Source organism: Vulpes lagopus, chromosome 4, assembly GCF_018345385.1.
Source record: "Vulpes lagopus strain Blue_001 chromosome 4, ASM1834538v1, whole genome shotgun sequence".
Lineage (NCBI taxonomy): Eukaryota > Metazoa > Chordata > Mammalia > Carnivora > Canidae > Vulpes > Vulpes lagopus.
In genome coordinates this window covers 42,405,743-42,477,831 of record NC_054827.1, presented here as the reverse complement: position 1 = coordinate 42,477,831, position 72,089 = coordinate 42,405,743, and positions in this window count along the sequence as shown.

Here is a 72,089-nt window from a genome sequence, read left to right as displayed (position 1 = left end):
GGTTGTGAAGACAATAAAGCCCGTGGGGGGTGCCAATCCTGCCCCTTCAACACAACAGGAACCCCCCCATAGAACACATGGAAGCCTCAGCTAAATTGTGCCTCGAAGGAGTTCAGAGAACTGCCCATTCTGTGCTGACAGGAGTCAGGAGACCACCATGAAAAAGGACAGATTTCAGCAGAAACATGGAGGGACAGGCAAATGGAGAAATAGGCCCTGCTGGAGGCTGGAGACAGGAAGCAGGCTAGGGGAGGAGGGAGGGAAATGTGGAAACAGGAGCCAGGATCCCGAGGAGAGGAGGAGGGGTCCTGGTCTCTCTCTCCTGCATCCTGCTTTAACTCTGGAGATTTATGTTCATGAGGGAAGAAGTCTGCAGTCCTGAGAACAGAGACCATTCCATCTGTTAGATTCTACTTCTCATGGCTGCCAAGTGGAAGGAGAAGCTTTCAGAAATTAGAATTAAACCAAAACCTGATTTTCCTGTTAGCTACCTCCTCCCACCAGGATTTGTGAGAAAGGACAGGTAACCTGGGGCTTGCTGCCCTGCAGACATGCCCTCCCCATCCCTCACAGCACCCCTATGTGGAAAATGAGACTGGCTGTCACCTCTCTAAGACACTTTGCTTTTTTCTGAACACTTTTCAAATGTTGATTGTCCTTGACTTCCTTACTAACAACAATAACATAATAGTAGGTGCTGGGTCATGGGCATTTTACAGATGTGTGGAGTAAATTGGCCCCACCATTTAGATACGAAAGCTGAATCACAGAAAGCTTCCACCACAGAGCATTTTGGTGGAAATGTACAATATTTTAGGTCATTGGCCTCATAGCATTAGAAGCAGAACGTGCTTTATCTTCCTTTGCATTGGCAGCGATCAGAATTAGATGTTCTCTTCATCCTTCCTTTATCTCCCAAACCCTAAGTATTAAATGAGATTAATATATATTAATGCCATATAGGGTAGATACTTAATGTGTATTTAATGTGGGTCATGAATAAAAAATATTTGGTCCACCCCCAAGAGATCTGCATTTTAATTGTATTCCTCTAGTGGAAAGCCGGTCATTTCCTCCCCTGAGGGGAGGGGGTGGGGGTGGGGGGCTTCCAAGGCCCCTGTGGGCAGGTAGGGGCCAGGCCTATTTTTGATGCCTACAGGGCTGGGAAGCTCCCTCCGGTGCTGCCTGTAGGGTCTCCAGGGGTCACACCCGAAGTGGAAGAATATCATCAGATGTACCCTGGACTAGCGTCCACAGCGGACCCTCGTCCTAAGCAGGAAGAGCAAAGCTTGCCCAGAGTGAGTCAGCACAGACCTGGGGGATTCGGAGGCCTCACAGCTGTGAGGGTTACTGTGTCTTTAGCAAAGGGAGTGCATTTATTTCCCCTCACAGACAAAGACCAAAGATGCAGAGAAGGCTGAAATTCTTTTTTTTTTTTTTTAATTTTATTTATTCAGTCTTGAGAGACACAGGCAGAGGGAGAAGCAGGCTCCCTGCGGGGAGTCCGATGTAAGATTTGATCCTGGGACTCTGGGATCACAACCTGAGGCGAAGGTAGATGCTCAACCACTGAGCCACCCAGGTGCCCCTGAGAAGGCTGAAATTCTTAAAGGATTGGCCAAATGAGCCTTTCGGCCTAGCCAGTGGGGGATAACCTTCAAGGTTGAGCAGCTCTGCCCACAGCTGCTAACCGGGCTTTAGATTTCTCTCCGGGACTGAAGCCTAAAGAAGGCTGAGGCTCTCCACCAGCTCTGCTTCAAGTTCTTAGGGCTGTGGTAGACAGTGAGGGTGGTGCTGTGGGGCAGGGCTATCAAAGACAAACACCCCTTCCTGGGTGTGCATCTCTCTGCTGCCAGGCAACCACCACTTTGGGGAGTTGGGCTGGACATGCCCAGAGCTAAGGACTGAGCCCTCCTACTCTTCCTGGTCTGAATTGCTCATGAAAATCCTTTATTTTCCTTGTTCTCTGATCTTCCCAGATCAACCGACACACACAGGCATGGTGTGATGAACCTGTGGCCTCTGTGCCTGCACACAAGGTCATCGCCCCCAGGGATGGGCCCAGGCCTGTGCCTCTGGGAGTCCCATTACGTCCCAGATTTGTATCAGATACACATCGGCAATGAACAGAGCCAGGCATCCCAGACTCCAGGGAGCAGAGCACAGGTTCCAAAGGGGCAAGGCTACTCTGCCCATTCTGGGGAGCTTCTGAAGAACCAAATTCTGGCAAGCTCCAGTTAGTGTGTGCTCCCCAACCAAACCTACCTGTGTAGGACAACTCGCTGCTGAGTTAGAGAAAAAAATAGTTTTAATATATTTTCAAGATTAAAATAAATGGCCTAAGTGAATCACCCTCTTATCTGTTTTACAGAAGCAGAAACTGAACATCAGCAACAAGGTTATTTATTCTGGATTTTGGACTAGGATTCAAAGAAGAGTCTTTTGATTTTCTGTCCATGATCTTCTCCATCCTATTTTGGCTGTTACTGAGAGTAACCTCACTCCTGATAAGATTGATTCATTAATTATGGCAACCAGGATGGCCCCACGGGTCCCTCAGACTGAGGAAGCATTAAACAACTTCTTCCTGGCTCTGGCCCCTGACCTCTCTTTTCTTAGAGCACTTTCCTTAGAATATATAAGTGGAAATTCTTTCTCTGCCACTTTGTGATGTAAATCCAGTTTTACAACCCAGAACTCTCTCAAGGATGTGGGCGCCATCCCTTTGAAATGTAACCATTTGGGGAGATGGTGCCCAGTTTCTGTCTGACTTTGGTGGACACCTTGCTCCCAGTCATAAAGCTACCTCCTGTTGGGAAGAGACAGAAAGCTTGCTTTTCCTTTGGGGAAGGCCAATTAGCAAATATAAGTGTTCCATGCTCACTTCCCCCATCCTGGTTCCTAAAAATGCCCTCAGCCTTTGTTTCAGCAGAGTTGAGTTCAGACTGTGTTCTGTTCTCTCCCAGCTATTGCAATAACCTGGAGTAAAGTCTTCTTTTTCTGTTTGGTTTGGGGCAATTTTTGCTTTGATAATGGTGAGGAGAAAAAAAACCCTAGAGGGCAGCAATGTCAAGACAAAAAAGGAAAGGGTGTTAGGAAGCAGATGTGAGACAAGAAAAGAAGTTGGATGACAATGACAATAGCTCTCCCTGAGGTCCCATGGACCCGAATGTCTTTAAGGTTTTTCCAGATCTTGGTACTCCATATTTTCCCAGACAACCAAGGAGGCCCTAGGATTTTGTGGCCTTTGAACACAATGCCCTGTATTTTTTTCAGGGTGGCTTCTTATAAACTGCAATGTTTTGGCTGTTTCCGAGTTATTCTAAATGTTTAAACAAAAGCTACATTTCATTGTATCTGCGCCTTGCAGCTGCCTAAGTCAAAGTTACAAGTTTTAAGGCTAAGAAACTGCGTTAGAGATAAAATTGTAGGTAAGAATGAAAATGAGATAACTAAGCATTGATTGGGATCCTGCCAGGTATGGAGAGAGGAGAGTGTGAGACAACTGCTAACCATGGCCTTGTTCATGCTGTGCTTGAAGGCTGAATAGAATGTATGTCACCAGTGGCCCATCAGAGAGCATATAGGTTCCTTGAGGCCCATCCACTGTGGCATGGGTTTCTCTAAGCCTCATATAGAGTCCAGAAGGCTTCTGCACATTGAATATTGAAAGGCTGATGGCCTTTACACTCATTCCACTGGCTTGGCTGGGCCAAAGATCCTAGACTATAGCTTCCAGCTCAACCTGTCCTTGGGCCGTTGCTTATTCTGTATATCCCAGCTTGCCTTCCTAACTGATTCGTAGTCACTCTTATTGTCTTTCATTCTGGCAACTCAACAAGCTCAAAACCTGGGAGTTATTCTCTACCTCTGTTGAGTTAAAAAGTCCTGCAGTTTTCAGCTACTTAATTCTTGAATCTAGCCCATTCTCTCCACCACTACCACATGGTACTTCAGGTCCTCATCATCTACTGCCCAGACCAGTGTAATAGCCTCCCACTAGGCCAACCATCTGTACTGTTTATCAATTTTCCCCACTGCCCAGCTGGGAGAACAATATTTTTCAAATACTAGAGAGATCATGTGATTTCTCGACTAAAACCCTTTAGTGGCTCTCCAGTGAGTGCAAGTAATGTCCAAGCTCCTTAACCAGGCACATGTGACCCTGTATGACTTGGTCTCTCTCTCTCTCTCTCTCATCCCTCTAGCTCTACCTCAGGCCATTTCTAACAATATTGACCTGCTTACTTCCTGGAGCAGGACTTCTCTCACTTTTCATCAGTGAGAGTGCATATATATTTTTTTAAGATTTTACTTATTTATTCATGAGAGACACACACAGAGAGAGGCAGAGACACAGGCAGAGGGAGAAGCAGGCTCCATGCAAAGAGCCCGATGTGGGACTTGGTCCTGGGACTCCAGGATCATGTTCTGAGCCAAAGGCAGATGCTTAACTGCTGAGCCATCCAGGCATCCCTGCCTTGCATATTATTGCCCACACTCTGAATTGCTCATGTTCCCAATAATTTTATGTCCCTTTTGAGGATGCTGACCCTTGGGTTGGGTACAAATAAATGATCCACAAAAACAGGATGAGTCACTCCCTCTTCACCATCCACAGGACAGGGTTCCTAGGGCTTATGTATCCTTTAGCACCACCATAAAGGACAAAATCCTGGTGGACACTACTCTACTTCCCTCAGCTCCTCCCTCCATCTAGTTTCTGATTAAGACCACATAATCTTGCTTACTGTTTTACCCTGCCCTATTGTGCTTTGCTGGACTTCCCTTTTCCTGAGAGGACTCTCTCAGTACATCACACAGAGAGGGGTGCCTGGGTGGCTTAGTTGGATAAGCATCCAGCTCTTGGTTTTGGCTCAGGTTGTGCTCTCAGAGTCATGAGATGGAGCTCCACATAGGAATCCATACTCGGCACAGAGTCTGCTTGAGATTCTGTCTCTACTCATCCTCTCATGCTCTCCCTCTGCCTCTCCTGCTCATGCTCTCTTTCTGAATACTAATGAATAGGTCACTAATGGGATAAAACAAGAAGGCTATGACTGCATGCACTGTGGGACGCAGCATTTGAGGTGAACAGGGACGGGTTCCATAGGTGGGAATTTCAATAAAAGTATTATTAGCTCCTGTCATTCCCTCTTCTTAGAATGCTCACTTGCCTTTTAAGCTTGCTTCCACATTAGAATCTAGGATATAAAGACATAGGACTCAATAAGAAAATACTTTAAAAATGTATGAACCCTCACAATAATCAAATGGTAAATCTTTGATTATTCATAAATTAAATGGAAATAGCACCTAAAATATTTTTGATCTAGTGCAGTGTATTTTCTGTGATCTGCTCTTCCTTTGAACAAGGCATCTGGCAAAAACTGATTAAAATTGAAGAGGTTGGCCAGGGAGGTCTACATTTCAAATTATAGTGATGCTTGCCTTAGACTCATTTGCTATTTTCCCCATTATTTCTTTAGGATGCATTAGGCATTGCTTCGGTTTAGGTTATGGTTTAATAGATTTCTATTTTCCTTCTTTAATGTTGTTAACCTAACCTGAATTTTCTGGTTCTATCAAAGTACTACCTCACCCTTGATGCTAAAACTCTAATGGGATTTGAATAATGGACTGCAATATAACCTCTGAAAACTGATTGGATCTCGAATTCATGGATGTGTATTTATCCTTTAGCCTTGTCTGAAATGTCTGGTTATATGTCATAGGAAAAATACCATTCCTATTAAGAGAAAGAAGAAAAGTACTTCATTTTAAGACTTTTATTAGGGAATCTTCTACAAAATACAGAATTTAAAAATTAAAATGAAAATATCCAAGTATTAAAATGATCTAATTTATCTGGCTTAATCCTCACTCATTCTGAGTTAAGCAAGAAAGTAATCAACATAATACAAAGAAATGAAGCAGTATATATTTGATTATTCTAAAAGCAATACACACTTATTATGAAAAATTATATGAACAAAATATGCAGAGAAAATACAAAGTAAATATCACCTACAATGCTTTCTCCTAGAAATAACCATTCAACATGTGGTTTCCTTTCTTATAATCTATGCTTTCCTTATGTACCATTTCAAAGCATAATTGTAATTAAGAATATAGAGAGCTTTGTGTGAATGTTTCATATAGTTTTTTTAAAAGTGTTTTTTCTTTCATCCAATATTGCCGGCTTTAAGAATTTTTTTCCAAATAAAATGTCATATATTGGGTGACATCACAGAAAATGGTGAAGTAGGGTACTCAAAAAATTGGTACCTCTACTGAAATACCCATAAGCTAACAAACACTGGCACAATCCCCCAATTCATATTAATCACAAGAAGTCCAGAATAGCCCAAATAATCTTGAAAAAGAAGAATAAGTTTGCAGAACACAAACTTCCTGATTTCAAACTTACTATAAAGCTACAGCAATCAAAACAGAGTGGTACTGGCATAAGAACAGATGTATAGACTGATGGAATATAACAGAAATTCCAGATATAAACTCATTCATCTATGGTCAAATGATGTGCGACAAAGGTGCCAAGGTCACGAAATGGAGAAATAATGATCTCTTTAACAAATGTTCCTGGGATAACTGGACAGCCACAAGAAACTGGACAGCCCTACCAAAAGCATAAGCAACAAAAACAATGGATAACTTAGGCTTTATCAAAGCTGAAGGCCTTTGTGCATCAATGATATTATCAAGAAAATGAAAAGACAGCCTAATGATATATCTGATAGAATTTTGTATCCAGAGTATAAAAAGAACTCTTACAACTCAATAACAAAAAGACAATCCAATTTAAAAGTAAGCAAAGGACTTCGCGAGACAGTTCTCCAAAGAAGAAATACAAATGACCAATGAACACATGTAAAAATGCTCAACAGCATTAGACGTTAGGGAAATGCAAATATAACCCTGGTGAATTACTTCTTCACACTCACTTGAATTATTATAATAAAAATATGAAATAACAAATGTTGGCAAGGATGTGGAGAAACTGGAACCCTTGCTTATTGATGTTGGGAATTTAAAAGAATTCAGCCACCACGGAAAACAGGTTGGCTATTCCTTATAAAGTGAAACATAGAATTACCGACTATATAACCCAACAATTCCACTCTAGGTATAGACCTGAAGGAATTGAAAACAAGTGCTCAAATAAATGCATGTACATGCATGCTCCCAGCAGCAAATACCCAAAAAGTAGAAGTGGCTAAAGTGTCCATCAATGGAAAATGGATAAACAAATTGTGGTATATACATGCAATGGAATAATATTAATCCATAAAAAGAAATGAAGCTCTGATACATGCTACCATGTGGATGAATCTCAAAACATTATTCTAAACTAAAGAAGCCAAATACAAGAGATCACATATTATATGATTCCATTTATATGAAATATCTAGAATAGGTAAATCCATAGAGACAGAAACTAGTCTACTCACTGCCAAGAGCTGGGGAGACAGGGAAGGGGAAAAGTCTTTTGGGATACACAGAAGTGGTGGGTGCACAACACTGTGAATGTACTAAATGCTCTTAATTCTTTGCTTTAAAATGGTTTTCATTTTTATGTTATATGAATTTTACTTCAGTAAGAAAAGGAAAGCCATATTGCATGTATCAATAGTTTGTTCTTTTGTATTACTGAGAGGTATTCCATTGTATGGATGGAATCATAGTGACAGATAATGAATCAGGGGATCATGCTGGGAGAAAGGAGTGCCTGTAGAGAGGCAGGATGAGGGAGTTGTGTTGATGGTTCTTACAAATGCCATAAAATGTCATAGAACTAAAAATCAAGGAAAAACAAATGAATGTACACAATAACTGGTCATTTAGTTAATAGTATCATAACAGTCCCCAAATCCTGGCCTTGATACTTCTGACTATGTGGTCACTCAATGCCCCTTGTCCCAGAGCTCCATGCCCACCCAGGCATGGCGGAGCTCCATGGCCTGCTTTGTAAAAGGCTTTATCTTTTCTATAGATGCCCAGGTTTTGCTCCTGAGCTCTAGGAATTGAGGTCATGACTCTCCTCCTGGGGTTTGCATAAACTCTACCCAGAATCTTTTCTCACCATAGATACTTTTAATGACATGGAGTCTCTTGGGTTCTATGACATGAGTGTCAAGCAGGCTTGTACCATATTCTGGACCTCCTGACAGCCTTAGAATCATATGGTGTATGAACCTGAGTAGTATTCCCAAGTGTGGAACATGCTGCTTTCAGGACCCACATCACGGTGCTGCCATCTTTTTTTTTTTTTTTTTTTTTAAGATTTTATTTATTTATTCATTCAGAGAGAGAGAGAGAGAGAGAGAGGCAGAGACACAGGCAGAGGGAGAAGCAGGCCCCATGCAGGGATCCCGACGTGGGACTCGATCCCGAGACTCCAGGGCCACCCATGAGCCGAAGGCAGGCACCAAACCGCTGAACCACCCAGGGATCCCCTAGGTGCTGCCATCTTAATGGTGAGAAGATACGTATTAATTTATTCTTAATTGGGAGAGCAAGTCTCATTATGTCCAAGATCCTTGAGCATTTCAGTGATATGGTCAGCCTCTTACTCTTTACCTCTAAACTCTGGACTGTACATGTGTTATCAAGGCCTTGCTACTTCTGTCCCAGGTGACATTATGTCTTTAATACATGGGTGCATGTGATGTTCTGTAGAATATCTAGATCGTGTGGTTCTCTCTGAGTAGGAAGGTTCATGAGACTGTGAAGACAGGTCATTAACGTATATTGCTGTCTGTTCCAAGTGACTGAGAAATATTTCTGATTTTCCTTTTTCAAGAGAAATGAAACAGAATGCATTTCATACATCAGAGGTCACATACTCTGTACCTGAGGTCATGTTAATCTGTTCTAGTAAAGATGCCACAACTGGCATAGAAGCTGCAAGTAGAGTTTTTACTCAGGTGAGTTGGGCATGCGGTCCAGGCTGGTAAATTAAATGGGCAATGGTGGGGAGTACCACCACTGAATTCCTTTTGTTTTTGAGGGCAGAACTAATCTCTACATTCCCTCTGAGATGTGATATAATTTTTAATTTACTCACCAGGCAGGGAGGTGGACACAATTTCAAAGGCTTCCACTTAGCCATCTCCATTACAATACTTCTCATTTCACAGACAAGAACTAACAAATGGCTTCTGCCAACTACAATGTGTATTTTTTTTTTTCAGTTATACATTCAGGGATCAGGAAATACCCACTAGTATGTCACTGGACCGGATGATGGCTTTGTATACCATTCTGGCCTCAGAATTCCATTTATTGTCCGTCCTCCTACACACACCACTAGGTATAGGTGGGCAGGGTTATGATGACACTATATACCTTTGGGACCCTCTGTCCAACAGTTCTCAAAATATGTAGTATTCTCTTTCCCTCAGGGTGTGTTATCTACAAAAATAACCATAATCTCTTCTGGGGAAAGCCTGGGTAAATCATTATTGTATACAGTTGTTATGGTGTTCAAGATCCTTTTACCTGGACAGCAGTCCTCCCCATCAGTCAATCGACTTCGGTCTGAAAAGTGAGCAAAATTAACTTGGCCACAGCAACTTCTTGCAAGATACATCTATGAAGGCAAGGGAAACAAAAGCAAAAATGAACTATTGGGACTTCATCAAGATAAAAAGTTTCTGCACAGCAAAAGCAACAGTCAACAAAACAAAAAGACAACCTACAGAATGGGAGAAGATATTTGCAAATGACTTATCAGATAAAGGGCTAGTATCCAAGATCCATAAAGAACTTATTAAACTCAACAGCAAAGACACAAATAATCCAATCATGAAATGGGCAAAAGACATGAACAGAAATCTCACAGAGGAAGACATAGACATGGCCAACAAGCACATGAGAAAATGTTCCGCATCACTGGCCATCAGGGAAATACAAATCAAAACCACAATGAGATACCACCAGTGAGAATGGCGAAAATTAACAAGACAGGAAACAACAAATGTTGGAGAGGTTGTGGAGAAAGGGGAACCCTCCTGCACTGTTGGTGGGAATGTGAACTGGTGCAGCCACTCTGGAAAACCATGTGGAGGTTCCTCAAAGAGTTAAAAATAGACCTGCCCTACGACCCAGCAATTACACTGCTGGGGATTTACCCCAAAGATACAGATGCAGTGAAACAGCAGGACACCTGCACCCCGATGTTTCTAACAGCAATGTCCACAATAGCCAAACTGTGGAAGGAGCCTCGGTGTCCATTGAAAGATGATGGATAAAGAAGATGTGGTCTCTGTATACAATGGAATATTTCTCAGCCATTAGAAACGACAAATACCCACCATTTGCTTCAACGTGGATGGAACTGGAGAGTATTATGCTGAGTAAAGTAAGTCAATCAGAGAAGGACAAACATTATATGGTCTCATTCATTAGGGGAATGTAAAAAATAGTGAAAGGGAATAAAGGGGAAAGGAGAGAAAATGAGTGGGAAATATCAGAGAGGGTGACCACACATGAGAGACTCCTAACTCTGGGAAACAAACAAGGGGTAGTGGAAGGGGAGGTGGGCCGGGGGTGGGGGTGACTGGGTGATGGGCACTGAGGGAGGCACTTGATGGGATGAGCAACGGGTGTTATACTATATGTTGGCAAACCGAACTCCAATTAAAAATATAAAGAAAAATAGAAACTGGGCCATGGATCACATTTTTAAAAAGATTTTGTTTATTTATTCATTAGAGACACAGAGAGACAGAGACATAGGCAGAGGGAGAAGCAGGCTCCCTGTGGGGAATCTGATGTGGAACTCAATTCAGGGACCCCAGGATCATGCTCTGAGCCTAAGGCAGAGCTCAATCACTGAACTACCCAGGCATTCCCCATCCATCACATTTTTTTGTTAGGGTGGCTTCTTTCAGCCTTTTGGTCATTAATCCTTGATTTCTGGCTTGATAAACCCTTGTTGGCTGCTGATCAATCTTGATCTGACGTATACTGGGTTCTAGTAACTACATCAATAGCTCTTTTGGTATCAGAAACTCTGACTGCCTCTCCGATCTTGCTACTACTTAAATAATGGTCCCATCCTGCCCCTGGTGGTTATGCATTGTCACCTGGTTTCTATTATTTAGGGATCTTATCATCCCCGTGAAAAATATTGAGTTTAGTTCTACCATCAGCTCTGTCTGACAGAAGATGATCACCACTGAGCTTCTTCATAATCCTAATGTCCTTATCACTGCACAGTTTATTGTTTGGACCTTTATGGTCATATATCCATGTTAAAATACCAACTTCTCTGAGTCTTTGATCCCTTCTGCTACTATCTGTCATGGGAGTTCTGGCATTAATGTCTAACTTGGTGTTAGAACTGTCTTACCAGCACATCAGCATGCACTCTTCGGTGTGCTGCTTGGATGCTAAATTCTGTGTCATGGTAGCATTCTCCCATAAAGAAACTTTCAGTGTCTAGCCCTATATTCTGGGTCTTGACTCAGCATCCTCAGGATTCTGACCTATACACATTCTGCTGGCACTTGCCAGCACCTGCTGACTAATTCCTATAGCTTACTCAGGATATAGTCCCTTTCTCTCTTGGCAGAACCAGAACTTTTCCAGCCATTGATCTATACCTTACTATGGGTCTAGTGACCAGGAGGGAAAGTGTGTGTCAATCTGCAGATGGGAAGGAATGGAGGGGTCAGGGAGAGAATGTGTCACTTAACAAGGCAAAATCTTCTACATCATTTTTAACCAAATGCAGAACACTAGACTTAGCTGGAAAGATTTGGCTCTTTCTATAGATCCAGGGAGTCTAGAATGCAAGGTTTTTTCCATTTCATGCTCCCAGATTTCCCTATCCCAAGCCTCAGGGTCCCACCCTTCTCAATCATGGCCTTGACCTTGGCAGAACATTCTTCCTACAGTTGAAAATTAACCTTCTCTGGAGCTCTATTTATCTTATGAGTAAGTTCTGGTCCTGATACACAGATTTGTTTTCTGCCCTTCAGCTCGTCAGATGAAAGCCTTTTTTTATATACTTCTAAAGAAGTCCTCTTGTTTTCACACTGAGTCTCTAATTGATGATTAATGACTCTCAGCCTCTTTAGTTTTTCTCCCACTCATCTGTCATCTCATTCCATGATCTCTGCAATTGCTCTTTCCTTGATACTTCTCTAATAACCGAGAAGCTGCGTGTTGTGCCAGCCAGTACATTTCCTTCCTCTGGTATCCCATCCTGTTTTCACACAGATGATGGTTTTAGCAATTGCATTGCTATTGCAAACCAGGAGTTTCCTATGCTCTACCCTACCATAAATATAGTGCTTATTGCCAGCCCACTGGCAGATGATCCAGATGATCCCAAATTCCATTTTAGAGTCTGTTTCTTCAGACCACTCCAGGTATTAGATGTCATAGATCAGGCAATCTATGAAACAGATCATGAGCTAGAGATTTTTATGAAAGGAATCTATTGGGTTATGCCCTTGAGATCAATACCCACAGAGGAGTGATGGATGCAAGAATGATACCATCAGAAGCTGAACAGTGACCCACATACAAAAGGGCCTCAGCACTCTGTGGGGAGATAGGATAGGAGATAGGATTGCTCCTCAGGGTTGCCCTAAAGGAAGGCTAGAAAGTCAAGTGTCATTGGATGTAGGCTGTTCCCAGAAAGAGCCATGTCCTTACGTTAGAAGATGATGTTCATTTGAGAACAATTTCCAGAGACAGAGAGATTCAGGTAACAGCTGTCTATAGCCAACATTTCCAGAATCTGGATAAATTAATTATTCAGTACTAGGGGTGATAGATAGGACCTGAGAATTGCACCACAGAATCCAGGGTGGAATTTTAGGGAGGGGTTATCCAAGCAGCTCAATGGGTTCTAAAATTACTTTAAAAGTGGAAGAAGTAAAGGGGCAGAGATTTTAAGTGGAGGTTAATTCCAAATTTGGGGAGCATTCTAGGTTCTAGCTTAAATGTTGTAAATATGACATTGGAGAAGTATGAGATTAGTCAATGCTTCAGCTCCCTGCAGACTAAAAAAATGTTAAAGGAAATCCTTCAGATGGAAGAAAACTGATGCCAGGTGAGAAGGTGAATCTACATGAAGAGATGAAGAACATCAGATATTATAGAAATATTAGCAAATACAAATTTAAAAGCCTTTTTCTTTCAAAAAAATTCTTTAAAAATAAGTGTTTAAAGAAAAAAATGATAATATTTTGGGCAGTTTATGCAGAAATAAAATGTGTAAAAATGATAGCACAAAAGACAAGGAGGAGCAAATTAAAATATACCATTATGAGGTATTTACATTAAATCTGAAATGGCATATTATTTTTTGAAGGTAGACTCTGAGAAGCAAAAGACACATCTTTAAACTGTAGAACAATACTAAAAAAAAGTATAGTGTATAAGTCTATATTGGCAAAAAATTGACATAAAATATACTAAACTCAAGATTATAAAAGAAAAAGGAAAATATGGACAATGAACAAATAGACAGCAGCTTTAAATCCAACATTGTTTGCATTGCATGTGGGTGGTCTAAATATTCCATTTATAGGGCCGCCTGGGTGGCTCAGCAGCTGAGCATCTGTGTTTGGCTCAGGGTGTGATCTTGGGGTCCTGGGATTGAGTTCTGCATTGGGATCCCTGCAGTGAGCCTGCTTCTCCCTCTGCCTGTGTCTCTACCTCTCTCTCTCTCTCTGTGTCTCTCATGAATACATAAATGCTCCATTTACAAAGCAGAAGGCTGAGAGGTTAGATTAACAAGGAAGCATGGCAAATTATACGTCCTCTACAAGATACACTTCATGAAGAAACAGATATAAGTAAACAAAAGATGGAAACAAGACTGTCCCAATATGAATTATGAGACAACCAGAGAGCACTAATAATTGTATCACACAAAGTAGACTTGAAAGCAAGGGACACTGCCACAGGTCAGGAAAGACACTGAATAATAACACATATGTGCACATCCATTAAGAAGACTTAACACTCCTAAATGTCTATGCATGTAACACAGCTTCAAAATCCACCGAGCAGAAACTAAGAAAACTGAAAACAGAAATAAATAAATCTCCTACGGTAGCTGGAAATTCCAACTTTTCTGTCAGTGACTGATAGAGTAAATATACAGAAGAACAATAAAAATATGGAACACATGAACTGCACTGTCAACCAACTGATCTAATTGATATTCATACTACATGACACCTACTAGTGGCAAAATACACATAACTTCAATCGCATGTTAAATATTCACTAAGATAGGCTGTCTTCCAGGACACCAAACACCTCTCAATAATCTTTAAATGAATCAAATCGCACAAAAATACAAACTCTGAATCACAGGCAATTGCAGTAGAATAACAAGGATATATTTGGCAAACTCCTCCAATGTTTGGAAATTAAACAAGATACATTTAAATAACCCATAGGTTTGAAAAGAAAAAGAAAACACAAGAAAATAGTTTGAATTAAGTGAAGATGAAAAAGCAAAATAAGAAATTTTTGGGGTGGGCATGCAGGGAAAACAGTGTTTGTAAAAGATTTATAACTTGTAAACAAAAGATTTAAAAATAAGTAATTGAATATTTCAACTTGAAAAAGTAAGAAGAGAGAGAGAGGAGGAAAAAATCAAGCAGAAGTACATATAATGAAGAACATGATAAATGAGTACCAGCTAGTAGAAGACAACGGCAACAGCCTTCATCCCTATCTGCCCAGTTTTCGTCCAGAAGGGATGGAAAACAGGAAGTAAGAAAGAATAAAAGCGCACAAAAAGCACACCCTCAGGATAACAGAAAATGCTCATGCTTCAAAATCCCTATATTTAAAAGCAGGGAGGGTGCTAAATTCTGGGGTGCAGCCTCTTGTGCTCCTTCTCCATGCACACCTTGCCCCAAGGCCGACAAATCCTAAGGGTACGGAGAGAAAAGAAAGGGGCTAGCCCCAGACCCAGACTGACCCCAAACCACAGTCATAAAGACTGAGTCAGCCCTCAATCTGAAACTACTAGAAAGCATCTGTAGTATCAGAAGGGACTTGAAAATATGCATACACTGAAGGGACAGTCTTCAAAATGAATGACTTCCCAGGTAGGAAAGAACAGGCAAAGAAGGGAGACACGACCTTGGCAATTGGGTGGTGAAGGGGAAAGGGCGAAAGGGGCATTCCAAGGTCTTCTGCAAAAAAAAGAAGAAACACAGCTCCTCTCCCTCACCGCACACCGCTAAAAACAAATCCTCTGAAGTCCCCAAACTTTGCTTCACTAAAAAAGAGGGCATTGTGAAACTTGGAATTTGGAAAACAACTTTAGTCCCACAAAGACAAACAATGGAAGTTTAACATGTCCCTACGGGTTGCTGCAAAAAACAAAACAAAACAAAACAAAAAAACCCAAAGTTAAATTCAACACTCACCCACTAAGGTAGATTACCACCTGACAAATCATCACGGAGCAGAAGAAACTCCAAGTGGAGTTGCATGGACCCACATGAGCATTTGAGGACATGAATAAGAACCCTGAAAACTATGAACAGAAATGAACAAAACAAACAAAAAACACCCAAAGAAAAATAAAACAAAAGGGGTTCATTCAACTTAGGAAATAAATGAAAGAAAAGACAAAGTTATCTCAGATTTTAGTAACGAGTTACAAGAGGTAGACTCAAATGAGAATTTAATGAGAACCATTGAAAAAAGGCACAAAAATGATAAAAATAATTTTTAAATGAGGTTTAAAAAATAAAAGCATCAAAAATGTAGTAGAATGGAAGAACAGGCAAAGTAGGAAAATCATTTCTATTTGGGGGGCTAGGGAAGAAAATAGACAAGAGGATGGATTTTTAAAACTATAACCCATGAAAACCTTCCAGAAAAAAAAAGTAAAGATTACTTCAATCTGTACCTTGAAAGAATTTATCAGGTACCTAGGAGCATTAATTCAGAATGATCAACTCTGAGACACATCCCAGGGAGATGTTTAGATTTCAAAGATAAAAAGTTTCTCGGCAAAAAGATCAAATAATTTACAAAGATAAAAGAATTAGACTGCCATCTGATTCTTCAAAAAGGAACATAAAGGAAGAAAAAAAAAGCAGCATTTTTTTAAAAAGTACCAAGACTACTGGAAACCTGCTTTCAACATACAGAGAGGTAAGGGAACTCTGTGTCTGTCAGTGCTTCTTGAAGACTTTATATAGAGCACGAGCCTCATATATCTTCACAGCAACCGAATCCGGAACAATTTGTGAGAAAGTAAATGGTAATAGTCAAGAATAATAAGCTATAGAATAAATAGCTATGAATCTGCAGTAATATAAATGAACAGAGAAGGGTCAGCTTTCTCTTGTACTGGAATTCTAATTAATACAATTTATTTCGTGGAATGATACAAAAGAAAATCAGCATTGAGCAAATACAGCAGCAAAAATTGTTACAGCCAAGAGTGATGAAGATGCTAAAATTAGTGGAGAAACCAGATATCTGCACTGATTTAAGGCACTTCCCCACAAAATAGTCACCCGCGACAACAGGAAAGATAGTAACTTTACTGTGGAGAAATCCAGCATCAGCCACATGACCAAAGTGAACATCACCAGTGAGAAGGCACCTTGATGCCTCTTCATATGAAGCACAGAAATTAGGAGAAGACATTGATATTAATATCAAAAAATGAAATGCTCAGGAATACATTTAACAAAATGCATATACTATGTATACACTGAAAACTACCAAAGGTTTTTTTTTTTTTTTTAGATAAAATTAAGAATAAACAAATAAATGGAGAAATATACCATGTCCCTGAGTTGGAAGACTCAATATTGTTTAGATAGAAATTGTCTCCAAAATTGATATATGGATTCAACGCATTCCTAATCAAAATTCCATCTGGCTATTTTATACATTTGATAGGCTGATTCCAAATTTATATGAATATGCAAAGAATCTTAAATTGCCAAAACGATCTTGCAGGGGGAGGACAAAGTTGGAGGAGTTACCATAACTGATTTCAAGACTTACTGTAAAGCCACAGTAATCAAGATAGGGTAGTGTTGTTATAGAAACAGACATTCAGATCCATGGAACAGAGTAGGGACCAGAAAAAAGCAAACCTAAATAGTACATGAATTTTCAATGAAGCTGTCAAGGTAATGAAATGGAGGGAAAAAGGAGACTTTCAATATGTGATGTTGAGACAAACTGGATATCCTAATAAAAAAGAATAACCTCTAAGGAGGAAGCTAAAGCTATAAAATCTCTAGAAGAAAATACAGAAGTTCTTAGTGGCAGCAAAGATTTCTTACGTAGGACACAAAAGGACTGTTTTGAAAGCCCTGGCCCCGGATTTTCTTTTTGTAAAGCAGGTGCCTGGGCTAAGCTTCAATCGTGGGGGGTCTGCTCTTGGAAGGGGGCTCTTTCCAGTAGGCCTGCTGCCTGCCCTTGGCTAGATGGAGAGCCAGGCCACCCCTGCCCCCATCCCAGGCTCCTTAGTAATCTTGGTTGTTTTTGATAACTGACCTTTGGGTCTTTTGTTTTGTTTTGTTTTTTTCTTCCCATGCTTTAAATTCCTGCTCTTATGTTTTAAATTCACCAAGACAGAGTAAGCCCATGATATTTTAAGCCGCTACCCCCCTGGACCCCAATAAAGAGCAGAATCTTGGGGCTTTGCTCGCTCCTTTTCTGAAACCTTGATTATGGCCCCAGATGTGCTGTGTAATTTCCAGATATTATAAGTAAAAAACCTTTTCCTTCAAAGTTTCCTGAAGATTATTGTTGAGGGAGTCTTGCAATTATAATAAGAACCACAAGGGTATACACTTTATAGAAAAGAAAATTGGTAACTTGGATTTCATCAAAATTAAATACTTATTGTAGCTCATATATATAAGTATACATATATACACATATATTTCATATATGTGTGTGTATATATATTATATATATATATATACACATAGGCTGATACCCACAATATATAAAAAACTCTTACAACTCAATAATAAAAAGCAAAGAAATACAATTAAAAATAGTCAGTAGATCTCTAGGATTTATTCATCTTGCATAACTAAAGCTTTGTATGCTTCGGCCAATACGCCCCATTTTGTCCGCCCTCCTCAACGAACATTTCACCGTTTCTATGAGTTTGACTCGTTTAGATTCCTCATATAAGTGGAATTACACAGAATTTGTTCTGGGACTGATTTCACTTAGCATAATTTGTGTTCATTTGTGCTGCAGCAAATGGCAGAATTTCCTTCTTTCTAATGGCTGAATAATATTCCATTGTACGTAAATACATATTTTCTTTATCCATGTATATGTCGATGGACATGCAGGTTGTTTCCATGTGTTAGTTATTGTGGATGATGTTGGAAGGAACATGGCAGAGTGAGAATCTCTTTAAGATCCCTATTTCAATTCCTTTGGATATATACCCAGAAGTGAGATTACTGGATCATATGCTAGCTCTATTTTTAATTTTAATTAGCACCACTTATTTGCTTATGTTAATATGAATTTGCTTCTGTTAAGTGTTCTTATCACATAAAGAGAAAAATAAAGAGTGCAGGAGGAATTTTTTGGAGATGATGGATCTGTTTATAGCATTGATTGTGATGATGGTTTCACGGGTGTATGCTTATCTCCAAACTCATCAAATTGTATGTATTCAATAAATATGCACAGCTTTTTGTATGTTAATCATACCACAATAAAGTGATTTTTGGAGGCACCTGGGTGGCTCAGTGGTTGGGCGTCTGCCTTTGGGCCAGGTTGTGATCCCAGGTGCTGGGATCGAGTCCCACATTGGGCTCCCTGCAGGGAGCCTGCTTCTCCCTCTGCCTATGTCTCTGCCTCTCTCGCTCTCTCTCATGAATAAATAAATAAAATCTTTAAAAAAATAAAGTGATTTTTTAAAGTTAAAAGATTCATACACTTTGCAAAAGAAGATGTCTATACAATATTATATATTATGTATTCTACATATGTGGTCCATGTGTATTTTAGGAGGAGATGTTCAACATTATTAGACACCAGGAGAATGAAAATTAAAACCATGAGACTAACCAGAATTTAAAAGACTGACAGAACTAAGTGTTGACAAAGATGGAAAGCAAATGAAAACAAAGATGTGTAGCAACCAGTAGATATGCAAAATGGTGCATCTATGTCGGGAAACATTTTGACAGGTTTTTTGACAGTTTCTCATAAATTTAAGTGTGTATTTTACCATATCACCCAGGAATTCCACCCCTGGGTATTTATCCAAGAGAAAAACATATGTCCACACAAAGATGGTGCCTTTGCTTTATTTGTGCTCACTGAGAACTAGCGAGAACTATCAACAGGTGAAGGATGAGCAGACTGTGTGACATCCCCGTGATGGGATACGGAATTCCTGCTCTGATCAGCAGTAAGAAATACACTACTGATGCACAGGAAATAATGATTCTCAGAGGTTATATGCTGAATGGAAGGGGGCTGACACAAAGAATTACGTACTGTGCGATTCTGTTTCTTAGACATCCTAAGAAAGGTCCAACTAACCCAGAATGGCAAGAGATACTTTGGCTTTTGCCAATTCCTGAAAGGAAAGGACGGGAGTTTGGGGAAGTGGTGATGGTTACATGGGTGTACACATTTGTCAAAGCTTGTTGAAGTGCACACTTAAAATTAATGTATTTTATTGTTATGTAAATAGATCTCAACAGAATTGATTTTAAAAATCACACTTTTTTAAAATTTTTATTTATTTATGATAGTCACAGAGAGAGAGAGAGAGAGGCTGAGACACAGGCAGAGGGAGAAGCAGACTCCATGCACCGGGAGCCCTATGTGGGATTCGATCCCGGGTCTCCAGGATCACGCCCTGGGCCAAAGGCAGGTGCCAAACCGCTGCGCCACCCAGGGACCCCTAAAAATCACACTTTTGAGGCAAGTTCAAAGCATGGCATTGAGTCTCACCCATGTGATTTGGTTGCATGAGAATAATAAAATCTTGAAAAATTCTGCAAGTCCAACTGATTTTTTTTGTTGTTGTTACATTAAAAGGGCAATGAAACAACTTTGAAAAACTTCAGCCTCACCTGTGCTGAGAGCTGCTGTTAGAGATCTGACATAGCAAATGGAGATCAGCAGAGAAAGCCATTGGCTCATGGCAGAGCCACACCTTGGACCCAGGACTCAGGGCCAGGGTGACCATGCTGAGCGAGTGGAGGATGACAGTCCCCCCCGAGCCCACAGATGCAGGAAGTCTGACTTGGGAACAGAAGGTGCCCCTCCTTGATCATACAGGGGCTGGTGTTAGAAGTGGGGTGTATGTCTGAGCTAGCCTCACTGCAGAGATGGCCTGGCACTGAGCTGGCTTTCCCCTAGTGCCTGAGCCCTCGGCCAGTGCGGTGTTAAAATTCCTCTACCAAGAAGACTTCTGGATGCAGGAGCCAGACATTCATGGAGAGGCCAGATTTGCCTGCAGGGAACTGGGCAGGGCTGATGGCATAGAGTGGCCGCCCTGCAGGTGCCTGATAACCATCTATCCCCCTCCTGACACTCTTCCCTGCCCACAGCAGGGTCAATTCTTCATCGCTACTTGAGGAAGGACCACGTACCTGCCAGCTACATGCTGTAGCAGAGCCATAGCTGGGCCTAGGCTGTCTGGTTCCCACTGCACCATGACTTGTGGCCACCATGCTAGGCACCGGTCATGGCATTACATAGACAGTAGTCAGGAGGTCACAGTCTTATATCAAATGCGTGGAGGTTCCTTGCTCACCTTCTGCCTTTATCAGATGCAGGTAAGGCTGGGGGCAGCAAAGCCTGGGAGACAAACGTGAGCAGATAGCTACATGGGGTGAGTGGCTAGCAGGTTTGTTGACCTGCAGTGCACCTGGGCCACACTGCTCTCCTAATTGACAGTTGGTAGCCAAACTCCTTAAAATAGAGTTTCAATTATTTCAGAAAGGACATCTGTTCTACTAACTCCAAAATTCATTGGGATGTGATAAGCCTGGATTTCACCTAATCATGTACATTATGCAGACGAAGAACTAACCCGAATGGTTTACTTTTCTTCTTCACTCAACTCCTGACACAGTGGCCAGTTCCACCCTGACGTTGTGGCAGTGGGCAGAGAACTGGTGAAGGTCAATTCCTGGCCTTGGATGAGGGCAATCTAAAATCCATAGTGTGGCCAAGATGAGGAGGAGATGTTCTCTGAGCTATTACTTGTGTTTGTTGAGTACATAAGCACTCTGCTAGGATTTAGGGACTCGATGCTAGCAAACATACTCAGCCCTCAACAATAAGCACTTGCAAAATTGGAATGCCAGCATTTTCTCTTTGAGACAATCCCCTCTAAACCAGGAGACAAATTGGGCCTATCAACTAAATTACCGGGAGGAATATTTCCACCACCCTTGTGACCAACCCATCTACTAAACTCAGTGTGGTAGAAGCCCACAGGCTAACTTTGGGCAAAACTCCATCCCTAATGCCCATAACATAGCAGCTGCAGAGTCCCAGACTGTGCTCTTGAGTTTCACCTTTTGCACCACCCATAACCCAACAGCAAGTCAGTATTTATTTGAATGACCTACAGATCTGCAGAAGGCCCAGAGATGTTTCCAGAATATTAGAGAATTTACATTTGTGACAATGACTAAATTTAGTATAGCATCTAAGGAATTTTTAAATATGTGTTTGGTACCACAGTTGGTGTTGAGATGCATTAGCTCATAGAGACCAAGTAATATATTCAAGGTTACTAAGCTGTTAAGTTGCACAAGTGAATTTGGCTCCAGCTGCACCTTTAATCATGGTGGTTTGAGAGAAAGGATGTTCAGTGGCATGGGCTGGGACAGAGACCACCAATGGCCTGCCTCTCACCCCTGCAAATTCACTCTGCTCACCTCATTTAGGGGATGGATGCTTATGATCAGACCATCAGGTAATGCTATGGATTTTCTTGGCAGATGACAAGTAGAATGCTGAACTTCACCCTCCACCACACCTGGCTCTGTCTCAAGATCTGCCCCATTATTCTGTGTCCCAGGGGAATGCTCAGTTACTCTCAGAAATGTCACTCAAAGAGAAAATGCTGGCATTCCAATTTTGCAAGTGCTTATTGGTGAGGGCTGAGTATGTTTGCTAGCGCCGAGTCCCTAAATCCTAGCAGAGTGCTTATGTACTCAACAAACACAAGTAATAGCTCAGAGAACATCTCCTCCCCATCTTGGCCACATGATGGATTTTAGATTGCCCTCATAAAAATGTGCAATAAACCAATATAATACAAATAAAAAATAATAATGCAGAACTGAAGGCCCGTTGTAGGGCAGAAACTATGTTGACTGGGCCATGGATTTGGCTGTAGGCTTGAAAAATCCTCAAGTTCCTGTTTGTGCCTTTCTTTAATATTTTCTCTCTCATCTCTGTTTGTATTTTGTAGGCGAGCTTATGATTGCATTGATTCTTACTACATAAGGTGCTATTCCTCAATGTGGACACATCTGGGTCATTCTCTTTCTACACAGCTTATATGAGTGGCTGTTTTTGTGCAGAGTATAGTTCCAGGCTTTCTCCAATTCCTCACCTGCTATCTGCCATTTTCATCATTATTATCATTGGCACCAACTTAACTCCCTAACATGATTTACTAAATACATATGTGTAGATAGCCAGAGAAAATCAGTAGTTATTCATGACGCATTGGCATATACAGATGATCATTAACTAATCACATTTATGCTCTGCTAGAGTCTTGATTGATTGAAACAAATAGTTTCTTGCTGAAGAATAAATACTATGAATGAGACTGTGCTGTTTAATAATGTAGGATCCCATGGTAGCACAAGATATGCATACATGGTTGATTAATATTTGCAGTTGCTAGTTTCAACCAGGGATCACATTTAAACTTCAGTGAACAATAAATGATTTACTCTGGGAAACTCTCATGGAGCAGGAAATTGGTTCCATATTTTGCAGATTTTTTTCTTCTCTTAGAGGTCTGCAGGAACATTCTGTATGCTCAATATTTTAGAATAGAATGTCTTTTGATTACTTTATACCCTTTATACTTAATAGTTCAGCAGTTCTCATCCACAGCCAACATTGTTAAGATATCATTTTGCTTCCAACGGCTATGGTGTTGCACTGATGGATTACTTAGGCGATGTATGAGCAGATGTAAATTAACTATCAAGAGCAAAATGAAAGATTAACTTCATTGCTTCCCAGAGACAGTATATTATGAGCATTTTCTTGATTTAATGTATTTGTCTGGGTCTTCTGTCTACAAAATTTTAAAAAATGAATATACAGTAACATATCATCTGTCTGGCATCACGAAATGAGTTATGTCATTAGCAGTAGCAGATTATTTCTTTCCTAATTACAAGGACAACCTTTAATCATTTTTTAAAAATGGAGAATGCAACAAAGAACAATATGAACATAAAAATCATCTATAATACCATAATTCTAGTAACTAAGGCAACAGTCTTTATCCTAATATAAATTACTTTGATCTTTTTTTTCCCTAGGCGGGCTACATATATGCACACCTGTGCATATAATTTACACAAAGACCTATTGTACACTCTAACATACTTTGTGATTTAATACATTATAACTATTTTTCAATGTCATTTGATATTTTTTCTCTCTTGAACATTTAAAGGAATACACAGAATTCTATCTTTGGAACTATCCTAACTTATTTAGTTAATAGCATATTGTTAAATATTCAGGTTGTTTTCAATGTTAGGTTGTTTGTATTTATATAATTATAAGCAACTACTCACTGAGCAGCACTCTGGTATATTTCTACACAAAAATTTTGATTATTTCTTTAGATGAATTGTTATAAGCAGAATTGTTATATTAAAGAGAAAATACATTTTAAGTCTTTATTTAATGCATATTACAAACTTTCTTTCTGAAAGATTCCTCTGATTTACATTCAAACTAGCAGTGCCATTCCTCAAACCTTCTCTAACGCTAGTTATATGATTTACTATGCCTGTCCTGGCAAACTGTAAAATATTTTTGCATCTTAACATTAGTTTAATTTCTATTTTTTATTACCAATGATGTTAATTTTACTTCTAATGTGTATTTCCTTTGCTTTTAGATTTTTTTTTTTTGAGGGAGCTTTCCTAAGAAGTATTATTTACCTATTTCTGTGTAACATATTATCATATGCTTAGTGGCTTAAAACAACACACAGTCATTGTCTTGTAGTTCCCATGGGTCAGGAATCTGGCATGACTAAGTTAGGTGCTCTGTGAAGGTGAGCCAGGGCTGAGGTCTCATTTGATGAGACTCAGTTGAGGAAGGATCAACTTCCTACTCACTTGTGTGGTTTTTGACAGGATTTAGTTCCTTTCAGGCTATTGGACTAAGGGCCTCTGTTTCTAGTTGGCTGTTAGCCAGAGGCCTCCCTCAATGCTTCATCACATGGGCCATCTCAACATGGCAATCTGCTTCATCAAAGGGAGACAGTTCACTAGCAAGATGGAAGTTAGACATTTTATAATCTAACCATGAAAGCAACATCCCCTCATCATTGGGGAAGAGATTGACTAAGGCCAAGGATACCAGAGGCAGAGATCATCAGGGACCATAAGAAGATACCCAGCATAATGCACTACTCTGTTTTCTTGGAGGTATATATAAAAACATAACTGGCTTTTAACTGTACCTCAAACCTCTATATCTCACATTCTTAATCTGCAAAATTGAGATAAAAATATTAATCAACCCATGGAGCTATTATAAAGATTAAATGAAATAATTCAAAAATCCTTAGAATAAACTCTGGCACTTAGCAAGTGCCATATCATACTTGTAGTTATTTTCATCATCATAATCATCATATCATCATCACCACCATTACCTTCATCATCACCGTCACTATCATCATCACATCCTCATCACCACCATCAACAACCTCATTCTCATCACATCCCCACTGTGTTATCACGTCCTCAAGGACAAAAGGTTATTGTAAGGTTATTAACTTCTTCAGAAATACTTAAAAAATACTTGCTAAATGTATTAAATAATGAGTGAATAAATGGGTGAAAACAAAAATCACTGTCATCTGGGGCTTTACAGGTGAATTCTACCATTTAAAGAAGAGTTAACATCTATTGTTCTCAAACTATTCCAAAACATAGAAAGGGAAGAAAACCTCCCAGATTCATTCTATGAAGCCAGCATTACTCTGCTACTAAAACCAGATAGAATCCTCTAAAAAGGAGAACTACATCATCCTGATGAACATGGATGCAAAAATTCTCAATAAAATATTAGCAAACCCAATCGAACAATACATTAAAAAAATTATTCACCATGATCAAGTGAGATTTATTCCAAGAATGCAAGGAGGCTTAATATTCACAAATCAATCAACATGATATATCACATTAATAAAAGAAAGGATAAGAACCATATGATCTTTTCAATAGAGGCAGAAAAAGCATTTGACATAGTACAGCATCTATTCATGATAAAAACCCTCAGCAACGTAGGTTTAGAGGAAAGATTCCTCAACATAATAAAGGCCATATAAAATAACCCACAGCTAATATCATCCTCAAGGGAGAAAAAATAGAGCTCTTCTTCTATGGCCAGGAACAAGAAAGGGACATCCACTCTCACCACTGTTATTCAGTGTAGTAATGTAAGTCCTAGCCATGGCAGATAATAAAAAGAAGTAAAAGGCAACCAAATTGGGAAGGAAGGAGTAAAGTTTTCACTATTTACAGATGACGATACCATATACAGAAAACCCAAAAGACTGCACCAAGAAACTGGTAGAACTGACATACAAATCAGTAAAGTCACAGGATATGAAATCAACGTACAGAAATCTGTTGCATTTCTATACACCAATAATGAAGCAGCAGAAAGAGAAATCAAGGAATTGATTTCATTTACATCTGCACCAGAAACAGTAAGATACTTGGGAATAAATGTAACCAAAGAGGTAAAAGACCTGTACTTTGGAACTATGAAACACTGATGAAAGAAATTGAAGATGACATAAAGAAATGGAAAGACATTCCATGTTCATGGATTGGAAGAACAAATATTGTTTAGCTGTCTATCCTATCTAAAGCCATCTACACATTTAATGCAATCCTTATCAAAATACCAATGGCATTTTTTTGTACAGAACTAGAATGAACAATCCTAAAATTTGTGTAAGACTCCAAATAGCTGAAGAAATTTTGAAAAAGAAAAACAAAGCTGGAGGCATCGCATTTCCGGATTTCAAGTTATATTACAAACTGTAGTCATCAAAACAGCATGGTACTGGCACAAGAATAGACACATAGATCAATAGAGCAGAATAGAAAGCCAAAAATAAACCCACAATCATATGGTTAATTAACCTTCAACAAAGCAGGAAAGAATATCCGATGGGAAAAAGTCTCTTTAACAAATGATGTTGGGAAAACTGGACAGCCACATGCAAAAGAATGAAACTGGAGCACTTTCTTATACTATGCATAAAAATAAATTCAAAACGGATCAAAGACCCAAATGTGAGACCTGAAACCATAAAAATTCTAGAAGAGAACACAGGCAATTCTTTTCTGATGTCAGCTGTAGCAACTTCTTTCTAGATAGATCTCCTGAGGCAAGGGAAGTAGAAGCAAAAATAAACTATTGGGATTTTGTCCAAATAAAAAGCTTCTGCACAGTGAAGGAAACAATCAACAAAACTGGAAGGCAACTACAGAATGGGAGAAGATATTTGCAAATGACATATCCAATAAAGGGTTAGTATCCAAAATGTACAAAGAACTTCCAAAATTCAACACCTAAAAAATGAATAAGCCAATTGAAAAATGGGCAGAAGATATGAATGGGCATTTTCCCAAAGAAGATATACAGTTGGCCAACAGACACAGGAGAAGATACTCAACATCATTCATCATTAGTAAGTGTATTATTTAGTTTGCCCATTTTCCTGCACTGGCCTTGTTGGGAAGGCTGATGGAGAGGCTAAGGCCTCTCAACCCATGCCTGGGTAGCTCCATTTTATAGGTACAAACTTTCACAGTCACAGCAAATACACAACACGACCAAGATCACATGGCTAGATTGTGGCTTGGGGGCTTATAGCAGATCTGGTGCTAGACTTAGGATGACTTCCAGGAAGTAACATCTGAATGCCACTGGTAGGGACACCTGGGTGGCTCAGCGGTTGAGCATCTGCCTTAGGCTCAGGGCCTGATCTTGGGGTCCCAGGATCAAGTCCCACATTGGGCTCCCTGCATGGGGCCTGCTTCTCCCTCTGCCTGTGTCTCTGCCTATCTCTTTCTGTGTCTCTCATGAATAAATAAATAAAATCTTTTTAAAAAATGAGTGCCACTGGTAGCTGCTGGACAAGCAGAAAGAGAGGATGCAGCATTGCTGAAATCTTGCTATTTACCCTAAATATATCCAGCGAGGATCTTTACATTCAAGGATTCTCAATGTTTCTGTTTTCATAGACAGAATGGCCATTTAAGGACACTGAGTTCTAGTTTTGACATTAAGTAGTTCTGCAGCAAAAAAAAAAAAAAAAAAAAAAAAAAAAAATCCCCTAATTATTTGCCTCATATCCATTTCCCCTTATTTCTTATTTACAACCCTCCTTTTCAGTTACTTTTCTGTTTTTGTCTTGTTTTCATGTGTGGGTATAGACATGTGTGTACATGTGCATGTGTGCATGCTCCAAATGTGTTCAGCTAACCAGGTGCCATTTCTCAGACCAAACTTGTCCATGGATGGTCAGGCAACTGCTGTGACCAGTGAGATACTCTTGGCTGGGAAGTGGAGAGAGGCTCCTTCAGGGAGGAACCGAGTTTGAGTGCCTCTCTTCTGCTCTTTCATCTTCAGGCTTTTTGCTGCCTGGCAGGGGGATGAAATGCTGTAGTCCCTGCCCAGGGCACATGTGGGAGACCACGAAAGTACACACAGCTTAGATTTTTAAGGAAAATGGGACTATCACACCAGTCCTGAATTGCCCACCTCAGATTTATTTTATGTGGGACAAAATATGTCCTTATGTGTTCAAGGCATTATTAATAGAAGGTTTGTCTTCTATATACCCAGACCCTAACTCATCAATCGAGTGATCTCTATCAAGTGAATTCCCACTCTTACCCTTAAGTTTCCATGTCTGTAAAACGGGCTCTGTGAAGGGTGGAAAGAGGAAGCTGGCATTATGATTAGGTGATTTCAAAAGCACTCCTAGTCTATTATTTCATGGTTCTATTCAGATCCCAGGTATCCTATCTATTCTGAAGCCTCAGAATATTGATTCTTAGGCCTTTCCTTAACCCCCTCAAAGGTCCAAGTTTTAAGATAAATCATATTATTGTTATTATTAAAGATTTTATTTATTTATTCATGAGAGACACAGAGAGAGGCAGAGACACAGGCAGAGGGAGAAGCAAGCTTCCTGCAGGGAGCCCGATGTGGGACTCAATCCTAGGACTCTGGGATCATGACCTGAGCCAAAGGCAGACGGTCAACTGCTGAGCCACCCAGGCATGCTGATAAATCATCATTGAAATAAACATGAGAAGAGATCTACTCCTTTAAAGAGTTTTTTTTGCTAGGTGTTATTTTTAAGTGTGTGTGTGTCCTTTTATAGTTTATCTTTCCGGAAAACTTTATTTTTTTAAAAGATTTTATTTACTTATTCATGAGAGACAGAGAGAGAGAGAGAGGCAGAGACACAGGCAAGGAGGAGAAGCAGGCTCCACGCAGGGAGCCTGACGTGGGACTGGATCCTGGGTCTTGAGGATTAAGGCAGGCGCTAAACCGCTGTGCCACCTGGGCTGCCCACTTTTCAGAAAACTTTAATTCTTAGCATAATAAAACCTCATTCAATTGGATTCTACTAGTTAAATTGTGTGGTAACTTAGAGTCTCGGCCAAAGATGACTTCAATTGTAAAACAAATTACTTCTTTTGGGGAAAAAAGAAAGGATGCCCCAAGTAAATCAGCTATAAATAAGGCAAATTTATCTCTGCTCAGAACTGTTCTCAACTACTGTGGAGAATCTATTCACATAACTAATTAATGTACTAATTAGAAACCATTCTCATCCAGCTCATTACATTTTGCTCACTGGCAGAATTTTGCGGGTGGGTCTCCATTCAGCGTTGGCAGGGAGCTGGAAGTAGGAAGGCCTCGTTCCTTTTGAGGTATGGAATTCAGACCTCACTGCCCCATCTACCTGAGTCAGTGGCGTTGGCTCCTGGTTAATTCCTATGTCTCAGGTAAAAGATGAAATGCCACCCCTTTTTCTTTAAATTATTGGTATTTCAGAGTTTTCATTTCCTCCAGGTTATGACACTCTGAGGGTTTCTTGGGGACAAGAATCCAATAGTGACACCAAAAAGATACCAGAAGCCCTGGTTTCTCAATGTAAATGGTTTTCATATATATATATATATATTGGTGTTCAATTTGCCAACATATAGAATAACACCCAGTGTTTTCTTTCTCTTTTTGTGTTGCAGCCATGAAGGAAGAGAAACTGACAGGAGTACTGAAAAGCCAAGAGGCCTGTGAGCCACAGAAGTTTCTTCTCAGACATAGAAGTCCACTGGGGACAAGACAAATGCCAAGATTTCTCTGACATTCATCAGCCAGTCTCTTGGTTGTGCAAGACTCTAGGCACGTCCCCCGAGAGTGAGAAACAGGTGTTCAGTCTACCTGAAAAAATGCAACACGTATGAGGGTTATTTTTTTTTTCTTGAAACTCCCTAAGCTCTGCGCCCAAACCCTAACTCATGAATTGTGTGATCTTCGTGTATTGTGCACAATGACAGGTTGTATTCAACAGGAGCTGGTGGAGATAGAGTGAGTGTAGGCGGGGGAGGTGGATCCAGTTGCCTGACCAGTCTATACCTTTGCTTCCCAGGTGCTGCTACTGGAGTTCAGTGATACCAAATTCTGAGGGTTGTGGGAAGCAGACAGAACTGCCATTTCCCATTTCAACCTGTGTTCTAGATCTTCTGAGGAGTGAAGTCTTAAAGCCAACAACTTGTCTCAATTTCTGCTTGTTTCTATTGGCTCATACATTGTATCTTGCTGCCCATCCTCTCCTACCCTTCTCAGACTTGGAGGTATCTGGTGACTCTTTGAAGGTCACATATAAGATTTCATCCTTCTTGTCGCTCCTTTCAACAGCCCTCTCTTCCCTTTGGGTGATTGCTGCCTTTCCCCCTCATTATAATTCCCGCCGAGATCCGTCCGTCCCAAGTCCTGTGGTCAACATCTTCCAGCTCGTACCTCAAACTTCCAGTTTCGTATTCTAGCTACTGAGGCAAGAAGAATTGATCCTTCCTAAGACATTACTGACAGGCAGACCTTGTCTACCTTTCTCAGAAAACTCATTTATATTTTAGCAGAGCTCTCCAGTGTCACAGAGGAATGACTATGACATTTTAAGCAGGTTGAGTAGATGATTCTCAGGGTGAGTGCAGAGGGGCTATCTCTGCTTCTCAATACTCACCTGATCAATGACTGTGTACACTTTCCCTGCTTGTTAGCAGTGCTGATGATACAGCAAGATTGTCAATGTGAATTCAGAGTTGATGTCTGCTGGGGCATTTGGGCCTCAGAGATCCTTTCATCTCCTCTTCCCATTCTTGAAATGGGTAAATGAGGGGTGGGGGTAGGGCTTACTAGGTTCCAGAAGCAGATGCCCCTGGGAGGACAACAGCTTCCCATTCTTGCCTGTTTTGTGGTATTTTTGACGGTGCAGAGAAGTTACTAGGGTTGTCCTGTTTTACCTCCTTTTTGCTGCATTGAGAAATATCTGAAATAAACCAAAGGTAGACCTTGAATATTCAGACACCCCAGTAGAACTCACTCTTTCAGGCCTGATTTATGCCTCCCTTCCTCCCAAGCACACATTCTAATTGCTCCATGCTCAGGGAACGTCATCTCCCTGGAGCATCCTTGAAATGTATACAGTGACTTCCACAGAAGACATAACTTAAGAATTACAAAGTGTTCAACTAGTTGTTAGTCTTGTCTTGTCAATTAGATGGTAACCTTTTTTAAGGGCAGAGAGCTTTATCAGCCCCACTCTTCCTGGGTGTGGTAGTGCTGAGCTTAGCTCTGGGTCAGTTCCACGTGGTACCTGCTAGGGTCATGCTGCTCGAGCATGAACGGATGTGCCCCCTACCCCCATCTTCAAGTCTCAGAATGGGGATGATTTGAGATTTCATTCTTTCACTGATATTGGGAGTTTCTTAGTGGAGAAATGGGGACCCTTTAGGAAGTGCTACAGAAAGAACGCGTGGTGGAAGGACTTTTTCCTACAAGTGAGGCCCACCGTGGCCTTTTGAGGAGGGGAAAGAGAAAGCAAAAAAGACTTTCATCCTCGAGCTGCATTTAGATGCCTTTGGAGTATGGGGAAGTGTTGTGAGCTATTTCAATCCCAGAAAGCAGGCTTAAAAAGTGAAATAAATAATTGACCATTTTAAATCATTTAAACCACTGGTTCTTAACCTCTTTGGAATACGGAGCCCCTTGGAGAGTGCGATGAGTACTACTTACCCTATGTTGAAATAAATGCACATATATACACATAAACTTCTGCAAATAAATTCAAGAGATTCAACAGCCCACCAAACAACCATCCTCAGCCCCCCCAGCTCTGATGGCACCAGCACTAGTCTCACTGTCCTCCCTGACTGTGCTCCCAGCAGAATTAAGCCAGTCAGACTGAACCCAAGGCCTCATAGGCAGTTTCTCATGGGAAAATGTTAATGTTCTTCAGCAGAGCATGGGGCTGGAAGAAGTAGCCTGTATTTTTCAGGTGCCAAAGTCCCATATGGGGATCTGAATAGGGTACTCATTTCTCTCAAGGACGATAGCAAGTCAAATAAAACAAATTGAAGCCAACCTGGGACACGTTTATGTGTGTTCATGCATGGACAGGTTTCACTTCCCCTGGAGAATCAGGCTCCGTACAATCAGTGTGATTTCAACCTCAAAATCCTTTGTCATGCTCTCCTCTCACATATTTCTGGTTTCTAGTTGACAAAGGAATAAGAATCTATTTTTTTCATTGTGGGGGAATGAATAGGGCTGGGAAAATGAGGTCAAGGATGTCAGTGGAATTGAAAGAGGGAGACAGGGACATCTTTTGTGTGAAGTAAATGACCTTCCCAGTCAATGGAAGCCTCCGGGAGTGAAATGAGGGAGTTTCCCCATCAGGAGCCATAACCTCTGATGAAACAGCACAGGCCACCATCCCATCCTGAGAAGGAACACCCTTCCCATTTCCAGGGCTTTCCGTGAAGATATTCAGTTGCAAGTCAGACTCGGATGCAAGTGGTCCTTTAACAAATGCATTGTGCAATCTCAGCAGACCTCAAAGCCCTTCAGATGAAAATGTACCTTTACCTGTAAATGTACCTTTACAGCTCAGATTTATTACAGCGACATGCTTGGAAAGGGAGCACCACCCTTGCTGGGAAGGGGACACATAGGAAGGAATGAGGTCACCCTCCTGCTCATCACGGCTGTGCCCCCCAGCCCTGCTGCTCTCAGGGACTAATGTAGTCCCCAGAGTGGCATGTGAGATAAAACCATTCTCCACCGAATAATAGTTATAAAATGTCCAGACGTCTTGTATCCAAGATGAATGAGGGTTTCCTGAAGCCCTAACTTCCAAAGATGTGTTGCTGAGAATTGGGAAGTGCTGGGACACCACAGAGAGGCACTGACACCAGGACTCTGTCATTCAGAGCACTAGCTCCATGAAGTGCAGTTAGGGGATTGCTCTGGGCTACACTCTGGCCCCCGACAGTGTTGGTGGTGGCCGAGCTGGTAGGGGGAGCTGCTTCTGCCTCGATGGTAAAATAAAGATACCGGAATGAGGGTGTGAACATTAGGGAGTGGAATGCTACCAGCACCAGAGGAAAAGAACATGGAAGAAGAAAAGAGGACAGCAGGCAATGATGTACAGAGCCTCCTTCCGCAGGCTTCATCATCATCGAGATTGTCCTTCGGTTCATTCATCCATTTCCTCATAGAAAAATGTCTCTCGATCTCCTGTTTTGTCTGGGTCTTGCTGGTTTGCAGGGGAATTGCCATCTTCAACAGAGAGAAGAGATTTCCTGTTTCATGGAGACAACACTCCAGCGGGGGAGGAAGCTCTTAAGCGGCAAACTGCATAATTAGTCTTTTCCTTCAGAATTCTCTCCGCCAGAAAAGCAATAAGAAAATTGGCAGAAAGTGTCAGAATGAACTTTTCTCAACTCTAAAAATTAATCAAGGGCTTGCAGCAATCCTGGGAGCATTTATTCAAGAAAAATAGCCAAGCCTCAGTATAATGAGCAATCTGTGTGGTATTTTAGCTTACTCTGTTCCACGCCCCCTCTCCCCGGCTCTGCGGTGGGCTAGAAAACCATCAGCTCTCCCCCGGTGAGAATCAGTGGCCCCTAGAGTGGGCACCATGAGGGGGGAAGCCCATCACAGCCTCGCCCCAGGATGTAAGAATCATTACTGTTGGACCACAGTGTGGTTTTCTGAAAGACACCACTGGGAGGGCTGCTTCGGTTTCACCTGATTCAGAACCTGCTTGGCACACCAAGCCTTTTCCCAGGTCCATTTGTCAAAAACATTTAGAGGCCGTTGTTTACCTACGAAGCTGATGGTGGCTGGGCAAACAACACACTAATCAGAACACTCAGAAGGAAAATCTGGAAAAAGAGATGTTCACAGAGAGCCCTGGCAGGGTCTTGGGAATCAAGAAACACAGGGTGGGAGTGAACAGCCTAGGGCTGCGAGCGCACTCTGGAAAGTTCTTAGGTCTGGGCTGACCTTGAGCCTCTCCCGTACTTTCTTGTTTCTTCACATGACTCTAGGTTTCCTGTTGAAAATGTAGTTTTTCAAGTACTATGACATGGCAACTCTGGGAACCAGACTGTCCTTACTCTTTATAGTCATTTTGTTCCATTCTTGCTTAGAGACTTTTCCCCGTACAGCCATTGGAGCCCATGTTCAGGTAGCTTGCTGGTCAGCTAATGGTTGCACAGATATTTTGTTAAAAGTTTGGAAACAGCAAGTCTGTTGGACTCTGCTGAGTGTGTGTGTGTATGTGTGTGTGTGTGCACGTGCACACATGCATGCCCCTGGGCACCTGTTGCACACCTAGCCAGGCAGTCAATAACTCTGCCTCAGTCTACATTTCTTAGTGTGGAAGGGGCCCACCCAGAGATCACATATGGTGGAATGGGTTTATACTTGCCAAATCTAGAAAGATAGGAAGTGGATTAGTGGTTGCCAGGGGCGGTAAGGAGGATGGGATGGGATGACCCCTGAGGACTATGGTATTTCTCTTCATGCTGATGAAAATATGCTGGGATTAAATAGGGATGATAGAGAATATATTAAATATGCTTGTGAATATACCTAAAATAATTTAATTGCACACTCAAAAAGGGTGAATTTTATGGTTTGTAAATTATATCTCAATTCAAAAAAAGGCTATATGGGGCAATCTGGACTTGGTCAATGAGATATCTGCTCTGACCATGGTGATTTCATAGAGACTGGATTTATCATCCAGACTGGGAGACTGAAAACCAGTAAAAAATCCCATGGACAATGGGTTTAATCCCTGGGACATGAGGTGGTGGAGATGCATGATCTCTGAGGGGCAAGAAACAAAGTCTCAAAAGTGCCCTAGATTCTTGCCCCAAGAGCTGTCCTGCCGTAGTGTGGGAAGTGGTGTAGCAGTCACAGATCAGAATCTTGCAGAGCTGAGGAGTTGGTGCAGGAGTTGGTGCAGGAGCTTGGAGAGGTACTTTGGTAGATTACCAGAAATGGCAAAGCTGCAAATGGAGAGTAACCAGAGATCTACAAAAGACTACTCTCAAATATTCACCAAAGAGCTAACCTGCACACGCACATGAGGAAGCTCTCAAGGGCTTGGATGGAAGCCACACAACTGGAAGTCACGGCACCCAGCACTCACATAGGACCACACTAGTGCCCATTTCCGCCAAGGAGACTGGAAAGCTTCGCAATACATCCGGTATTGGGTGCGCTACTCAAGAGGGTGTCCTTCAGTAGTATGAGATCATTAGCCCCATACTCACATACCCAACAAATTTTCTTTTTTTTTTTTTTTCCCAACAAATTTTCAAAACAAGACCTAAAAAGATCAAACTGTTTCCAAGAAACTTAATGCATTCTGGGGTGGCGGGGGGGACTAAAAATATTTTTAGATAATTCTAACAAATTTTTAAATTATTTAATAAAAATATAATAAAACTTTTTAAAAACTTAAGTTATAAATAAAAATGTTCAGCTTCCTACAAGCTAAAATTCACAAAGCCTGGCATTCAAAGATTGTTAAGCATTAAAAATCAGAAAATCACATCATAATACAGATAATAATGAATCAAAACTAACCCAGAAAGGCATGAATGTTTGAGATAGCAGAAGGAGACATGAAAATCATATTTATAACTACATACCACGTATCCAAAAAGCTAAGCAGGAACATAGAAATCACTTTTTAAAAACCCACTTAAATTTCAAGGAATGAAAACTCCAATATCAAAATGAAAAATACACAGAATGGAATTAATGGCAGACTAGGCATTGCAGAAAAGATAAGAGACATTGAAAATACAGCAGCAGAAACCACTCAAAATGAAACTTAGAGAAAAACTCAAAAGAAGAAAATCAGCAAGGCATCTGAGAGCTGCAGCAACCAGCTCAGGCTGCCCAGTGTGTGTGTATTATGGGAGTGCCTGAAAGAAAGGGGCTGGGGGAGAAGCCCAGCCGGAAAGTGTTCAGGATAAGTCGGCAACATGGAGTCCAGGCTTGGTGGGTCCAGCTCTCCTATAGGACCTGTGAGTTCCAGCTCTCTTGCAGGCCAGAGCTCAGACCCAGCACCTCCAGACAGAGCTTCCTTCCCTGCCACCCTGAGTCTCCTTTTCTCTCAGTTGTTGATTTAGGAAGGTTTGCCCAGGCCAGCCTCTGAACTGATCCATGAGGAACCTGAGCCTACTCCATATTTGTCTCCTTTCAGGGAATACCGTCCTTCATGCTGAGCCCCTTTGGCCTGTGCTCACTTGCCAAAGGCACTCTGCTCCTCTTCTGTCCTTCCTTTCTCTGTGCTTCCCCCCCAATGAGCAACAGCCCTCTCTGCCTCTTCCAGGTCTTTGGCTTGGTGCTGGCCAGGGGGCTTGGGTACCTTGCAGCTAGGCATCAGGGGTAGACAGTCCCATGGAAGTCCTCAGCTAAGCCTCTTCCCCAGCTCACTCCCCATCACCCATGATTGTCATAGATTTGCTCTTGCAGAAATGGCCCTGGAGCCTCAGTTTCCATGTGATGACCTGGCACAAGACCCACAACACCTAGCCCTCTTCTGGCTACAGCCCTCTCTGTTTGGGAATGTGGCAGCTCCTCCCCCGAGTCATTGATTATTCCAGGAACAGATTATTAATTAGTAATTCTTACTCAGTAGTTATAACTTCAACACAACTCTGACTTGCTGGAAGAAGTACAGGATGCGGGCAGCACTTAGAGCAGAAAGATCTGACCCAGTCTGAGGACCATGGCCTGGGAGGTGATGCTGAAATGAGACACTTGGGACCACTGAAAGAAATAAATGAAAAAGGGATTTAGGAAAGGAAATGGAAGAGTCTGTAGCTTGGCTTTTCTGAGTAACTGGGACTGTGTGGCTGGAGGGGAGGGAAAGGGAGCCAACGTGAGAGGTCACAAGAACTGGGCTCCTTGTGATAGACCAGAGTGCCAGGACTTCATCCTCAGAGCAATGGGACACGCTCTGAAAAGTTTTGGTTGACAGGGGGCAGTGGGGTCAAACAATTTGGCCTGAACTGTAACAGGCTAACTGGAGAATGGATTAGGGGGTGGGCAGCACTGTTTGTAACACCAGCGCAGGATTCTACACGTCTGCACCAGAGCTACAGCCATGGAGAACAAGGAGGAGGGCCCATTTTGGAGCTAATTATAGGGGCCATCACCAAGATGGTCCCACCTCTTCTTTCTTCCTCACGATTGGAAATTCAGCTCAACAAAAGTGGCAGCTCCCCGTGTAATGGTGCAGGGGTATGAATGAGACATGGGAATAGTACAGGCACCAGGAGTGAGCTTACAAAATGAAACTATTTCCAGAACTTTCCTGTTTGGGATTACTAATACATGAGAAAAACTGGAGACACCAAAGATCTTTAGAATCAAGTGTCAAGGTAAGGGGGCCAACCCCGAGTTCTAGAAACAGTGACCTTCACTGCAGACAGTGTGGCCTTGGGTCAGAGAAAGTTTCCTGGAAGAAGTTTTGCCTGAGTGTGGTCTGGATAGAGACAGGTATTTACATAATCTCAGGAAAGTAGAGCTTTGGTATTGAAAGCTTTATGGTATGGAAAGAATTTGGTATTTTATAGGACCACAGCCATCAGCCCATCCCAGGAAATCAGTATAGACAGAAGAGATTCTCATTGAAATAAACACAATTTCTCACCTGTGAAGGGCAATAAAATTTCAGAGGCAGGTGAACAAGAAGTTTAATGAAGCTATAAGTGTTTAAAAAGTCATAAAATCACCATTTCCTCTTCCCCCTTCACGGATGAGTTCAACTTGGGTTCAACCACCAGGTGTACATGTGAGCACCAGGCCCCGGCCATGTGCCAGGAGTCACAGCTAGCTGGGTCTGCATGCCTCCTGCTCCCGGGGGGTTTGGGTGTGGAGATTTCAAAGACCCTTCCAGAGGCTGATAGCTCTTCTCAGTTGAGCATTTCCTTGTTCCCTTGTCTAAAATCTACACATAGAGCTGGAGGATATTAAATTAAACTCTCACTTGATGGGGTCCACTCACCTATTTCAGAATATATGGTCAGTGCCCATGACCCAAAACATCTGTGACAGTTCATGTGTCAACTTGACTGGGGCCATAGGGTGCCCAGTAATTTGGTCAGACATTATTCTGAATGTATTTGGGAGGATGCTTTTGCATGAGATTAACATTTGAGTTGGTGGACAGAGTAAAGCAGATTGCCTCCCCTAGAGTGGATGGGCCTCATCCAATCAGTTGAAGGCCTGAATAGGACAAAAGGCTGAAACATACACACACAAAAACAAAGAATTCCTCCTGCCTGACTTCCTTGAACAAGGACATCGGCTTTTCCTGCCCTCACATATGAACTAAAACTTCAGCTCCTCCTAGGTCTCCAGCCTGTTGACCTTCCAACTAGAAGCCAACACTATTGGCTCTCCTTACTCTCCAGCTTGCACACCCACCCTGTAGATTTTAAGGCTTGCCAGCCTCCCTAAACCTGTAAGCGAATTCCTTATAATAAATCTCTTTCTATGTATATATAGGCTACTGGTTCTGTTTCCCTGGAAAACCCTAACACAGATTCCTGCCTTTGCCTTCTAGGGACTCTGATGATCTGCTTCCAAAAAGCCTGGGATAGCATCCTTCAGCCTTCTCTCCATCTTGTCCCTAAGGGGAATGTGTTACTCAGTAGTACAGCCTGACCCTCAGCAATCCCTGCACTTCTGCATTTCCCTCTTATGTCGGGATGGGATTCTCCCTCCACCTTCCACACTCCCTGCACTGCCTCTTGGCACCAGCAGAGCCAACAAAGGAAACCAGAGCCAGCTGTGTCTTCTCTCAGCTGATTTTCCCCAATAACAGCCCTGGAATACTGAAGGATGCACTTCCTCTCCATTCCTCTCCACTGAATGTTTTTATTTAAAAAGTACTTTTACTTCATCCCCAAGCATGAACCGGGGCAGCTTCCTACTGGCCCCGAAGTGAGACCTACTTGGCTTTAGTGGAGCAGCCTGAGAGCAGCCATAGCTAAGACCCTTTCCCATCTATGGCTTAAGTCTAAAAGGACACCTCCAGCCTGAAAATGAGAGGTTGGAGAACCATTTACCATTCAAATGGTCCTCAAAAGAAAGCTGGGGTAGCAATCCTCATATCAGATAAATTAAAGTTTATCCCAAAGACTGTAGAAATGGTCCTCAAAAGAAAGCTGGGGTAGCAATCCTCATATCAGATAAATTAAAGTTTATCCCAAAGACTGTAGTACGAGATGAAGAGGGACACTATATTATACTTAAAGGGTCTATCCAACAAGAAGACCTAACAAACATGAATATTTATGTCCTAATGTGGGAGCTGCCAAGTGTATCAATCAATTAATGACCAAAGTAAAGAGATACTTAAGTAATACACGAATAAGAAGAGACTTCAACACAGCATTTTCTGCAAATGACAGGTATTCAAAGCACAACATCACCAAAGAAACAAGAGCTTTAAATGGTACACTGGACCAGATGGATTTCACAGATATATACAGAACTTTGCATCCGAACACAACTGAATATACATTATTCTCAAGTGCACGTGGAACTTTCTCCAGAATAGACCACATATTGGGTCACAAATCAGGTCTCTGCTGATACCAAAGATTGGGATTGTTCCCTGCCTATTTTCAGACCATAATGTTTTGAAACTAGAACTCAATCACAAGAAGAAATTTGGAAGAAACTCAAACACGTAGAGGTTAAAGAGCATCCTGCTAAAAGATGAATGGGTCAACCATCTGACTTAGGAACAGATAGAATCCAGGATGGGGTTTCTCTATTTTAATTGCTCTCTTGTTTCTTTCCTTTTAAGCTATTCCTCTGTAGAGACCTGTTGGAGCTGGTGTAGCCTCTGTCCTTGGAGAGGCCAGGGTTTTATTAGGGGGTACACATATAAGAGAAAATGAGAGGATTCATGCTCACGGCTGCCAGAGACCTATTGAAAGATCACATTTAGGAGAGCTTCTTGTGTTGACCCAGTGCCTTATTGGGATGGAAGGCACCCAGAGAAATTTAACCTGTCTGTTAAGTGTGTCCCTCTTCATACCCAACTTGGAATTCATTTATACTTTTAGTCATGCTCATCCTTCTTTGAAGGTGCCATGTTCTTCTTGAGACCATGGCTTCTGTTGTACTGTAGATTCCACCATAATTCCCTTCTTTCTCATCTTTTCCACATGGATTATTCTGGCATCTTGAAAATTAGTTGAAAATAAGATCCCTCTGTTCAGTTTCATTGATTTCTATGTCTGTCTTCCATCCCATGTAGACTTGATAGGACAGCTTCACAGTAAGCTTACAAGTCATATAGCATTCCCCAAGCTTCTTTTTATTCTTCAAAATTGTTTTGGCTCTTTTAGGTTCCTCTATTCCCAACATTTTAGAAATCCTGGAGTATTTTTTTATTTTGTATGATATTTTGCTTTTTGCCTGTGTGATCTCTATATGTTTAGTTGCCTACCAAAAATCTTAGTGAAACTATTCAAAGCTTTAGCTTAAAAATATTAGGTGATTTGCTCAAAGTTAAGCTATTAGTTGACCATGTCCCTAGTCAGATCATGACTAAGGTCACATTTATTTCGGGTACTGCAAGTATCAGTAGCAGAGAGTAGCAGTTCAACTGTGTTAGGACCTCATTGCAAACATATTAGGGCACTGAGATACTATTAGGGTTGCATTGTAACTTTTCCCCCACTTCTGCCAATATCCACCAGAAAAATAGAGCTGAATGACAGGTATATTAAAAAAAACTTATTCATAAATTGGTTTCCATTTTTGTGCCAGTGAGGGTATTATTAACTTTTATAAAATGGATAGGAGTAGCTGGACCATTTGATTGGTCAATAATAGCACTAAGCCTGGTGCATAAATCTTTATGAGCATGCAGGTAGAAATTCATTAGCCACATTATCCTCCTTCATACTGTTTCCCATAAAAAAGACAGAAAAGGTACTTAGGGAAAAGCTTGAACACTATTCCTATAACCTTTTTTTTTCTCTCCTTTAACTCAATGTAAATATACTACGGGCTGTCAGCTCCTTATTGGAAAAAGAGGCTTAATAGCAGTTGCAATGTCAGGAAAAATAAAGCAGTGGGTTTCAGACTTGAATGTCACCATATCTTTGGAGGCAAGAGCAGGAAAGGAATTGGTGTTGGGCCAAATTGAAAATGTTCAGCTTCAGCTTCAAGTATACACCAGAAATGAAACAAGGGCTTATTAAGGAGTTAAACTCTCTGAGCAAAAATGTCTTTTATTTTGCTTATGAAAAATGATATGCAACTAGCATGGTGTTGGTTGCTAGGGCTAGGGGGCTGGTAAATGGGGCCATTGCTAAAGAAGCAGAAGGCAGAGTCCTCATACCAAGCTCATTCTCTTTAAAGGTATATTTCTCTCATGGAAATATCCCAGAAACAACACAGGAGAACAACACAGCTGCCACACAGCTGAGTGGATGGTCAGCTGGTATGGCATATACAAAACGTTGAAAAAAACTCAGAGAATTGAGAGATGACTGAAAATCCATTTGAACAAAATTGGCTTCCTGGGTTGAGTATTAGACTCAACCTTACTTATAAGACAGCAGTGTTGAGGTAGACAGGTGGAAAGAGGGCCCAAGATTTCACAGGTAGGTCAAGAGAAAAGATGGAAGGTGAATCCTGTTCCTTCATCTGTAAAATAAATGGAGCTAATGTTACAAGGTAGTGAGGCAGCATAGCAGTAGGGACAGCCCGAGGATGCTGCAGCCAAATAACCATCCAAATTCTCATGGGTTAAAGTGTAGTTTTATTCCTCATTATCCTACATGTCCACTGTGGTTCAGGAGGGGAGACGAGTCAGCATGGTCACTCAGGGACGCACACTGATGGAGCAGCTGCCACCTTGAACACTTTTATCTTTGGGCCCCAAAGACAAGAGAGCCTCGGAGGAAGATTTCCTATCAGTGATTGAGCCTGTCCTCACAGTGATGGGCTTGTAACTCATGGAGCAGGACTTATCACTCACCACAGTGGGGCCAGGAATAGAATACCATGTTTCTGGAATGTGGGAAAATAAAAAATATTTCAACAAAATTAGTGTTTGCCACAACTAGGTTCTGTGAGGATTGAGTAGGATAATACCTGTCAAGGGCTTAACACCATGCCTGAACCATACTGAGTCCTCAGTAAATATCAGCTTTTATAGTTATTAAGGTGTGAGCCTGTGAAGTTTTTTTGGCAAATACCAAACCAGATGCTCTTTAATAACTATTTTACCATATTATTTTTTTATCTGTACAACTCTGAAGTATTATTATCATTCTCTTACAGATGAGGACACAGAGTATGAGCCCTTAAGCAATATCCCTCATGTTATACAGCTTTTACTGGCTAAGTATGGACTGGTGTCCAGGTAAGTTGGACTCCAAATGCTATTTTCACTATGTGACATAGTCTTTATAAAAGATCCTTTCAGTACTATGATTTGTAGGGAATAGAAGTGTTTTGAGTTCTATAAGTGCATTCACTTTGTGTAAAAATAAAATTCCAACATCTATTCATTAAATATATATTCTATGTTACTAGATCTTCTCTTAGGTTCCGAGGCTTAAGACACAAAAGATCTCTGCCTGCAAGTTATCCAAATATTGATGGGAAAGATAAATAAGTAAACAGACACTTGCAATATTATGTGGCAAGTACCCTACTAGAGATGTTATTGATAATGTGCAGAGGAGGAACAATTAGCCCAGAATGGAGGCAGGACAGGGAAAGCTTCTTAGCTAGGTGACATATGGGCTGAGTCTGCAAAGTCTAGCACAAAGATAATTGGGTAAAGGACATGGGTTGGAAGCACACATTCCAGGCTGAAGCAGCCACGTGTGAAAGCATGGAACTTAGACAGCATAACACAACCAGGATGTTAAGTGGTTGTTCATGGCTGTGGGACAGAAAGGGAGTGTTGTTGGCGGTGGCAAGAATTAAATCTACATAGATAGACTCTGACTGGATCTTGAAGGGCTTTCAGGGATGCGCTGAGAGATGTGGATTCTATTCTGAATCAGTAAGGATCCTTTCAATGATTTGAAGCAGGAAGGTGACATAATTAGACTGGCATTTTAGAAAGAGCATTCTAACAAAAGAGAGGACTTTGGATTAGAGGGTTCTGGGCCCGGGTGCCTGGGTGGCTCAGTTGGTTAAATATCTACCTTTGGCTTGGGTCATGATCTCAGGGTTCTGGGACTGAGCCCCACTGAGCCCCCATCGGACTCCCTGCTCAACGAGCAGTCTGCTTCTCCCTCTCCCTCTGCCCCTTCTCTTGCTTGTGCTCTTTGGTCTATCTAAAAATAAATCTAAAATATAATAAAATAAAAACGAAGGGGCTGGACTTGGATACAGTGAAATCCTGTATCCAAGCAAGAGCTAGGAGGCTTTGCAAATTAGTCTTGGTGAGACTTGATTTAGGTTTGAACTTAAGCAGTAGATTCAAAGACAGAATAAAGGGAACATATAGGAAGGTATAGCTCTGCAGCTGGATGGCCCTTCAGAGATGTTCCCAACCGAGGTAAGCTGGTCAGGCCTTTGTACTCCTGCATGAGCCAGTCATCGGATGTGGGCAGGGTCACCCAAGAGAGGCAGTTTCCTTTGAGCAAGGACTGTTTAGCCATGTCACTTCTGCACACATACTCCTAGCAGCTGAAGGGACACACTGGAGGGATGAGAACCTATGGAGCACAGCATGGCATCTACCACAGCCATGGGATATTCTAGGCCTTGCTCCACATGCATTTTCACAATGCAATTCATTTGATCCTTACAACAAACAATGAGATAGGTGCTACTAGTCCTCTTATTTACAGCTGAAGAAGCTGAAGCAGGCGCAGGCTGAACTACTTACTCATGGTTGTAGAGAACCAGCACTCACAACCAGTACTCAGGCATCCAGCTTGCACTCTTTCCCGCTCTCTGCTGAGCCAGGGGATGCAGCTCCTGTGTCTGTCACCCATGTGAATGGCTGTGCAGTGTGGTCCTGACTCGAGTGGCAATTTTGCATCCCTCCCTCCCCCTATATCTTACTATGAAGTCAGCTCCTCTTGAATAGCACACACCATTTCCAGATTTTGTACTTGATCTTTCAGAGAATCTTGTGCCATTTTCTAAATGTCTAGTTAATTATGCATTTGTCAATATACAAGCATTCAGTCTGAAGAAAATAAGTGACAAAATAATAATTGACAAATCAACACATAACAGCAAGAATTTGAAATTACAGGAACATGTGAAAATGTAGACTTTCTGGACATTGAAGTAGGCTGGAAATAGATTCTAGGCGTTTTCAAAGATGGAGGACTCAGCCACCAGTTGTCTAAAATAAAGTCTGATGACACTCGTACTAATACTGGGGAGGCTATGAAGTGGATTTCCCACATCTCTGTTGGTGGGAGTAAAGAGTGGCACCATTACTCTGAAAAAGTCTGGTTGTAACTCAGTAGATGAATCTCCGAAACACCGCACTGAGGGAAAAAGACTCACACAAAGAAAAACAGACTGCATCATGCCATTTATGTGAAGTTCCTGAACAGATAAAACTAATCCATTGGGAAAACACAGACTGAATAGTAGTTGCCACACATAGAGGGGGTAGCTACTGGGCAGGAGGGGTGTGGGAACTTTGCAGGGTGGTGATAATGTTCTCTCCTCTTGAAAGCAGTGTTCTGTATCACAAGTGTATGCATTTTGGAAAACAGAGAAAACACTATCAATATTTATACCTGCTTTTATATGGATACTTTGCTCCAATGGGAAAAATGTTTAATTCTACTTAGTGATAAGCATGTTGAAGTACTGGGGGAAGTGTGCAGATGTCTATTACAAACATATTAATATAATAAGATGATAATGGCTAGAGAAATGGCTGGATAGATATGTGGTAAGGTGAGTATAATGATATGCAAAATAGGTATAACACTAGATGGATGTTCAATGTGAAATTCCTTCAATTTTATTGTGTTTGATATTTTTATAATAAAATATCAGAGGAAAGGATGGAGGACGCAAATGATTTAGGTTTGATATGCAGATTTGTAAGACTTTTTTTTCTGGGTAAAATGTCCTAGTAAATCTTCCACTACCATTCTTTAATAATCTGAGTAAGAGAACAATACCAAGCACCCACTGGATGCCCTCTACATGCTCGGCCTCCGTCAGGTGCATGGTACATACAATTATAAGATGAAGTGGTTACAGTCCTGCTTATCAATCAAGACCATTCAGTACCATAGCTTCTCTAACAGAGGGGAGGCCAGGGTGCTATGGTAACAGAGAATGGCATTGTAGCCAAACTAATGAGTTTTATTTTGGACTGTGGTGTGAAGAATAAAAAAGAATTAAACTGGATGGGGAAGCAGACAGGAGAAGAATTAGGAAAGAAAAGTCATTCCAGAGGAATAGTATGGGAGGAAGCATGAATTGTGTAAATGTGGAACAATGGAACGTGCAAAAACTTAAGATGATTTGGGACGAATGCTGAGAAATGGGATTTGAAGGGTAGGAAATGACCATATGGTTAAAGACTCACAGAAAGACAATGACATTTGCGTTTTCAGGAAGACATTGGTGAATGTCAAGAAAGATCACATGTGAATCACCTATTGCTTGAAGATTGCCAATATTCAGTAGGGTAAGGTAGCTGACCTCTTTCTTTGATAAAGAAGGGAAAGCCTTCTCTATGGGGAGAGAAAAGTTTTAATTTTTATTTATTTATTTATTTATTTTTTATTTATGATAGTCACAGAGAGAGAGAGAGGCAGAGACACAGGCGGAGGGAGAAGCAGGCTCCATGCACCGGGAGCCTGATATGGGACTCGATCCCGGGTCTCCAGGATCGAGCCCTGGGCCAAAGGCAGGCGCCAAACCGCTGCGCCACCCAGGGAACCCCGAGAAAAGTTTTAAAAAGCATGTGAATCCTTCCCACACATGAACTTTATTTTCATGAATTTCAAAGAAGTGGGTTGGTTGTACCACAGGCATAAGATATCATTTTGATGTATGAATCCTTGCTTCAAAGAAAATCACATCAGCCTGCAAAACATGAGCAAACTGAAGTTGTATGTGTGAAGTCTCACAGATCCAAAACTCCCGTCTGAAGGAGAGATACTCGTTGCATTACCTCTCTATCAAGATTTGCTGAGTTGAGCAATTGAATATTTATTTGAATAAACATTCTAGTAATGTCAAGATGATCAATTTTAGATGAATCAGAGATGAAAATCGGAGAAAAAATTTAATACTAAGACTATAGGGAAACCTTTTTCCTCTCTACATTCTAGTTATGAACATCAAGTTTCATAACAAGACAAGCTGTGAAATCATGTTTTATTTTTGCTTTGTTTTTGTTGGTGGTACTACAGAAGCACTAAACCACCAGTAAATAGGCTTCCATTTGATGGATTGCCCCATAAACTAGAGTTTACTATATTTGGAAAACATGAATAAAATCACTACAAGTAAGTTTTATGTTGTAGAATTTAAATATCTTTTTAATGCTTCTGAGAAAGAATGAAGTAATTTTAGATACATCCTGTCCCTCCCTGCCATAGTGCTTTCACTTCCTTAATGCAAGAACAGAAAACATTCTGAAAAATATATGAGCAGTTATGGTTTTCTGCATATTTAAAAGGAAACTGCTCAATCCATCAATGTATTCTTCCTAGGAGAATTGCCTGGAAGGGACAGCCCATGTCCTTTGCTTTTGAGAGAAGCCAGACTGGTTTCGTAAATTGACACTTACTTTCTGAGTCCTCTCTTTGGAAGGGAGTTTTGGTGACTTAGTGGGGACACTTAGTGGTTTTTCCATTCTAGGAGGTTTTTACCTCTGATCCCACTGCTGCTTTCCTCTACTTGTCCATTCGCATCTAAATGCAATCTCATCAGCGCCAAAGGTATGATTGGTCCAAATACTCTTCCATTCTCTACTTTGAGGATCCGCCATTTCAAAAGTGAATTTCTACTATGAAAGTGACCTGATCCATCTAGACAGGTACAAATCTCCATGTGAAAGGGAGCCTTGAAACAAAAACTCCAAGAAGACTAAAGTATGAGGGATTTTTATATTCTCTATACCACTCTATTTGCCACTATCTGAAAATCTCTAGTGAATGCAACATTCCTCCTAAAATGCAGACTCGAGAACTAGAACCCTGATATCCATGGGGGTATGAGACATGGACATTAAAATATCTATTTAAAAATTGCAAGATGGATCTGGCATGTCTTTTAAAGTCAAAAAGTAAGAAAGTGGGGGAAAAAAAAACAAACAAGCAAGGATGTGGCTTGTCAAAAGGTCACAGGAACCAAAGTAGAAGAGCTCCCAATCATCAAACTAGAAATAAACTGAGAAACAAAATACTGATAGTATTTAATTAAAACTGAAATTATAAAACCAACACTCGTGATCCCATTCTGACATAAATAAATGATTGAATAAATAAGTATATGAAGAAGAGAAAACTCTTTCTTATAGAATTTCAATTAACAAGGAAGGAATTAAGGCAAAAGAAAATCATCATTACAACACTAGAATAATAATGGCTGAAGCAAGAGTCCCCATAGATGCTGAAATTAGTGAGAAGTTTAAGGTGAAGTGGGATATTTGTAGTTTCATAGTACAGTAACCCCTAGCTCCTCCATGCACTACTTTGCTTTTTATGATTTACAAATCATCCACAGTCAACTGCAGTCTGGAAGCAGGTGATTTTCCTTCCAATGAATCATCAGAAGGTCAGTTAGCAATGGCCTCACACTACGTCACATGCATACATCACTCACTTCCCTTTATCTCATCTCATAGGCATTTTATTATCTCATCATCAGAAGGGTGAATGCAGTACAATTAGATATTCAAAAGAGAGACCACATTCACATAACTTACATTACAATCATCATTGTAATTATTCTAGTATTAGAAGTTGCTAGTGTCCTACTATGCCTAATTTATAAATTAAACTATCATTGGTATGCACATAATTTGTCTAGTATACATAGGGCTCAGTACTATGTCTGGTTTTAGGCATCCACTAGGGGTTTTTGGAATATATTCTCAGTGAATAAGGGAGGGCTACTGTAACTCTCCCCAAAATTTGTTAATTATAAAAAGAAAAATAGTAATATTACAGTGGCATAACCTGAAAGATAACCCTCTCCCAACTGATCAACTTAGTTACTTAATTAGTAATAAGATGCATCAACATCATGTACCCCTAACACGATGCATCTATAAGCACATCATGGTAATGGCATATCAGCTTTGTGACATTTTCCCCCAAATCTATAACCTCAATGTAATCATGAAAAAAAAATCATTTGAAACCCAATGCAGGAACATGCTATACACTATTTGATCATTCGTCTTTAAAAGTGTCAAGGATTTGAAAGAAAATTAAGGAGAGGCTGAGGAACTATCACAGATTGGAGGGGATTATGGGGCATAACAACTAATTGTAATGTAAGACCCTGGATTAGAATAAGCACATTAGTGGGAAGGCTGATAGAATGGAATACAGTTCCAACTTTAGTTAAAAATGCACCACAGTTAATTTCCTATCTCTGACAAGTGTACCATGCCCCTAGGTACATAATAGGAAAAGCCGAGTAAAGGGTATATAGGAAGTCTTGTACTAGCTTTAAAACTTTTTGGTAAATTTAGAATTTGTTCAAAATGAAAACGTTTTTTCAAAAATTTAAAGCTCTGCCTAACACTAGGATGCTGTTTCTAACATCCATGTAACATGGATGGCTCATAATGATCTTAAAGCTAGTCATATCAACTTGATGTTTGTTGCATGAAGAAGGCTCCTGATTCATATTTGTCAACTGTTTTTTTTTAAATTAAGTGCAAAAATTTAATCAATCCTTATTTTTAAAATACTAATTGGTTTAGTCCTCTATTTTAACCAAAACAGCTCTTTTTAAGTTCTGAGTTTATCATCCACTGTATTACTCCTTCTAACACATAAAATTATGGAAATTTCAAATTATACCACTGGATTTTTATCTCATGAATATCATAAATATATATTATTCATGAGAATATAGTATATTATTATATGATGTGCATATTATATTGTAAATATCACATGCAGATTTTAAAATTTGGTACTTTCATTGGTTGGTTTGAGAAGGCAACACAAATGCTTACCTTGTCAGCCATTGTGTTTATGAAGCATGTTGTGATTTACAGTGTTTTCACACATATTGTGTTATTTGATACAGAACTATGATATTGTGAGAGAAGCATGATAGGATGATCCACTTGAGAGCTGTGTTGGTCTGATACCATGATGGGCCTCCTAGGCATGCCCTCCAGATAAGTCCCTACATTTGTGTCCAGGAGAGCTTCCCTGAGAAGCAACACTGCCATCAAAGAATCCACACTTCTGATTGCATAAGAAAGAGTAAGCCCCTTAATTATGAAACCATCAATCAGAGATCAGAGATCTGGAAGGGACCTTAATGTGGGATCCAATTTCTCACTAAGGAAAGATGAAAAGACAAAAGCATGGCATTGCTAATGAGCAGTTACTTCTGTCCATGTTTCCACTCATGGGCAGCTCTCTGCTCCACAAGAGTCCAGATCATTTTTTTTTAATTTTTATTTATTTATGATAGTCACACAGAGAGAGAGAGAGAGAGAGAGAGAGACAGAGACATAGGCAGAGGGAGAAGCAGGCTCCATGCACCGGGAGCCCGACGTGGGATTCGATCCCGGGTCTCCAGGATCACGCCCTGGGCCAAAGGCAGGCGCCAAACCGCTGCGCCACCCAGGGATCCCCAGATCATTTTTAACATGTCTAGCCACTGACTCAAAATGTGATTTCTTATCAGTATTACCCATTGGTTTTCACTTTCCTTTCTGGAGCTCTACAGTATGTTTAGTTCCCATTTCATGTTCAACCTTTACGATATGAAGACAGCTAATATTTCTTCCCTTGTTTCCATATATTTCTTTTTCAGAGGGAGTATCTCCAGATTCTTCAACCAATACCTTATCTGATATGGTTTCTAGACTTTTAAACTATACTACTTCACCTCTCAAAAACTCCCAAACATATGCAAAGCTTCTCTCAAAATGTGGCAGCTGGAACCAAATCTCAAAATTCTGTTTGTATTCTTATGGGCAATGTGGCTTCCCAAGACTGAAATATATTTATATTTCCAGTAATCACATCATACTATTGAGTCAGACTGAGCTTGCAATCAACTTTATCTCCATGATCTTTTTCATAAGAATCAAGTCTTCTTCCCCTTCTTCCATACTCTTTCACTTGAACCCATGAGTTAAAAATCTATCAATATGAACTGGATTCAGTTGGATCAGTTCTCTATTGCTGTATAACAAATTGTCCTCAAACCTAGTAGCTTAAAACAATAATAAACACTTACTATTATAGTTTCTGTGGTACAGAAATTTAGAAGTGACTCAGCTAGTTAGTTATGGCTTAGCATCTTTCATAAAGTTGTAGTTAAGATGTTGCAAAGGGCTGAGTGATCTGAAGAGTGGCTGGGACTAAAAGGTCCACTTCCAAGATGGCGCCCTCACATATCTGGAAAGCTGGTATTCTACTGGTAGGAGGTGTCACCTCATCTCCCCTGTGATGCTTGAGTGTCTTCATGACATGGAAACTAGGTTTCCCCAGAGAAAATGTCCAAAGAGAATGACAGAAAAGCTGCCTAGCCATGGAAGTCCCACAGTCTCATCTTCACCATACTTTTTGTCCCACAGATCAGCCCTGTGAAAGAAGTCTGCACAACAGTATGAATAAGGGGAAGCAAGGACTGTTGGGGCCATTTTGGAAGATGGCCAGCACAGTAACACACTGAGTTCTTTTTTTTTGTATCTATATACGTCATGAAACATACTTGTTACCTTTCTTAGACTGTTCATCAATTTGCAAATAACACAAAATTATGTATAACCTAAACTAGTGCTTTTAAAATTGTGCCCAATGAGCATCAAGGGCTATCTACAGGAATCTCCAGAGGTACTCCATGTCCACCACCAGGGAGAGGAGAAGTCAGGATACGAGCTCCAGATACAAGTGTCTGGCTCAACTTAAGCTATATTACTTCTATTCCTTTCCTATGTGAGAGTGTTATATAAAAACATGTCACCTGCAAACAGAGGTGATCTCTTTCTCTCTAATTCGGATGCCTTTTATTTCTTTTCTTGCTTAATTATTCTGTCTGGGACTTTTAGTGCTATGCTGAATAGAAGTGGCAAGAGTGAGTGAGCATCCTTGTCCTATTCCTGATCTTACAGTTTTAACCATTGAGTATTATGTCACCTACAGGCTTCTCACTTTGTTGAGGTATATTCCTTCTATACATATTTTGTCTAGCGTTTTATCATGAAAGGATATTGGATTTTGTTAAATACTTTTTTTCTGCATCTATTGAATTGATCTTGTTCTTCATTCTGTTCATGTGATGTATCGTATTTATTGGTATGCAGATGTTGAAACAGCCTTGCATCCCAGGGATAAATTCCACTTGATCATGATGTATGATTCTTTGGGTGTGTTGTTGAATTTAGCATGCTACAGGTTTGGGGTGTTTTTTTGAGGATTTTTGCATCTATGTTCATCAGGGTGACTGGCCTGTCATTTTCTTTTCTTGTCTGGCTTTGGTATCAGGGAAATGCTGGCCTTATAAGATAAATTTGGAAGTATTCCCTGTTCTTAAATTATTTGGAAGTGTTTGAGAAGGACTGATGTTAATTCTTCTTTAAATGTTTGGTAGAATTCACTTGGGAAGCCATCCAGTCCTGGGCTTTACCTTGTTGAGATTTCTGATTAATGATTGAGTCATCTCAATACATTATCAGTCTATATACAATATTAATATGTTCATATTTCCTATTTCTTCGTGATTCAGTCTCAGTATGTTGTATATTTCTAAGAATTTATCCATTTTTTCTAAGTTATCCAATCTATTGGTGTATAAATGGTCATAGTTTTCTCTTATAATCCTTCTTATTTCTGTAGTATTGGTTATAATGTCTCCTGTTTCATTTCTAATTGTATTTGAGTCTACTTTTTTTCTTAAGCTAACTATATTTTGTCAGTTTTTTAAATCTTAAAAAACCAACTTCAGTTTTGCTGAACTTTTCTACTATTGTTCTAGTTTATATTTCACTTATTTCTGTTCTAATCTTTATTACTTCCTTCCTTATACTAACTTTGGGCCTACTCTGTTTTTCTAGTTTCTTAAGGTATAAATTTAGGTTTTTGTTTTTGTTTTTGTTATTTTTTTTTGAGTTGCTTGTTTCTTACTATAGGACTTTATTGCTATAAAGTTTCCTCTAAGAACTGCTTTTACTATATCCCAAAAGTTTTGGTATGTTGTGTCCATTTTCATTTGTCTCAAGGTATTTTTTGATTTCCCACTTGGTTCAGAAGAAAACCCACCAAGAAAACTTTTTGATATTGGTCTTGGCAATGATTTCTTGGATTTGATATTAAAAGCAATGGCAACAAAACCCAAAATAGACAAATGGGATTACATAAAACTAAAAAGCTACACAGCAAAGGAAACAACCTACAGAGTGAAAAGGTATTCTTATGTAATGGAAGAAAATATTTGCAAACCATCTGCTGATGAGGGATTAAAACTCAAAATATTTAATAATCTCTTATGGTCCAATAGCAAAAACCCAAAAAACTTGGTTTATAAGCAGGCAAAGGACTTAACATATTTCTCCAAAGAACACATGCAAGTTCACTACCAGGCATATGAAAAGGTGCTCAGTATCACAAATCATCAGGGAAATGCAAATCAAAAGCACAATGAGTTAGCACCTTCCACCTGTTAGGATGGCTATTAGCAAATAAATAAGTAGATAAATAAATAAACAAATAAAATAAACAGAAGTGAGTATTGGTGAGATTGTGGAGAAACTGGAATCCTTATACACTGTTGGTGAGAAGTGTCCAACTCTTGATCTTTGCTCACTCAGGTCTTGCTCTCAGGGCCATGACCCCTGCATTGGACTCCACAGTGGGAGCAGACCCTAACTTTAAAAAATGCAAAAATGAACTACAAAAGAACACAAGGAAATGTGTTGGATGGATATGTTTGGTACCTTGCTTGTGGTGATGGTATCACAGGTAATATATATGTCCAAACTCATCAATACCAATATGTATATATTGAATGTGTGTAATTTTTTGTATATCAGTTATACTTCAATAAAGCTAACAAATCACAAGAAACCCACCTTAGATTAAAGGGCTGTTATGTAAAAATCTGCCTGAGAACCACTTTTGCAAAATTGTAAAAATACTGAGGCAGAATCAGATCAAGTACAAAGTGTAGAAATATGTCACAGAGTTTCATTCAAATTGAAATTGATTTATTGAATCAAGAGTCTCCATTTTTCTACCCATATTACTAGATTAAATCCACTTCTCTACATTTTATTCACATTTACATCCTCAGGAACTTTTCCCTATAGCTGTAATGTATTTGAATTTTAAAAGTATTTTGAGAGAAGCTGGGCTTAACTACAAATCCCAGGTATACTACTCACCTAGATGTGCACTCATCAGCAGGTGACTTCATCTCCTTTTCACTTTGTCTATTCTGTGTGATGGACGTGATAAGCGCTCACACACATGTGCCCTAATTGCTTCTTAAACCCCATGGAGAAGCAACTAGCTGTGAAACCGATGTGTAGTGCACAAACATACTCCTCCACCACCCATCCCTTTATGACTTTCCTAGGTCTTGGACTCCTTTCAGAATTTTACTGAGGTCATGATTGGCTTTCCACTGAAAAATGCGGATATGCACATGCAGAAGACTTGCACTTTATTTTAGAAAGTTTGTGGGCCAACACCAATGTCTGTGCTGGGAAACCCCACAGTGTGTGTGTGTGTGTGTGTGTGTGTGTGTGTGTGTGTGTGTGAGAGAGAGAGAGAGAGAGAGAGAGAGAGAGAGAGAGGGGTGGGGGGAATCCCTGGGTGGCTCAGCGGTTTAGTGCCTGCCTTTTGCCCGGGGCACAATCCTGGAGTCCCCGGATCGAGGCCCGTGTCAGGTTCCTGGCATGGAGCCTGCTTCTCCCTCTGCCTGTGTCTCTGCCTCTCTCTCTCTCTCTTTCTCTCTCTCTCTCATGAATAAATAAATAAATAAATCTTTAAGAGAGAGAGAGAGAGAGAGTGCTATAGTGTTTTGTTTGCCATGATTTGTCCTTGGTGAATCCATTCTGCTCTTCCATCATCACATTCTCTTGAAGTGCTCACAATTTCTTAAGTAACTTGTTCCCAAACAGTATAGATGTTAGGATCTACCCTTCCCTTTTAAAAATAATCAGAACACCATCACATCATATACCTCAGCGTCTCTCCTCTCTCAGCTGCCAGCTTGTCCGAGGAAGCTCTACCCTACCTGTCTGTCCTGCCTCAATCCCTCTCAGGGATGTGGCTGGCCATCGTCTATCTGGCTCTGATGATCCCAACTCATTTGAGGCAACCAACCAGGTGTTTTCCTACCAGCACACCGTTCATGTTTGATCTCTAATTATTTATTCTACCTTTCAGCTTGAAATCTTTCTGCTACACAGATGGAAAAGCAACACAAAATTGAGAGTCTGGATGTCATTTGTTAACTTTACAATGTAAACATTAAGTATGTCTCCTCCCTCCCTCCCGCCCTCCTTCCTTCTCTCTCTCTTCCGAGTATTGCTTCCCATTTTCAAAATCTCACTCAGTGGAGGTTAAGGGTTGGAATGAGGTGGGTGACGGCAGAGAGCTTAGGGTTGGGGTTGCCTGCCTTCTCTTATTACAGACTCTTTTGGCCCTTTACTAGTGCACAGGGGTCCATCTTGCAGCTTTGTGATTTCATTGCCAAACAACAACAACAACAAACCTTGAGAAAAAGAGACGGTCAATGCAAAAACAAAAAGACAAAAAAAGAGACTGTCAATGCAAAAACAGCAAAGAGGTTTTTGCTGTTTTTGCATCCATGGTTACATGCCATGTCAAATAAGCTGTGAAACCCCCCTCTAGCCTGCTTTACTGTCCCCCTGAGCCCCAGCCTTGAGGTGTCTCTCGGCATCCCGAAGAGCACCTCCCACGTGTTTTATTCGCCAGGAGGAGCTCCTGATTCTCCACAACACAGCCTGGCTGTGCGTTCACATCCCAGCATCTCTATCCCCTGTGCCCTGACTGAGCTGGTCCTGGACCTGCTGATGGCCCAGCCTGGCAGCTGGAGGTTCCCGTGCCCAAAAGCCACCTCAGGAGGACCCGAGTCCCCGTTCACAGACAGCTCAGCCTGGTTCCTGGACAAACCAGAAGGGTCCTGCCTCCCTGTCTGGGCCCTGGCTCTCCTGAGTGACACTCCCTGGGGACTTGGGTTCCTGCGTCTCCTCTGTCAGTTGCTGGTTCTGCTCTTTCTCCCTCAGAAAGTTGAAAGTTTAGAAGGCCCCTGCTGTCCACGTCCCTTTGGTACTTTGTCTCCAGGGCCCCTGTCTCTGGCCTGTCAGCTGGGCCATGTCCCCACCCCCCACTTTACCTTCAAGGAGCATCTCCCAAAGACTCATCCTTTACCCAAACTTCAGAAACAAGCAAACACAGAGGAAAGCCTCCATGCTCCATACTACTTCACACAAGTGAGTATCTAGAAGGTTCACCTACTTAAAACTTACAAATAACCTACTTCTGGACCCCAACACAGACTAAGGAGACATGGGCAACCTGGGGTGTTCCAGCAGGATCTCTGGCTCTGTCCTCCATATATGAAGCCCTGCCTTTTCCCAGCCTAGCTGAAATAGGATATTTGAAATGCAATCGATTGAAGGTCCAGCTCAACCCAAATTCCAGGACAGCCCCAGTGACCAAGGAAAGCAAGGAGGACTTTAGGAGGTGCAGTCCCATCAGGAAATGAAATATCAAGTCGGCACTGTTGCTTTTGAAGGCTTCCGGTACACAGTGGCTTTGCTGAGTCCTGGGCTTGCCTGCATGACCTCGTCTCCTTTGGTCCACATGACTGGATGTCTGCTTTGCTTTTCTGATGCTAGGGGAGTGTCTGTGCCACTCCTTCTTGTCCCTCACCCAAGACAGAAGCCAGGACATGGGTTCACTGCTCAGCCAGCCTGTTAAATCCTGCCTCCCAGGGGTGTTAAACCTGGGACCATAAGAGTGCTTTCAGCTCCCAGAAGTGGAAGGCCTGAAGCCACTCTGGACTCCAGCACCCCTCCCTCCCCTGCTGCTCTGCAGGTGGATCCTACTTTGTCTGCCCATCCACACTCTCTAACTCCCTTCTGCCCCACAGTTCTATGACCAGTAAAATGCACCACCTCCCAGTGAGATTCCAAGTGCTTCATGCCTGGAACTGCCTTTTCTCTGCACCCTCTGGATCCTACTCTGAGTGACACTGAAAAATCCAAGGCCCTTCAGGAACGGTTTATGGGCTAGTTCTGGGTGTGTGAGCCTGGCCCACTGCACCCCACAGCACAGCACAGCTCACCTGCTGCTCTGGATTTTTCTGCTTGTCACAGGACGGGGCTCTGGTAATCTGCAGCCCTGCCAGCACAGAGCTTGCAAGCATGCTGGGCTCAGAACACCCGCGATGTTTCATAAATGCTGGCAACAGTTGTTTGTACAGTGATCAGAAACCCACACTTTAAAAATAGTTTTGGGGGTCAGAAATTCCAAATGCTTTGTTAATTTAAATTCCCTCATACTCTCGGGACACCTGGATGGTTCAGTTGGCTGAGCTTACAACTTCAGATTTCAGCTCAGGGTCGTGAAGTCAAGCCCCGAATCTGCTTGAGATCCTTTCCCTCCGCTCCTCCTCCTGCTCATATGCACATGCTCTCTCTCTAAAAATAAATCAATAAAACCTTTAAAAAATATTTCCTGGTACTCTCAGGAATCAAAGAGAATTGAGGCAGAAAGGGTGAGAAGGCGTGGACAGTCACCATGTGCTGTTTTCCATCTCATGTTATCACAGATGGCCAGAGATTCCAGTCTGTTCTTTGACCCTCTCTTCTCCTCACTTCCTCTCACAGCTGGTTTCTGAGGCTGTTGCTAAATGGTAATGAAATAGCATGTCAAATAATTAAGCACAATTCCATCCAACTCAACCTACATGTAAGCACGGTAAGTTTAAAGCATAGGAAAAAAATAAATTATCTTTAACTCAAATTTATGAAAATTATAAAGAAATCTTTCAAAAAATTTTAGAGAAATTATATTTAACTTGTGATATGAGTGTGTTTTTATATGTTTGAAATGATATTGAGTGGGTGCCTCCAAAGTTTAGAATATGGGTGACCAAGAAGGTCTCATAACGAACATGGACCTGCTTGCTAATATCTAAAAAGAGCAAGGTGTCTCAGAGAACAAGAATCAATCAGAAGATAAACAATCTCCATGTATATTACTATAAATAAATAATATCCTAAGATAGTAAAATGCATATATATAATGTTGGACATTAAATATAAGACATTATATCAATATTTCAGATGGCTGGGTTTTTAAAATTTTTTATACAAGAAATATGGAATCAAGACTTTAGCTATAATATATATGCCACTAGTATATAATCCTGTCCCTTGAGTAAGGTTCAAGTTTATTTTTGATGTTATAACAAGATGTATCTGGCAGTTCTGAAAACTAGACCCAATAAATATTTACTTGATAAAAAAAAATATGTCATTTGTTCAAATAAAGGTGCTAATAGGTGGTTAATTGATGCATTGCCCTTTCTGGAAAACCACTGCCTTTACTTGTGACTTTCATGTCCAACATCCAAAAAGGGACTGATGTCCATTTTAGTGGCCGACACACAGCCCGACCTTTAATTTTCCACTCCCAAGGCATTTGAAAAAGGAACTCTTGGTGTCAAGAGATCTTCAAGATAGCTACAGGTCCAATCCACGGGGAGCAAGGATTTCCAGTTAGGTTGCATTAAATTAAACCTTGTCAATTATTTGTCAGATGGACTGTGCTTTCTGTGCAGCGGTGACATTTCTGTACTTCCGATGGCTTCTCAACAAGTCATGCATTTCAAAGGCAATTGGTCAGTGTAAGGGAAGGAATACTTCTAGGAGTAGCCTTGGAACACTGTTGAGATCAAGCCTAGAATGTTGACAGATGAGAAGAGAAAGAGAGACAGAAAGGATTCAGTTCCACATCACTTGGGATCTTGGAGCTGGGGGACCCCTCTCTTCCTGTAGGCAATCACTACCCTAGAGAGGCCACCCCAGCCCTGATGCCCCCACTCTAGCTCCCCAGGGTGTGGACACAGCTTTCCAGGCACTGGCTTCGGAGGCATTTTAATGTCCCCCAAACCACAGTAGGTCCCGACTAGAGCCCCGGCCTTCAGGCTGTTGGAAAGCAAGCGGGAAGAATAAGAGAGACATAAATGTCTGAAATGTTTGCAACGTTCAAGGAGCTTCGGAAGAAAGAGAAGGGGAATCCGAAAACTGTGTATAAGATCTACCTCCACGCCCCAATCCAAACCTGGGGAATGAGCAAACCAATCAAATTATTACCCAGAAACATCCTTCCCTCATCCCTCATCCCCCATCCCATCAGAACTCTCAGGCCCCATTTTCCATCAGGAATCTGCTGTGTTCTAGACCTAATATGGTAAATCAATCAAGTCCCTGAAATGTTACAGTGATCATGGCTTGTTGTATTTATGTTTCCTGCTAGCACTGCTTTTTTTTTTTCTTAATTTTTACTTATTATTTATTTGTGTTTTAATCCAGTGGTTTCAGTGATTTAGGTCAGTGGCTGTCAAACATCAGCTCGTTCCAGGATTGCCTGCAAGGCTTGTTTAACGCAGATTTCTCAACATCACCCCCAGAGTTTCTGCTTCTGGGATAAGGTCCAAGAATTTTGCATTCCAACACATTTTCAGGTGATGCTAAAGCTGCCCGTCTGGGTGCCATACTTTAAAACAAAACAACCCAACACTTCTTTACATCAAGTGAGGTCTATAGGTTGTGGAAGAATGCAGCAGATGATTATTTTAAGGGGAAATAAGCAAATATGAGAACTGGATATGATCCATTAATAAAACAGCATAATGCTAATTACTGGGCATTTGTTGTCAATTTTCATGCTAAGTGCTGGGCAGTTGACCAAAACCAACATATGGTTCTCCCATAAAAAACATCCAACCGGAAAGTGAGGGACCCCAGCTTTGGCACAGTTTCTCTGATCAAGCCCCCTCCAGCTTTCCAATGCCTTTCCTCCACCACGTGACCCGCACTTGCACCCCCACCCAGGGAGGACCCCACAGCAGCAATCTATGCTCACTCTTCCCCTTTATTTTAATTTTTAAAAATTAAACCAGGTGTAGAATCTGGTGATTGATCAGTTCCATACATCACCCAGTGCTCATCACAGGTGCCCTCCTTCATCCCCATCACTTATCTCCCTCGTCCCCCTTCCCTCTGATAAGCATCGCTCTGTTCTCTCTAGTTAAGAGTCTATTTCTTACCGTGTCTCTCTCTCTTTATTCCTTTGTTTATTTGTTCTGTTTCTTAAATTCCACATATGAGTGAAATCGTATAGTATTTGTCTTTCTCTGACTTATTTTGCTCAGCATTATACACTCTTGCTCCCAACTCCTCCCCTTCTGACAGCAGGGAAGCTAAGGCTCAAAGGCACCTGGGAGCCAGGTGGACCTGTGCCATCCCCCCCAAAAGCAACCTGGTATGATGTGTGCGTGGTGTGTAAAATGGGTGGTGACACAGCAGGACGAAGGGCAAGACCACATTCTCACCCACACATTAAACTCCTAAGATAAAGACTAGAGCAGTGTAGACTGATGAGGTCTTCCTCCCCAGGGAAGGAGGTCCTGGAGTGTGTGTGTGTGTTGTGTGTGCAGGTGCCCACATACATGGGCGTATGCACTGGTGGAGTCCTTGAGTACTCGGGAGGCCTGTTCTGGGAAGACAGAACCACCCTGCAGAGCCCCTGCACTACAGGGTAGATGGGCTGCAGACAGTGGGGGAGGCGGTATCAACAGAGCGCAGAGAACCCACGGCCCATGGAGGCAGGACACAGACCTCCGGTTGTGGGCCTCATTGCTCTGATTTTATTTTGTATGTTCTTAGTTTATACGTTTGAGAGAGGACACTCATTGTCCTCTGCCCACTCTTCATTGTCTCAGTTTTAAAAGCCAACTTTATTGATCTTGGCTGGGGGCAGTGGTCTTCAAAGTGGCATAGTGCCTCTGGGCTCCTCTAGGGGCCTGTGGAGTCTGCACAATTGCCACAGGAGTACGTGATGTCATTAGTCTGTGCTCTCATCCCATGAGTCTACTCATCAAAGTCCATTGCCAGGATTTCAAGTTCTATGTTGCAACTAACCTTTAAGGACTTACCGCTTGTCCCTTTTTGGGGTAACACCAAGGGGAAAATACTCTCCATTTTCTTAGACGCTTAGTCCCCTCTTATCCTAATTTCGTATCTCTAAGTGGCCAGGCTTTCTTCAGTTTTTTCAACTGAAATACCATACTGTAAGAGACTGAATGTAGAAGCAGATACGGGAATCTGCCTATCCCTGGTAAGCCAGCTATTTAAAAATATTTTTTAAAGATTTTATTTATTTATTAAAAATATTTACAGAAATATAAAACTAGGGGATCCCTGGGTGGCTCAGTGGTTTAGCACCTGCCTTTGGCTCAGGGCATGATCCTGGAGTCCCGGGATCGAGTCCCGTGTCGGGCTCCCTGCATGGAGCCCACTTCTCCCTCTGCCTGTGTCTCTGCCTCTCTCTCTCTCTCTGTCTATCATGAATGAATAAATAAAATCTTAAAAAAAAAGAAATATAAAACTCTACCACTCCTCTCACTATTTTGTTTTAAGAGATATAATTATTTTTTTCATAAAATAATTTGTTTATATTCATGTGGAATGGCTTTATCTTTATCATGTTATTTTAATTAATTAATTAATTTTTACTTTACTTTTTTTTTTTTTTAGAGAGGTAAGGGGTGAAAAGGCAGAGGGAGAGAATTCCAAGGAGACTCCCCGCTGAGCCTAGAGCAGAACACAGGGCTCGCTCTCATGACCCTGAGATCACGACCTAAGCCAAAATCAAGAGTTGGATGCTCAACAGACTGAGTCACCCAGGCGCCCCTCTAATTTAAATTCTAATATATTAAATGCAATGGATTTAACCTAAATGAGCAAAACCTATTTGTTGCTGTGAACCCCTATCCCTTCATGATCCACACCCTCACTGACGTTAGAATGACTTCTCTTGCTGAGATTCACAATCATGTAAGGTCAGTGGAGTATTGTCATCCTTCAGCTTTTTGACTTTTGCTTCACCTCAGTATATATAAATGTGTAAGACCCATCCTAAAATGAAAATTACCTATGAGTTCCTCTTTCTAGCAAGATGGGGAGATATCGCAGTTGTGTCTCCAAGTGGCAGCTGGGGAGACGGAGGGTCTCGTGAGCCCTCCTGTCTTATGATGGGTGGCACTGCTCAGTTAAATCTGAATTTCAACAAAGAACAAAATATTTCATTCATTGTATGTTTAAATGTTGCGTGCGCCATACTTACACTAAAACACGATTTGCTGTTTTTCTGAAACTCAATTTTAACTGGATGTCCTGTACTTTTATTCGCTAAATCTGAAATCCTAGCTGCTTGAGAAGAGACATTTTATGGCTCAATAAGCACTTTTTGTTTATTCATTGTTTTTCCAAGTATCACTTCCATTGAGTGCTTCACACCTTCTAAGAAAATACAGAAACCAGTTTATTTTTAAGGGAACATGTGAAAGAATGCTTTGAAAAGCATGTCACGGATGGAGACTTTCTAGCACCTTTTTTTTTTTTTTAATCCTAGCACAATTTGTTGTCAGGTGACGTGTCTCGTATATTTATTTAGTTGCTCTGCCCTTAAAAACACGGTTCACCCTCTTGCTCGTCCATCTGTCTCTCGCTTTTATTTTTCGCAAAGTTTCCACATCCCTTTGGCTTCAATTATGTAAATAGAGAGCATGTATTTTGTAACTCATGCATTCATTCAATTTGAGGCAACAGGCGTGGAACAGTGTGTGCCAGGCGCTTGGCTTGGGGCTGGAAATGTCAGCGTCAAACTAATGTTTGACACATTCTGTGAGTGGACATCACTTCCTGGCTCTCATCTGTGGGGAGACAGACTACAGAAATATCACAGGTCAGGTGGGGTAAATACTAGCTGAGGAACATAAAGGTGGCTTCAGTCCTTGGCAATGCGAGGGCATGAGCAGAGTTGGTACTTCAGACAGGGCAACTGAGGAAGGTCTCACCAACAGCATGAGAAGTAAGAGGATTGGCACCAGGACATGTAGGGAAGCTGCCCCGTAGGGAGAAGAGGGAACAGTAGGTGTGAGGGCCTAGACAGGAAAATGGTCATGGGCTTGAGAAAGGGCCAGGAGACCAGGGGGCTGGGGCGCAGGGAGTGAGGAGGATAGGAAATGCAGTGAGTCAGCAGAGAAGGAAGAATGCATGGTGGGCGGCACGTATGGTGTGTCTTGGACCAGAATAAGGACGTGGCCTTTGTTGTGGGCCAGACGGGAGGGCACCTGCCAGTGGTGCTGAGTGACCATGCTCCGGTTGGGTGCGCCTGGGTGGAAGGCATGCTCTGGGCCCTGAGAGTGAAGGCAGCGAGGCCAGGCAGCAGGTGGTTTCGATAGGAAACCACCCAGGAGAGGAGGAAGCGTGGTCTGGGAGGGAGCAGGGGACGGAGGGGTGGTGCCCAGCTCTGGCTGGCACCCAGAGAAAGGGGGGCATCATATGGGACTCTGGGGTTCTCAGCGTCCACATCTGCAAGGGTGGATGGAGCCGCATTTTCCAAGATGAGGACGCCAAGACGAGGAGGTGGCTTGGTCTGGGGGTGGAGGGGGTCACCGGTGCAGGTTATACATGACAAATCAGAGATACTGGCGATGCTGGGCCCAGCGGGGGGCACGAGTCGGGAGTGCACCAGAGAGTGAGGAGGGTAGGATACAGGGGGAGGAAGGACACCAGGAGGAGGTGTGCCTGACAACCACGCCCGGAAAGTGTTTCAGGGAAGAGCGAGGGAGCAAAGGTTACGCATCACATGCTGATGTCAGACTGAGTAACATGAGAACCGGAATAACCACTGGATGTGGCAACAGGAGACCCCGTGTCCTTGACCAGAGCTGCGCCACGGGGACTGTGGACAGATTGGGGCAAATTCAGGAGAGAATGGAGGGGAGCAGGTGGGCACAGGGACTCCAGACGGGGGGTCTCAGAGTTTTGCTGCCCTGGGAGACCATGGCAATGGGGCCCTTGCCTGGACCAGGGTACGTTAGGACTTCCCGAGGGGCCTGCACAATTGTCAGCACAGGCACCCAGCTTGTTTCCACTTGGGCTTCCTTCTTCCATCTTTGCTTGGGGTGTCAGCTTTACATGGGTCTACTTATGGCCTCTCTGGCTCCCTCCTTATTTTTCTATCATAGATGTTTCCTCTGATAAAATATTTGCACATTTTAAAAAGAGATTTTATTTATTTATTCATGAGAGACACACAGAGAGGCAGAGACAAAGGCAGAGAGAGAAGCAGGCTCCATGCAGGGAGCCTGATGTGGAACTCGATCTTGGGACTCCAGGACCACGCCCGGGGCCGAAGGGAGGCCATTCAGGGATCCCCAATATTTACACATTTATTCGCATGTCTGCATCCACTTCTTGGAGGACCCAGACTAGCACAAGTGGTACCACTTCTTGAAATGGTCCTGGAAGGCGAGACAGGATGGGTTCCCCTCCTCTGGGCAGGTGAAGAAAGAAAGGACTGTCCTGGTTTGTGGATGCAACACAGAGAGTCTCTGGCCCAAGGCTGCAGACTGCATTCTAATTGTGCAGTTTATGGTGATTTGGGAAAATGTCTTGCTGGAGGGAAATGCTGGGACAGACACAAACATGCAGGCATTTCAAAAGTATGGGTGGGAGACAGTGCCTACAGAGACAGAGGAGCTGGCTGGTGACCAATACCTTGTGGTGAGTCTCCATAGAAGGATGATGGGAGATCAAGAGCTGCTACCAAGAAGTTCCTGGCTCTGTGCAAAGCCAGAGAGCCCCTCTGCTAACTTGTAAAGAGAAGGACAGACCGGCATGGATGGCAGGCTGGAGATTGCACAGCCTGGGCAGGCCTGTCATAGGAAGCCCAGGGCTCTGGTGGGGAAAATCTGGAATTTAGAAATATGGGGCAGCACATGAGGATGGAGATACTGACTAAACATCTGTTCCTGCAGAGAGACAGCCCTTCTGTTGTGTTGACCATGGCCACAGAAGCCCCTCTCTTTCTCAAGGCAACCGGAATGCCGCCCAGTAGCTGCCCCAACTCCTCTGCAGATTGCCCAAATAATAACCAAGTTAAATCTCAGGTTAACCCAGTTAGGGACATTCCATGCCTGATAAGAGAAAGGCTATATGCTCCAGACATTGCAAAATTTAGTAGGTATAACTGCAGGGGTCTAATTATATGTGGACTTTTTTTTTATAAATACAGTACACTCCTATAAATAAATGTTCTTTCATGATTTTCATAATAATATTTGCTTTCCTCTGGCTTCCTATATTGTAAGACTACAGTATAGAACACATGTAACATACAAAGTATGTGTTAATTGACTGTTTATATTATCAGTAGAGCTTCTGGTCAACAGTAGGCTCTGAGTAATTAAGTTTGGGGGGGGTGGAATCCAAAACTTATACTCAGAATTTTGACCGTGCAAGGGTCATTGTCCCTAACTCTGTGTTATTCAAAGGTCAGCTGTATATCCTGGCTGGTTGGTTCCTTCTGAGAACTCTCTCTTTTGTGTGTAGACGTCCATCTTCTCCCTGCGTCCTCACATGGTCAATCCTCTGTGTGTGCCTATGTTCTAATATTCTCTTCTTATGGACACCAGTCATATTGGATTAGGGCTCACCCTGATGTAACCTCTAACTGATGCAACCTCAAACACCCTTTAAAAGGCCCAGTGTCCAAATATAGTCATATTTTGAGATACTGGGGATTAAGACGTCAGCATGTAAATTTAGGGGGAACACAATTCAGCCCATTACCTAATTAGAACTTGTCTGCCATTGGGTTTTAGGAAAAACTAGCAGAACTTGCTTGATTTCCTTAAGCATATATCAGAAATTTAATTTTTCTCTTCATGTCTTTTGCCCATTTCATGATTGGATTGTTTGTTTCTTTGGTGTTGAGTTGAATAAGTTCTTTATAGATCTTGGAAACTAGCCCCTTATCTGATACGTCATTTGCAAATATCTTCTCCCATTCTGTAGGTTGTCTTTTAGTTTTGTTGACTGTATCCTTTGCTGTGCAAAAGCTTCTTATCTTGATGAAGTCCCAATAGTTCATTTTTGCTTTTGTTTCTTTTGCCTTCGTGGATGTATCTTGCAAGAAGTTACTGTGGCTGAGTTCAAAAAGGGTGTTGCCTGTGTTCTCCTCTAGGATTTTGATGGAATCTTGTCTCACATTTAGATCTTTCATCCATTTTGAGTTTATCTTTGTGTATGGTGAAAGAGAGTGGTCTAGTTTCATTCTTCTGCATGTGGATGTCCAATTTTCCCAGCACCATTTATTGAAGAGATGTCTTTCTTACAGAGGAAGACATAGACATGGCCAACATGCACATGAGAAAATGCTCTGCATCACTTGCCATCAGGGAAATACAAATCAAAACCACAACGAGATACCACCTCACACCAGTGAGAATGGGGAAAATTAACAAGGCAGGAAACCACAAATGTTGGAGAGGATGTGGAGAAAGGGGAACCCTCCTGCACTGTTGGTGGGAATGTGAACTGGTGCAGCCACTCTGGAAAACTGTGTGGAGGTTCCTCAAAGAGTTAAAAATAGACCTGCCCTACGACCCAGCAATTGCACTGCTGGGGATTTACCCCAAAGATACAGATGCAATGAAACACCTGCACCCCGATGTTTCTAGCAGCAATGGCCACAATAGCCAAACTGTGGAAGGAGCCTCGGTGTCCATCGAAAGATGAATGGATAAAGAAGATGTGGTTTATGTATACAATGGAATATTCCTCAGCCATTAGAAACGAAAAATACCCACCATTTGCTTCGATGTGGATGGAACTGGAGGGTATTACACTGAGGGAAATAAGTCAATCGGAGAAGGACAAACATTATATGTTCTCATTCATTTGGGGAATAAAAATAATAGTGAAAGGGAATATAAGGGAAGGGAGAAGAAATGTGTGGGAAATATCAGAAGGGGAGACAGAACATAAAGACTCCTAACTCTGGGAAACGAACTAGGGGTGATGGAAGGGGACGAGGACGGGGGGTGGGGGTGAATGGGTGACGGGCACTGGGGGGGCACTTGACGGGATGAGCACTGGGTATTATTCTGTATGTTGGTAAATTGAACACCAATAAAAAATAAATTTATTAAAAATAATAATAATAAAAATAAAAAATAAAAGGCAAAAAAGAAATTTAATTTTTAAGAGCTTTATAATATATGTAATTGTGTCAAGACAGACTACGTTCACTATTTCACACATTTGTGGCTTGCAAGGGTTTGTAACTCACTTGAGCCTAGAGAAAGATTAGAGTAGTACACTGAAGATCAGTATTCATGGGCAGCAGAGAAATGACTGCAGAACGTGCTGGGAGTAGAGAGTATTGTACTAGATCTTAAATGGAAGAGCAGCTCCTTGAGAAAAGGCCACTTATGGAGGGGACAGGTGACAGGACAAATCCTTTTCATCACATCCCCTAACAGTGCCAGACTCTTCTTCCATACATGCCTCTGTCCCTGTGCCAATAGTCTTCAATGTCACCTATGGTCTTCAATGTCACAAATGGTGGACATCTTCCCTTGCTTCCACCCTCATGCCTACAAAAACTTTGAGGGCATGATTTGAGTGATTAAATCATGAAAACAGACTAAAATATTAAATGTCTTGAACAACCTTAGCTAGTTTTTCAAGGAGGCAGGCACATATCTGAGCATCTCACCCATTTTTTTCCTGTTTAAAAGTTGGCTACATTCTCCAGAGAATTATTCTATCCTTGGACTGTAAGTAGCAGATCCTATAACCAAGAGAGGGAAACCAGGCCATGGTGTAGTCAAGCAGACTTTTCAAGGACAACTAGGACATTGGCTCAGGTATCGAGAGTACGCCAGTTATCCACTATGGTGTGTAGCATCTGCTGACCTGGGCTGTTCTTCATCATGAGGGCTGGCAATCAGGACTAATGAAAACAGAGCTAGGAGGGGTCCAAAGGCAAACAGCTCAGAAGTCATTAGAGCCTCCAATTACGATAATTAAGGCTGGAAATTGTAGCCATTTTTTCCTCAATGGCAAATCTGTTTAAAAAAAAAAAAACAGCACTCCAGGGCTATTTAAAGTGATTTCCACAAAATGCTCACGCCCTAGAGAATCCGATGTCATCAGGTCTGAGCTGACTGAGCTCTTGATGAGGTATAAGCCCAGAAACTCTGCAAAATTCTGTGTCTGACAGAAGGAACTAGGTTAAAATGTTGAGCTTCTATCTCTCACAAACTCATGTGATTTTATACATGTAAGATGTAAATTCAGGATTGAGGGAATTAATTTTTTCCCATATATTTTCTAGCAATTAAGAGTGGGTTTCAGGCATATGATAACGTGAGTTACATATATATTTAAACTGAGAGATATTTAAGGAACATCCCTATAGGGAGATATACTGTCATTGCCTATCAGTAGCTGTGTATTCGGACTCTGTTAGGTACTTCCCACTAGGCCACTGCAGATGCCGTATGAAGGTATACAATACCTATCATTATGACAATTTTAAATCTAACTCAGGAAGACACACACACACACACACACACACAGATGCACAGACACACACTCAGACATACAGAGACACACACACATACCTATACGGACACAAACATGCCCAGAGACATACACACATCATATTTTGTATAATAATCTATTTCTAACACTCCAGTTCATAAATCAATAGTGTAAATGCTTTAGGAGTTCTCGAGGATAGAGGCTGTAACTAGGTGATCCTAAAAAAGAAACTGCTCTGTCTGGATGATGAGATGAGATTCTCTGGATGCAATTTCAGCCAGAATGCTTTTCCGTAGGAAGAGCTTTATTTACTGTGTCATGTGGAAGCTGGAATTTCCCAGCAAGAAACTGATTCCCAGCTCTGGACTTACTGGCTGGTCTTGGCTACTTCATTTAACCTGCATCAGAGAAACAGTTAACTTGATAGCCCACAGAAGCCAAGAGAAGTTACTATTCGCTGACAGTTTTCAGGTTAAAGTCCTCTGGAAAGAAAATCAGAAGGATTTTTATTGCCCCTTGGCCAAAGCCCAAATACAGTGGTTTGGATTCTGTGGTATAAAGAAAGTGGGGAGAAGGTTAGCCTGGAGAGGAAGAGGAGGAAGGCAGGAGGAACAGAAACCAGAACGAAGAGGAGCCTCCTCTCCAAGCTAGGCCGTGGTCTGCATCTCCTAAACTGTCATGCCAGCCCTGGACGACTTCCAAAAGTAGACCCCAGTGACAGCCTGTGGTTGGATCACTTACTTTGCAGTCCGCACAGGTCACAGAGGGTCAAGAAGGTTTCCATAAATTAATGAGTATCATAGAAGACTATAAAGCCAGCCCCACGAGACAGGACCCCTAGTATTTTCTTTGATAAGAGTACTGAGAACAATGGGAAGACAGGCAATCATCTTGCTTATGTCTAGAAACTCAGATTTTTTTTAAAAAAATATTTTATTTATTTATGAGAGAGAGAGAGAAAGCTAGCGAGAGAGCACACATGAAGGAGGGGAGCAGCAGAGGGAGAATTAGAAGCAGGTTCCCCACTGAGCAGGGAGCCCGGCACAGGGGGCTTGATCCCCAGACCCCGGGACCATGAACTGAGCTGAAGGCAGATGCTTCACTGACTGAGCCACCCGGACACCCAGTGAAACTTAGATATTAAATTTCTTCTCATTTATGAAGAGAACCATTAATGACATTGGCCTTGGACTTTGGAGATGCTTGACTTCATGGCTTTACTGCTATGCTTCTTAAGCTCCTGGAGTTCCTGTGTTCTTACCTAGATGTCCAGGAGCCTTGCTATGGGATAGGATCCAAATCAGTTTCTCTTTGGCATGACTCAGTTTCTCTTGTTCTCCCCCCTCACACCACATAAAATCTCTAAGAAGCCCTACAAACATCCTTGTGGAGATGCCAAATTTAAGGTACCAGAGAGCAAAAACTAGACTTACTATATAGTCAGCGGTCATGAGTATATGATAGTAACTGAATTGCAACAACAGTAACTGGATTGGTCTAACGTACTGCTCCCCCCCAGCACAGTGCTAGCCACTTTTCATAGCTTCTATCACGTAGCACTCATGAAACCGGCTTGACGTAGGGACCATTCTTCTCTGTTTCACACGTGGAGGCGCCTGAGACATGACTGAACACTCAAGTGCATATTCTCAATCACGCACTTCAAACATACTTCACCAGGGTAATATCTCCTCATTAGAGAGACTTGAAGTCAAGAGCTGAATAAATAAGTTAATGCATCTTTCTTGTCCCAATTAGGAGTTCCCTGCTAGAAAATGCCTGTTTGAGCAACTCACATGAAGATTTAACAGTTCAAAATCCACGAGCCAACTATTATCTGGGAAGAATGTAATAGAGACAACAAATTGGTCCGCCGATATTTAACTATTGGTGTGAATTTCAGACCTCGGAAAGGCCTCGTTTTTAATATGCTTTTGAATCTTACCCCAAACCTCTGCCTACACGGCAACAGCTCTGACAAGGAGAGAACCCAGTGGGAGGAAGAGAAAGTCATAACGGGGAGTGTTTGTGCAAACTCCGATAAACGGTCCCACTCCAGCACTCACTTACCCACTCAGCAAACCGAAGGAAGCTTTTCCGGAATCTCTACTGGAATAATATTTCTCTCCCCTTTCATTAGAATTGAAAAAGTGAAAGCCAAATTGCAAAGGGATGCCAGCACATCTGATGCAGAGGTATCATTCAGGCTTCAGAATAACACGATGACTTTAAGAAGGTCGCAAGACAGTCTGGCCCCAAATGAGGGTGGTCTGAGAAGTAGGAAGCTCCTGAAAATCATAGTAATCACATAATTTGCCTACATTAAGTATGATTCAATTAAATGACAAAAAACCCCAAATATCAGCAGGGTTCTGCAAATGCCAGGAGAACCATGTAAGAGTTAGTGGAATTTAATAGCTATCTGCAAATCTGTGCCAAGGATAAGAAAGAACTGTGCTTTCCCTCTAGAGCAACAGTCAATAAACATTATTGATAGTGCAGCCCCTCAGTTAGAAATGCCTGAGCCTGCCTGCACCCCCATTCACGTGTGTGCACTTATTGAAAGAAATATACCCTGTTTATGAGAGTTTCTAACATATATTCTGGAGCAAGAATCTACATCTGGTTTGGGTCCCAGATCTGCCACCCATTTGCTGTCGACAGTGGTGGTTCATTAATCCAATCGTTGCCTTCCTTGCAGCATCTGTAAAATGAGGACAACAATGATGATGGCACTAATATTTGACGTGAGAATTAAATTAATTAACACATTGAAATCTCCTTGAGCAGTGCCTGGCACAAAAAGAATGGTACAGAATTTTAGCAATTATTGGAACTGTGTTATATAATTAGTCATATAATTATAATTATATATTTATATATAACAATACAGTAGCAATTAAGAGTGGGTTTAAATATAGTTACAATAATTGCTGTTATATAATTAATTACTACATATTAATTAATACATCACATATTAATACAGTATAATAATTGCTAAAACTCCACAGCACTTATTCTGTGCCAGGCACTGCTTAAAGTAATACATATACATAAATTATAATATTTAAATATGGTTTATCCTTGAGTACACATGAGTTTGAATGGCGTGGGTCTACTTATACATGGATTTGTAAAAAATATAGTACAGTACTACATGTGTATTTTCTCTTATAATTTTATTTTCTCTTACCTAAAGAATACAGTATATAATACATATAATTTACAAAATATATATTAATCAACTGTTCATATGATGACTAAGGCTTCCACTCAACAATAGGCTATTAGTTAAACTTTAGGAGAGTCAAAAGTTACATGCAGATTTTTCACTACTCGGGGGTCAATGCCTCTAACCTCTCACATTGTTCAAGGGTCAATTGTATATTATATATTATAATATTTAAATATTTATGTTTTTTACATATTTATATATATACATACATGAAGGAAGAGACTTTTAAAGGATGCATTAAACCTAAATAGGAACACAGCTTATATGTTTTTCTCTAGCACGCCAATGGATGACTTCGATGCTCATTGGTGAGTGCACATTCTAGTCTGGAAACCATTTTTTTTAGGTCAGGAACCTGCAAATGTTTTCTAGAAGAGGCTAGGTAGTAAATATTTTAGCATCTACAGGTCACACAGTCTTCATAGCAAATATTCAACTCTGCCATTGTAGCACAAGAGTAGCAACAGGCAATTTATAAATGAATGGGCTCAGGTATGTTCCAGTAAAACGTTATTTACAAAAACAGGTATCAAGCCACGTTTGGCCCAAGGGCCACAGTCTTCCCATCCCTACTTGAGATGAAAGAATTAAGACAAATATATGAAGGTCATAGGGCATCAGGTTTCAGCTTATCATGAACAAAAATCACGCATCAATTATCAGCTCTGTTGCTAATGAACTTCCCAATACTGAAATTATTTAAGTAGGGGCTGGAGGAGAAACTCCCATGGGTCATTTTGTAGGGATTCTGAGTTATATGGGTGAAGTTAGACACAGAGACTTTTACAGACCCTTCTAAACCTAAGACTAATTATCTGATTAATGGTTGCCTTTTCACAAATCCAAGCATATAGAGTCAACTGATGTTTGATAAGGGCACCAAGAATACACTACAGGTAAAAGTTATTTTCTTCAATAAATGGTGTTGGGAACACTGGGTATCCACACGCAAAAGAAAAAAATTGGACCCTTATCTTGCACCGTATACAAAAATCAACTCAAAGATTAAAGACTTAAATCTAAGACCTGAAACTGTAAAACTCCTAGAAAAAAAACACAGAGAAAAAGCTCCTTGACATTGGCTGTGGCAATGATATTTTTGATAAGACACCA